Source organism: Pholis gunnellus (assembly GCF_910591455.1).
Source record: "Pholis gunnellus genome assembly, chromosome: 4".
NCBI lineage: Eukaryota > Metazoa > Chordata > Actinopteri > Perciformes > Pholidae > Pholis > Pholis gunnellus.
Window position 1 is genome coordinate 459,941 of NC_136530.1, and position 62,500 is coordinate 522,440.

General features: G+C 42.3%; 3 protein-coding genes across 3 annotated transcripts; 2 read left to right on the forward strand and 1 right to left on the reverse strand.

Annotated features, from left to right (window-relative positions):
• Positions 1–11,277: 11,277 nt before the first annotated feature.
• Positions 11,278–26,388, reverse strand: LOC306695144 (calcium/calmodulin-dependent protein kinase type IV-like; the record flags this gene model as incomplete). The annotated part of the gene is made up of 11 exons (XM_079158298.1): positions 11,278–11,784; positions 12,039–12,191; positions 13,864–13,990; positions 14,343–14,418; positions 17,158–17,232; positions 18,837–18,927; positions 21,784–21,856; positions 22,072–22,154; positions 22,820–22,882; positions 23,393–23,471; positions 26,282–26,388. The coding sequence occupies 11 exons, from the start codon at positions 26,386–26,388 to the stop codon at positions 11,278–11,280; spliced, it is 1,434 nt and encodes a 477-aa protein (XP_079014424.1).
• Positions 26,389–29,641: 3,253 nt separating this feature from the next.
• Positions 29,642–31,843, forward strand: fam174c (family with sequence similarity 174 member C). The gene is made up of 3 exons (XM_079157358.1): positions 29,642–30,090; positions 30,584–30,709; positions 30,811–31,843. Exons 1-3 carry the CDS (start codon positions 29,804–29,806, stop codon positions 30,812–30,814), a joined length of 417 nt encoding a protein of 138 aa, XP_079013484.1. The 5' UTR covers positions 29,642–29,803; the 3' UTR covers positions 30,815–31,843.
• A 4,912-nt stretch (positions 31,844–36,755) lies between these two features.
• LOC306695009 (growth arrest and DNA damage-inducible protein GADD45 beta-like) lies at positions 36,756–38,356 on the forward strand. The gene is made up of 4 exons (XM_079158103.1): positions 36,756–36,962; positions 37,154–37,255; positions 37,371–37,593; positions 37,728–38,356. The coding sequence occupies exons 1-4, from the start codon at positions 36,919–36,921 to the stop codon at positions 37,839–37,841; spliced, it is 483 nt and encodes a 160-aa protein (XP_079014229.1). The 5' UTR covers positions 36,756–36,918; the 3' UTR covers positions 37,842–38,356.
• The last annotated feature ends 24,144 nt before the right edge of the window (positions 38,357–62,500 follow it).

Sequence of the window (62,500 nt, forward strand, 5' to 3'; positions counted from 1 at the left end):
CAGGTGGGACGCCAGTAATTTATTTTTTAACGGTGCACTGCCGTAATTTTACGGTATATTACTGTATACTGGATTATGGAATGTAATCGTAGGATAACTGGTTTTACTGTGATTTTACGGTATATGGCAGAATGTTACCGTTTATTTACAAAGGGTAAAACAACCAAATACTTTTGCATTTAATTCCCAACAAATAAAAGAATCAAAATAGACATTCAATACATAATTGTTGCAGTTTATAATAATAAAGGTACATCTGTATTACATCACAAAACTCACAATGTACTGCATGTTTAGAAGAAAACTAATAAAATCATAAAATCGTTAATGAACAGCTTAACTGAACTCATTAGCATCAACAGTGTAACATTGAATTAAAATAGTACCAAGAACAGTGTATATAATAGTTATTTGAACAGCATGAAAACAGTAAAGAGAGAGGATGCCTTAAAGAGCGTCTGGCTGTTTCCTCAATCTCTGACGAGTAACTGTAAACAAACTAAATAAAAACTTTAGAAACAATGTTCTGAACTTCTGGACAGTTCTATGACATCTGTGACACACTTAGAAGACACTTTGGGTGTGTAACTGATGTGTTAACATGTGCCTCACACATGTTAACACATCAGTGCAGTCAAAAAGCTAATACAACAAGAGCACAAGTTTAAATGAACAGACTATGTGATGAGCTGGTCAATGGACCACAATGGACTAATGTTCAACACTAAAATGAGTTTAATCTGGTGTTAATGTTGCTCCTGTGATCACACACACACACACACACACACACACACACACACACACACACACACACACACACACACACACACACACACAGTTACTCAGAGATGGGCAAAGATACATCAAAATGTATTTTAATACAAAATACAAAATACCCCCAAATAAATGTATTACAACAAAATACAAAATACTGGTGCCAGAAAATGTAACAAAATACATGTATTTTGTATTTAAAATATAGGAAATACTTTTTTCTGGATTTTCTGTTTTCTCACAATTTGGTATAGCATTCAGGTTTATATAATGTACATAAAGCTCTGGTGAACACCACAACAAGGAAGAACAGTCACAGAATGTCAGTGTAACTAAGCAAAGCAATTGAAAGACAACAACTTGATTGATTATGTATATATATATTTATTAATGGGACTTAACAGCCCATAAACTTTGGCTTTGTATCAACAAGAAAATATTCATCACATATGACATACAAGCTCCCAATCTCCCTCTTCCTACAGCTAGCTACTCGACTGATAAGTTAACTTGCTAAACACTGGCTATGCACTAGCCTAGACAGCATGCTAGCGTCATTAGCATGTTAGCATCGATCGCTAGCTTGATATTATAACCATCACCATGTATATACAATAGGCTATGTATCCAGACCCAGCATAAGTTATACATCAAGCTAGTTGACATCTGTCACACTCAGATACAATATTTAACTTAATCCGTTGAACTTGAAGATCTGAAGACTGAACTCGTGAACTGTTTCGTGGAGAAAGTATTTTGAGTATTTTAAATACAAAATTACTCCACTCTAAAGTATTTTGTTACAAATTACGTTAGATTTTTAATCGGCCCTATCAAATACAAATTACCAAATACTCAAAAGTAATTGAAATACGTATTTCAAATACAAGTAATAGAAATACTGCCCATCTCTGCAGTTACTGTTACCTCAACTGTTCATCGTCTTGAATACGTCGGTGATTTCTGGTCCGCTCTCCATTTTGATAATCGTCCCGTTTGCAGTCCTACAGTCGGTTCAATAAGAGCACAAATAAACACAAGTTAGGTTACTAACGTTACATCTTAACACTGTAATTGGTGATTAACTTTATTTATGTTAACTTAACTTGCTATGCTGTTAGCTAGCTAACCTTTTTAAAGCTGCGTTCACACCAATGAACGGATGAACGCGATGAACGCGGCGCGATTACATACAAAGTCTATGTACAGACGCGATGGACGCGGCGCGCTTGGCGCGGCGCGTTTGACGCGGCGCGTTTGACGCGTCAAAACGCCGAAATGCCGAATCGCCCCAAACGCAGAAGTTGAAATATTTGAACTTCTGCGAAAAAATCGCGTGACGCTCCAGCGCGATAGCCAATCAGCGTTGAGTTGCTGTCCCCGTCATCAGTGAAGTCCTGCCGTTGCTAAATCAAAAAAAATGGAGGACAAGCTGATAGTCGCGGTTTGTGGCATCCCTGAGCTCTATGATACGTCCTCATATCTGTACCGCGAACGTTTGAGGGACTTCCACAACAAGTACAAAGCCGCAATTGTCCTTATTCCTTTCATGGTTGATTGCGGAAAGAAATAACGGAAAGAAATAGCGGACAGTTGGCTTCCAGGTCGATACGCCCCCTTTCTGGCGCGTCCAGCGCGATGGATGCGATGCACGCGAATGAACACAAATAGTCCCCGGCGATGCTGGCGGCGCGATGGACGCGATGAACGCGATTCGCGCCGCGTTCATCGCGTTTGGTGTGAACGCACCTTAAGGCTAATTGAGCTCGAGCTAGCTAACGTTACTCCACTAAGATTAGAAACCTAATGTACCAGACAGCTAACAGACAGACAGCTAACAGACAGACAGACATGTAGCTGAATCACGTTATGTAAAGCTTGCTCTCTTTTCCTTCATGGCGGTAAACAGTCACATAATTCCACCGCAGGTGTTGCTGCGACGCCATTTTGTTTGTTGACACTCTGCCTGGCTAATAGCGTTAGCATTAGCAACACCGGAAAACTAGCTAACTCTGCCGTTAACTGTTTGTTTGACTTCACTTCCGCTTCTCCTCCACAGTTCTGCCTCTTCACAGTTTCACCTTTTATTACATAATAATATGATAATACTTTTAAATCAGAATCACCTGGTTTCTCTCAGGTAGACCCCATCTGAGTGCAGTACCCTCTCTCACCGTTTAGACTGTCGTTACATACAGGGGGGCGCTGTTTCACCGGTACGGTGAGACTTCAACCTGCTTTATTAATACAGATATTTAATTAGAAAAGAGGAAACTCAGGAGCAACACATTTACCTTTCAACACTAAAACCTTATGGTCAACTAGGTTTAATAGAGGTTTAATCCCTGGAGAGACATTCAACACAGAGGCAAAATGTTAAAATAATACTGATCATAATAGTTGTTAAAAACAGACCTTTGGTAGAAATGTTTCTGACAGTTTGTTTTAAAGATCAACAATAATAATAAAATGTTTTTCTGTCTCCAGTTGAGTGAATTAACGGTCGATCTGATCCCAGAGCAGCTCCTCTGGAGATGTCTCTGTTCTGCTCCAACAGTCTTCTTCTCTTCTTCTTTTCTTCTTCTTTTCTTCTTCTTCTTCTTTCAGAGACACAGAAAGTCTCATCAACACTCAGATCTGTAGACTTCAGACCGACTGCAGCTGCAACTACAAGGACAAAGTTATTAAAAGGTAGAAATACTTTAAAATACTTTAATTTAAGGTTAATAAACATCTTTAGGACTTTAAATCAGGATCAAAACTTTAGTTTAAGGTAAAAATCATCAGGTGGGATTTTAATTAAGATAAAGCACATTCTTGTTTTCGTACATTATGGAAACCTTTAAATAAAAAGAACATTTATTTAAAGTAAAGTGAGATGTGAGGACTTTAAAGAACCAAAGTATTTATTACTTTTATTTCAGTGTAATTGATCCTCAGCAGTGTTGACTTCAGGATGGACACGACTCTGAGCTTCATCCTCCTCCTGCGGTGAGAACGATATATGATGTATATTGTGACGTATATATATGATGTATATTGTGACGTATATATATGAAGTATATTGTGACGTATATATATGATGTATATTGTGACGTATATATATGATGTATATTGTGACGTATATATATGATGTATATTCTGACGTATATATATGATGTATATTGTGACGTATATATATGATGTATATTGTGACGTATATATATGATGTATATTGTGGCGTATATATATGATGTATATTGTGACGTATATATATGATGTATATTGTGGCGTATATATATGATGTATATTGTGACGTATATATATGATGTATATTGTGACGTATATATATGATGTATATTGTGACGTATATATATGATGTATATTGTGACGTATATATATCATGTATATTGTGACGTATATATATGATGTATATTGTGACGTATATATATGATGTATATTGTGACCGTATATATATGATGTATATTGTGACCGTATATATATGATGTATATTGTGACGTATATATATGATGTATATTGTGACGTATATATATACGATGTATATTGTGACCGTATATATATGATGTATATTGTGACCGTATATATATGATGTATATTGTGACCGTATATATATGATGTATATTGTGACCGTATATATATGATGTATATTGTGACCGTATATATATCATGTATATTGTGAACGTATATATATGATGTATATTGTGACCGTATATATATGATGTATATTGTGACCGTATATATATGATGTATATTGTGACCGTATATATATGATGTATATTGTGACCGTATATATATCATGTATATTGTGACCGTATATATATGATGTATATTGTGACCGTATATATATCATGTATATTGTGACCGTATATATATGATGTATATTGTGACCGTATATATATCATGTATATTGTGACCGTATATATATCATGTATATTGTGACCGTATATATATCATGTATATTGTGACCGTATATATATCATGTATATTGTGACCGTATATATATCATGTATATTGTGACCGTATATATATGATGTATATTGTGACCGTATATATATGATGTATATTGTGACCGTATATATATCATGTATATTGTGACCGTATATATATCATGTATATTGTGTTTCCTGCTGTAGATGTTGGTGTGTTGGCTCTCGGCCCAGCAGACAGTCGGCCTCCTTCTCCGTGGTCTTCAGTGGTGGGACTCAGCTGCTGGTCGACGGTGATGAAGATGCAGCCGGTTGTGATGAAGATGATCATTTTCATCATCATCACACTAACGAGACAGAAGGTATAGGCTCCAAAACATACGAGATAAAATGATATTATCAAAACAACTGCAACAAATGATCATCAAGAGAAAGCTACAAATAAGTTTTGACTCTCTTTTGTGTCTCTTTGTGTCTCTTTGTGGTTGTTTTGTCTCTTTGTGTATTTGTGTGTCTCTTTGTGGTTGTTTTGTCTCTTTATGTATATTTGTGTCTCTTTGTGTATATTTGTGTCTCTTTGTGGTTGTTTTGTCTCTTTGTGTATTTTTGTGTCTCTTTGTGTATATTTGTGTCTCTTTGTGGTTGTTTTGTCTCTTTGTGTATATTTATGTCTCTTTGTGTATATTTGTGTCTCTTTGTGGTTGTTTTGTCTCTTTGTGTATATTTATGTCTCTTTGTGTATATTTGTGTCTCTTTGTGGTTGTTTTGTATCTTTGTGTATTTTTGTGTCTCTTTGTGTATATTTGTGTCTCTTTGTGGTTGTTTTGTCTCTTTGTGTATATTTATGTCTCTTTGTGTATATTTGTGTCTCTTTGTGGTTGTTTTGTATCTTTGTGTATTTTTGTGTCTCTTTGTGTATATTTGTGTCTCTTTGTGGTTGTTTTGTCTCTTTGTGTATTTTTGTGTCTCTTTGTGTATATTTGTGTCTCTTTGTGGTTGTTTTGTCTCTTTGTGTATTTTTGTGTCTCTTTGTGTATATTTGTGTCTCTTTGTGGTTGTTTTGTCTCTTTGTGTATATTTATGTTTCTTTGTGTATATTTGTGTCTCTTTGTGGTTGTTTTGTCTCTTTGTGTATATTTATGTCTCTTTGTGTATATTTGTGTCTCTTTGTGGTTGTTTTGTATCTTTGTGTATTTTTGTGTCTCTTTGTGTATATTTGTGTCTCTTTGTGGTTGTTTTGTCTCTTTGTGTATTTTTGTGTCTCTTTGTGTATATTTGTGTCTCTTTGTGGTTGTTTTGTCTCTTTGTGTATTTTTGTGTCTCTTTGTGTATATTTGTGTCTCTTTGTGGTTGTTTTGTCTCTTTGTGTATATTTATGTTTCTTTGTGTATATTTGTGTCTCTTTGTGGTTGTTTTGTATCTTTGTGTATTTTTGTGTCTCTTTGTGGTTGTTTTGTCTCTTTGTGTATATTTGTCTTTGTGTATATTTGTGTCTCTTTGTGGTTGTTTTGTGTCTCTTTGTGGTTGCTTGATTGACTTTGTTCACAGTTCATACAGAGAAGCTGATTTGTCCTCTGACGTTCTGACTCTGGTGGAAAATCAAGCCCTCAATATGAGTAAAACAAGAGAACAGGAATACAACATCAGCTTTATCTGGACATACATAGTTGCAATGTTTTGAAAGTGTTTCATGAATAAACATTGTTCTGATTATTTTGTCCACACCTGTCTGCAGGTTCTGGTCTGTCAGTTCAGATTTTATCGTCCGTCCCGTTCTCTCGAGATCCAGAATCTGCTCACCTGCTGGTCTGCGTCCTCACTGGACTAAACTCACCTCTGCAGGATGTCATGTGGTGGGTCGATGACACGGCGGTAACATCATCAGACGTGTCATGGACGAGGTCAGATGGGGGCGGAGCCTACAGCGCCACGTCAGTGCGGGAGGTGCCAGACTGGAGGTCCAGTTCCACATACTGGTGTGGGACGATCCAGGAAGGACGAGTTTACAGACAGAAGCTCTGCTCACAGGACTGACTGTGACTCAGAGGTCAGAGGTTCAAGTCCCAGGCTGGATACAACGCTGAGCAGCTGATGAATGGACACTTATGCATTATGTCATCATTTATGAACTTTATGTCTGTTTTACATTTAAAACGATCATCTTAAAACAGCTGATGACTTAATATTTTAATAATATTAATGAAATGAATGAAAATCTGTATTACTGGAGGAGTAAAGGAGCATTTAAACCTTCATGAAGTGAGATGAAATGTACAGAAAGTAAAACTGAGCCGTTGAATGAATAAATACATTTAAATACAATAAAGTGTGATAGCTGGTGAATCCGTTCTTTCCTCCAGAAGAAGAATGACAGAAGCCACAACTGGTTCAACTATTCTTTACTGTACATGTGAAGTAGAATCCTGCTCAGTCAGACTGGTTGAGAGTCTTTAATCTGATCAACAGTAAATAATACATGCAGAGATACACATGTACAGCTCTCACTTTGTATGTCATCCTTCAAAAGAATAAAAAGGTACGAGTTCACTCAGCAAACACAAAACAAACACCTTTTACAGTTTAGCCCCGCCCACCTCGACCCCCCCACTGTCCCTCAGAAGTCAAGATTAATAGAAGCAAAATATTCATGTTTTTACAGAATAAGAGTATAGATGTCAACAAATATACAGAGTACATGCTTTCTACCAGGACAGCTATCCAGGTAGTTCCATGGGCAAGAAGTTATAAACTGTGGACAGGTGAACGCCTGAGGACAGGTGAACGCTGTGGACAGGTGAACGCTGTGGACAGGTGAACCCTGTGGACAGGTGAACACATGAGGACAGGTGAACGCTGTGGACAGGTGAACGCTGTGGACAGGTGAACACCTGAGGACAGGTGAACACCTGAGGACAGGTGAACGCTGTGGACAGGTGAACACTGTGGACAGGTGAACCCTGTGGACAGGTGAACACATGAGGACAGGTGAACGCTGTGGACAGGTGAACGCTGAGGACAGGTGAACGCTGTGGACAGGTGAACGCTGTGGACAGGTGAACACCTGTGGACAGGTGAACACATGAGGACAGGTGAACACTGTGGACAGGTGAACACTGTGGACAGGCGAACATTGAGGACAGGTGAACACTGTGGACAGGTGAACACTGTGGACAGGTGAACACTGTGGACAGGTGAACACCTGAGGACAGGTGAACGCTGTGGACAGGTGAACGCTGTGGACAGGTGAACGCTGTGGACAGGTGAACACTGTGGACAGGTGAACACATGAGGACAGGTGAACACCTGAGGACAGGTGAACGCTGTGGACAGGTGAACACTGTGGACAGGTGAACACATGAGGACAGGTGAACGCTGAGGACAGGTGAACGCTGTGGACAGGTGAACACTGTGGACAGGTGAACACATGAGGACAGGTGAACACCTGAGGACAGGTGAACACTGTGGACAGGTGAACACCTGAGGACAGGTGAACACTGAGGACAGGTGAACACTGTGGACAGGTGAACACCTGAGGACAGGTGAACACTGAGGACAGGTGAACACTGTGGACAGGTGAACACCTGAGGTGAACACTGAGGACAGGTGAACACCTGAGGACAGGTGAACACTGTGGACAGGTGAACACTGCGTTCAGCTGTAACTGACGTTTTGTTTTCACCACATTATTTAAAGAGGAACCAAACCACAAAGTCAACTGCTCTAAAACTTTGACTGACGTTGGAATCGACCAATCACAGAGCTTTGAGTTTTGTCACGAAGCATTAGTGAGAGAAGGCTTCAGCCCCCCCTGCTGGCCAGAGTTAAAACAATTTAAGCTTTTTATTTAGTGCATTTGCATTTGATAGGACCGCTAAAAGTGGGCGGGGCTAAAGAAGGACTGAGGATCTGAAGGTTTCTGGACGTTTGGTTCCTCTTTAAAGAGAGTTCGTCTACGGTGGCTGAGACAGAACAAAAAGCTCTATGATTCTCTCTTATTGATCACGCTGATAGGAACATACCTTGTCGTTTTTTTGATTGTTACATATGAAACGGTGGTAAATTAGAAATGCAGAAAACAGCACCTGTAGATTATGTGTATAAATACCTCAGTGACTGTGGTATTGTAGTATAAAATATGTCCCTCTGTGTATTTCTAGCCAGTTAGGAACTGAACTCTACTGTTTGCTTCTGTTTGGTCTGTCCAGGCCACCGTAGATTTGTGTGTGTTTTTCTCGACCTACTGGGCTCGACACGATTTCTTTTTTCCAGAGATGTCTGGGTCCTTTAAAAAAAATAATGTTTGGAAGCCCCCGTACAGAGAGAGGTAGAACGTGTGTTTCAGATCAGGCCAAAGGTCAAATTTGATATTTGTTGTGGGGTCTGTGTCAGTAATTATCTTTAACCCAAATATGTACAGTGCAAACAGGAGACCATCATCATCACCATCATCATCATCCTCATCACCGTCACCATCATCACCATCATCACCATCACCATCATCACCATCATCATCACCGTCACCATCATCACCATCATCATCATCATCATCATCACCATCATCATCACCATCATCACCATCACCATCATCACCATCATCATCACCGTCACCATCATCACCATCATCATCATCATCATCATCACCATCATCATCACCATCATCATCATCATCATCATCATCATCATCATCACCATCATCATCATCATCATCACCATCATCATCACCATCACCATCATCACCATCATCATCACCGTCACCATCATCATCATCATCATCATCATCATCACCATCACCATCATCACCATCATCATCATCATCATCACCATCATCATCACCATCATCACCATCACCATCATCACCATCATCATCACCGTCACCATCATCACCATCATCACCATCACCATCATCACCATCATCATCATCATCATCACATCACTGCTGATTAAAGTGTAAACACTGTTTTACTAAACGCTCACGAACACGACATGTCACTGAACTACACACTGAATCTACTCATAACGCTGCAGAACGAAGTCAACAGTAACGAGTAGACAGGGTTAAAAAATAAAAAAGATCAAAGCTCATCGTCTCTTCAAACTGAAACAGAAGCTTCGTGTTTCTCAGAGTTCGTCTGAAGCCGAAAACTTAAAGGGATGCAGAAGAAGAAGAAGCTCTCTTTGTCCGTGTCCTTCACACCGTGTTCAATAAAGTTTCATGAAATACAATCAATCGGCTCCGTCCTGAGCGTCCGAGGAAAAAGTCTCCTTTAGTCCCTAAAGAAGAAGAAGAAGAAGAAAAATAACAAGAAGAAGATCAAGAAGGTGAAGAAGAAGAAGAAAAAAAAGAAAAAGAAAAAAGTAGAAGAAGGAGAAAAGAAGAAGAAGAAGATAAAGAAGGTGAAGATCAAAAATAAACCCACCAATGAATGACGGGTTATGAACTGGAGCTATTTCTTGACAGTCTTTCCGTCCTGTAACCTTTTTATTTTTTATTTTTCACATTTAAAACGAGTCGAACCAGAGTTCAGATCCATCCGGACTGTTTGGTCGGCAGTTATTTTTCATTTAACCAGACGAGGTGTGAAAGATCGACACAGACCATAATAATCCTTTAACAGCAGGTGTAAACGTGAAAGTATCCAGATACAAACATGGTGGTTTATGAGTTTCTGTGGTTTCTGTGGTAAGAAGAGCCACCGGACAGCAAGAGGTTAAAGATGCTCTGTGGTGATTTATGAGGGTTCAATCCAGAGACTAGAAGGGGACAATATCAAAGTATCTCTAAGCTAGCTGGCATGCTAACTGCTGAGCTTCAGCTTTCTGTTAACCCAAATATAATCTAGCATGCTATTTTAGCGATGCTAGCATGCTAGCTTAGCGATGCTAGCCGGACTGAAGCAGCTCGAGTTAGTTCTCTTTGTTGTCTGTAGTTTGTGACAGTAAAGTACCTTTCATGAGATTAAGAGTTTTATAAATGTTTAAAGAATTACTGTTTATGCATAATAATCTAATATATCTACAAAGACAATATAAAAACATGTTTTTTCTTGCAGATAACAGTTTTTTCAGTTTTCAAAACTCGTAAAAAAGTATTTGAGGAAAGAGAGAAATATTTTTGTGGTAGTTACATAACACAATCTAAATGATGTTTAAACATTTCTTTATGTCCATATTAGGACCTAAAAAGGTCATTTTCATTGAGCGTTTGGTTGTTTTTCTTACCACAGCAACCGCTAACCAGCAACCGCTAACCAGCAACCGCTAACCAGCAACCGAAACCAGCAACCGAAACCAGCAACCGCTTATAAGTCCTGATGTGGAACAAAAGCTTTTCTGTCTTCATATCCTGAATCATCCCAAACCTCCGTTCTGAAACCAGTAAAAACTGAAAAAATACCCAACAAACTCTCAGGTAGCATGTTAGCGTAGCAGCAGAGCTACAGAAATGGAAGTTAAATGTTAAGTGTTAGATGATGCAGATATTTTAGGTTATTTGGTCCCATTAAATGATTTTAGATGTTTGTAAAGATGGAACGCTGAATATTTGAGTGGTTGTGTGTCGGTCCTGTCTGTCAGCTGATCACTGGCAGTGGGCAGTCTTACTGGCGGACCCCGCCCCCGGCGTGAAGCCGTTGCTGAGGCTGCTGGGACTCGGAGGCGTGGGCGGGGCCTCGACCCTGGAGGCGGGCTCTACCATGGAGCAGCTCTTCTGCGGCATTCGTGGCTTCACCGGCTTGGTTTTGGGGACGACAGACGCCTGTCGCAGCCCGTCGGCCCGCAGTGGTGGTCTGGTGGGGGCGGAGCCTGTGGGCGTGACATCAGAGTTGGGCGGTTTGGGGCTGTGAGGAGGGGAGGGGCTGAGGGCACTTTGGTCGGCGGGCTTTGATTCGTCTTCGTGTGGCGACTGTTGATCTGGGGGTGGGGCTTCTTCTTTGTTCGCAGGGGTGGGACTCATCGACTCAGGAGGCGGGTCCTGCTGCATGCTGCTCTGCCTCGAAGTTCCCGAGCCTGGAATCTCACAGCTGTCGGTGCGACGCCGCGAACCTTCGTGCATCCGACTGGTGGCCACGACGGCCTTCATGGCAGCCTGTCGACACATTTTAGCCTGTTAGCATTTGGTCGATGTACTGCTCACTGAACACTCCTCTAGAACTCAACGTAAAGAAGACCCTGATGATTTCAGATCTTCACACTCAAAACACTAACTGAGGAGGATCCTGACTCCTCATCAATAGGAGGCCACACATCAACAACTCTTTACAGGGACATTCGTAAAGAGTTTGATCAGCCCTTTGAGCTCTCGTTCCTCTCAAAAGGTCTTCTCTAAGACACCGTCCTCACCTTTAGTTTACGACGAGCGTTGAACTCCTGTAGCTTCCTCTGGGCGGTGTCCATGTGGGAGAAGCGGGCGGCTTTGCCCAGGACCCAGGGGTGCTGCAAGGCCTCCCGGACACTGAGGCGCTTATGAGGGTCGAGGACGATCAGCTTACTGACCTGCAGACAGATGAACAGGGTCAGGATGAACAGGGTCAGGATGAACAGGGTCAAGATGAACAGGGTCAAGATAAACAGGGTCAAGATGAACCGGGTCAGGATGAACAGGGTCAGGATGAACAGGGTCAAGATGAACAGGGTCAAGATGAACAGGGTCAGGATGAACAGGGTCAAGATGAACAGGGTCAGGATGAACAGTTCAGAACCGCCTGTCCAGAAGGGAAGAACTCAGGGGTCAAGTCTGATTGCACCGACAAGTCAAGTCTCAAGTTTCTTCACACAAGTCCAGGACATTTCATCAGTGGTGGCCGTCAGGGCCAGCAAGGCCTTCTCTGCTGGCCTAAACAGAATCACAAAGTTAGAGCTATTTTATAATTTAATAATTTTTCATAAATACACTACATGTATTATCATTTTTTCCCCCATTATCTAATGTTCTCATTGCACAGCTCCTGTCTTCCTCAGCTGCTCTGCTTCCAGCACAGCTTGTTTTAAGGAGAGCTGTTATCCAATCAGATTCAGCCTCTGTCTGTATGTGAGGAGAGAGGCCCGATGCCCGCTAGAGCAGTGATTCTCAACTGGTGGGTCGCGACCCAAAAGTGGGACGCGGACCCGTTTTCAGTAGGTCGCGGGCCTTTGCCTGAAGAAAATTAAAATGTAAACATTTTATTTTGAAGGGGATTTTTTATGCAGCGGAGTTATTCACACTTCTTAACAGTATTTGGCGTTAATGCCTTGTAATGCTAATAGACACCCGCCATTTCACAGTATAGAAGAACACACACAAATTTTGTTTTCACTTAATTGAGCGATACGCAAGTACAACACCGACTACATGAGATATGGATCTTCTTACAATAAGGACGAAAGAGGCAAAAACCTCAGTGTGTTTTGTGCAGCGAGGTTCTGGCACAAGAAAGCAAGAAGCCGTTTTACTCGTTTACGTGAAACATGTGTGACGGCGACTCACAGGAACAATTTTTCTGCACATTTACATGTTCGGTTCGTAAGTCTCGTACTGAACGGTTTAATACGAATATGTGTATTATTACACCCCTAGAAACAAATAACCGTAGCTCAGTAGGACAGCACAGAAGGCCCAGGTAGAAAACACACGGCCCGCCACTGGATTTCAAAGGTAAGTCTTAAGGTATTCAAGACAAGTCCACGTCAAGTCTTGAGTCCTTAAAGGCAGGTCCAAGTCATGTGAGACGGATACTAGTTGAGAATCAAGCTGTTAATTCTTGAGACATTCAAGTCAAGTCTGAAGTCATCCCAGACTAGTTCAAGTTCAGTTCAAACTCCTTTAGGACAAGTCCAAGTCAAGTATGAGAGATCATCTGAGACGAGTCAGGGCTCAAGTGGTTCCAAACAAACCTTAGTTATCCAAAAACAAGTCCAAGTCAAGTCTCAAACCATTTGACAAAGGTACGGTTCCCCAGTGTTAAGTTGATCAAGAACACATCCAAGTCATTCAACACCGACCAAAGTTAAGCAAAAGTCCTTCAAGACGCATCGAAGACACGTCCTGAAACAAGTCCAAACAAACGTCCAGAACAAAGTCAAGCCATTTGACACAAAACAAAACAAGTCAAAGACGAGTCTTTAGGTATTCCAGACAAGAGATTTGAGTGCTTCATGTCAGGATGTCCATAGGATCAGAGGAACTCACCAGATCCTTGGCATTGAGGGAGACGTCGTCCCACCACGGAGACACAAACTCGTAGTCGCAGTTGAGGATTCGACTGTACATGTACTGATCCCCCCTCGGGTCAAAGAAGGGCTCGAACCCACAGAGTCTGGGGAACAGGACGCAGTAGATGGTACAAGTACTCATAGTTCATAATGAGGCTGTATTTCAGGAGGTTAGCTCGTGGCTCAGACACACAAAAACAAACATTACTAGACTTAGTCTTTTTAGATTAGTCAATAAGAGAATAACCTCTATAGCTTAATGACTTTAAAAACCATCAAACCCATTTAAAGGCACCACTAACACAGTAACAGATAAACAGGATGCAGTGTTTAACATGATGTCATTGCTGTTATGAGACAGACGGAGGACCATAAGAGTTAGATGTGAAACACTGACAGCAGTGAGTCAATACTCAATCCCTTCATGGGACTGGTAGGAGGTGTGAATGGACTCACAGGATGTAGAGGATGACGCCCACCGACCACATGTCCACCTCAGGGCCGTAAGCGTTTCCCCGCAGGATCTCTGGAGCTGCAGGCAGAGGAGCCCGTTAGCCAACTGATGGCTGACAGAAGCTCTAACTGAGAGTATTGTGATACACCACAGAGCAGCATCTGCAGTGAATGCACCGCTGCTCGCTGACAGACATCAGAGCAACGCAGGTCATTAAACACACCTACAACGGACAATATACCATCTACTAATGTTACTACAACATGTACTACTGTTACTACAACATCTACTAATGTTACTACAACATGTACTACTGTTACTACACCATCTACTAATGTTACTACAACATGTGCTACTGTTACTACACCATCTACTAATGTTACTACAACATGTACTACTGTTACTACAACATCTACTAATGTTACTACAACATGTACTACTGTTACTACACCATCTACTAATGTTACTACAACATCTACTAATGTTACTACACCATCTACTAATGTTACTACAACATGTACTACTGTTACTACACCATCTACTACTACACTATCTACTAATGTTACTACAACATGTACTACTGTTACTACACCATCTACTACTACACCATCTACTAATGTTACTACACCATCTACTAATGTTACTACACCATCTACTAATGTTACTACACCATCTACTAATGTTACTACACCATCTACTAATGTTACTACAACATCTACTAATGTTACTACAACATGTACTACTGTTACTACACCATCTACTAATGTTACTACAACATCTACTAATGTTACTACAACATGTACTACTGTTACTACACCATCTACTAATGTTACTACACCATCTACTAATGTTACTACACCATCTACTAATGTTACTACACCATCTACTAATGTTACTACACCATCTACTAATGTTACTACAACATCTACTAATGTTACTACAACATGTACTACTGTTACTACACCATCTACTAATGTTACTACAACATCTACTAATGTTACTACAACATGTACTACTGTTACTACACCATCTACTACTGCTACTACAACATGTACTACTGTTACTACACCATCTACTAATGTTACTACAACATCTACTAATGTTACTACAACATGTACTACTGTTACTACACCATCTACTAATGTTACTACAACATGTACTACTGTTACTACACCATCTACTAATGTTACTACACCATCTACTACTGCTACTACACCATCTACTAATGTTACTACAACATCTACTAATGTTACTACACCATCTACTAATGTTACTACAACATGTACTACTGTTACTACACCATCTACTAATGTTACTACACCATCTACTAATGTTACTACAACATCTACTAATGTTACTACACCATCTACTAATGTTACTACAACATGTACTACTGTTACTACACCATCTACTAATGTTACTACAACATGTACTACTGTTACTACACCATCTACTACTACACCATCTACTAATGTTACTACAACATGTACTACTGTTACTACACCATCTACTACTACACCATCTACTAATGTTACTACAACATGTACTACTGTTACTACACCATCTACTACTACACCATCTACTAATGTTACTACACCATCTACTAATGTTACTACACCATCTACTAATGTTACTACAACATCTACTAATGTTACTACAACATCTACTAATGTTACTACACCATCTACTAATGTTACTACAACATCTACTAATGTTACTACACCATCTACTAATGTTACTACAACATCTACTAATGTTACTACAACATCTACTAATGTTACTACACCATCTACTAATGTTACTACAACATCTACTAATGTTACTACACCATCTACTAATGTTACTACAACATCTACTAATGTTACTACACCATCTACTAATGTTACTACACCATCTACTAATGTTACTACAACATCTACTAATGTTACTACAACATCTACTAATGTTACTACACCATCTACTAATGTTACTACAACATCTACTAATGTTACTACAACATCTACTAATGTTACTACAACATCTACTAACGTTACTACAACATCTACTAATGTTACTACAACATCTACTAATGTTACTACACCATCTACTAATGTTACTACAACATCTACTAATGTTACTACAACATGTACTACTGTTACTACACCATCTACTACTACACTATCTACTAATGTTACTACACCATCTACTAATGTTACTACAACATGTACTACTGTTACTACACCATCTACTACTACACCATCTACTAATGTTACTACAACATGTACTACTGTTACTACACCATCTACTACTACACTATCTACTAATGTTACTACAACATGTACTAATGTTACTACACCATCTACTAATGTTACTACAACATGTACTACTGTTACTACACCATCTACTACTACACCATCTACTAATGTTACTACAACATGTACTACTGTTACTACACCATCTACTACTACACCATCTACTAATGTTACTACAACATGTACTACTGTTACTACACCATCTACTAATGTTACTACACCATCTACTAATGTTACTACACCATCTACTACTACACCATCTACTAATGTTACTACAACATGTACTACTGTTACTACACCATCTACTACTACACTATCTACTAATGTTACTACACCATCTACTAATGTTACTACACCATCTACTAATGTTACTACAACATGTACTACTGTTACTACACCATCTACTACTACACTATCTACTACTGCTACTACACCATGTACTACTGCTACTTCATCATGTACCACTACTACTACACCATTACATACTACTCTAAAGATCACATAGTCGTAGAGGTCTTGAACTCACCACAGTACCCCGGTGTGCCACAGACGGTCTTCATGGTCACCTGGTCATCGATGATTTTGGAAAGACCAAAGTCGGCTGTAAGAGAGGAGGAAGTTCAGATGAGAAGTGGATTCTAACATATGATTCATGGTTTTGTTTTTGGCTCTTGGGGTTTAGAGATAAAAAGCTGTTTCTTGCATCGAGGTGTTTCTGCTGTTTCCTGTTTCTATTTAAAGTGAAGTGTGGGGGTGAGAATGTGAGGAGGAGAGAGTCTCTGAACCAAAAGGAGGTGTTGGTGGTGAAGAGTCTCTCTGAGAGAGAGCTGCTTCCATCTGTAACTGTTTGCTGGAGGCCGACACACACCGACAGATAACGGGACCTGGTAACGAGTCCGCCATGTTCTCACTGAGCTCAATCCAAAGGACAGAGCATGGTGCTGCCTTCAGGTGCTGTCAGAATTAGCAGCATTATAAGATCAGCTTGCATTGGACAACATAGAAGGGGGATAAATATGACCTGTTCTCCCCTCTTATCTCCAGATGAATTGCAACGGTGCAATGTAACTAAGTACTTACTTAAGTACTGTCCTCAAGTACCATTTTGAGGTTCTTTTACTTTACAACATTAATCTAAATCATTTACATTTTCCTCCGTCTGTGTGGACGTTAATATGTGATGAAAATTCTCCACCAGACTCCAGCAAGAAAAAGGTCAGTTTAAGAAAGAAACACCAGGAAGGTAACGACTTCCCAACTGTTACTACTGTGAGTAGAGTTTCTTTCTACTCTTATTCGTTGTGCAATTAGTCACAACTGGAGTCTGTTTGTCTTCAGCTCAGTCAAACAAAAGCTCTTCTCCTGTTTGCATCACATTACACTCATTCAGCAGACGCTTTTATCCAAAGCGACTTACAATTCAGATTCGATCACATTTCTACACCGTAGGCTCAGCTACGGGAGCAATTTTGGGGTTAAGTATCTTGCTCAAGGACACATCGACATGCAACCAGCGGAGCCGGGGATCGAACCGCCGCTGCTTCAAAGGAAACCAACAGGAGGAACCAGACGTACACCAGTGAGCAGAACCTCACAAGCTGAGGTTCTGTTACGTTTCTTTCCCTTCTTGTCACCATTAGATCTACAGAGGAGTCAGGGTGAAGGAGTCAGAAGGTGAAGGAGTCAGAAGGTGAAGGAGTCAGAAGGTGAAGGAGTCAGAAGGTGAAGGAGTCAGAAGGAGTCAGAAGGTGAAGGAGTCAGAAGGTGAAGGAGTCAGAGGGTGAAGGAGTCAGAGGGTGAAGGAGTCAGAAGGTGAAGGAGTCAGAAGGTGAAGGAGTCAGAGGGTGAAGGAGTCAGAAGGTGAAGGAGTCAGAGGGTGAAGGAGTCAGAAGGTGAAGGAGTCAGAAGGTGAAGGAGTCAGAGGGTGAAGGAGTCAGAGGGTGAAGGAGTCAGAAGGTGAAGGAGTCAGAGGGTGAAGGAGTCAGAGGGTGAAGGAGTCAGAGGGTGAAGGAGTCAGAAGGTGAAGGAGTCAGAGGGTGAAGGAGTCAGAAGGTGAAGGAGTCAGAGGGTGAAGGAGTCAGAGGGTGAAGGAGTCAGAGGGTGAAGGAGTCAGAAGGTGAAGGAGTCAGAAGGTGAAGGAGTCAGAGGGTGAAGGAGTCAGAGGGTGAAGGAGTCAGAGGGTGAAGGTGGGCGTCGGCTCGTTACCGATCTTCAGCGGAGCGTCCAGAGACAGGTCGGCGTACAGGAGGTTCTCCGGTTTGAGGTCTCGATGCACGACCCCGTTCTCATGGAGATACTGAAACACACAAAGACTAACTTCAGAAGCTGCTCCACGTTCTGTTCGTACATTAAAGTCATCAGTGGGTCTGACATGATGAGAAGCCTGGAGGTCAGCTGTAGGTGCCGGAGGTGGTGTGTGTGTGTGTGTGTGTGTGGGGGGGGGGGGGGGTCAGTGGAGGATTTGGCACAGGAGAGACTGACAGATGGCCTCTTCCTCCAGCTCCCAGCATCCCCTGCTGTGAACACTCACTTCCTCTCCTCAGACCAGCTGATGTAAACAGCGAACAGAACAGAGGTCTCTTATTTTAATCTGTTATTTGTCTAATTTGCATAATTTGAAGGTGAAAATAAATACTGGCGATGTTAAGCTGCAGCGCGTCTCTCCTCTTAAGAGGAAATGTGAACATAGAACTCGTGGGGTCACGACCCAGAGTTTTGGAAATTGGTGGAAAAAAGATGTTGGTGTGTTAACGGGCTGTAGGATGTTTCTGCGCTGCAGATTAATGCCACACACACACACACACACACACACATGCGTATGTTTCTCTGCGTGGTAGATGTAGGTCAGCTGTGGTCAGATTGTGTTTATGTGTGTGTTTATATTTGTGTGTTTATATTTGTGTGTGTGTGTTTATTAATCCTCTGGTTTTAATCTGTTCAGCAGCAGGATGGAAGCTGCTGTTACATAAGAGACCTACTGCTGCTGTGCAAGAAACACCTGCAACCAACGCAACCAACTACTGCAACTAACGCAACCAACACCTGCAACCAACACAACCAACTACTGCAACCAACGCAACAACTACTACAACCAAAGCATTCAACTACTACAACCAAAGCATTCAACTACTGCAACTAAAGCAACCAACTACTGCAACCAATGCAACAACTACTACAACCAAAGCAACCAACTACTACAACCAAAGCAACCAACTACTGCAACCAAAGCAACCAACTACTACAACCAACGCAACCAACTACTGCAACCAACGCAACCAACTACTGCAACCAAAGCAACCAACTACTACAACCAAAGCATTCAACTACTGCAACTAAAGCAACCAACTACTGCAACCAACGCAACCAACTACTGCAACCAATCCAACCAACTACTACAACCAAAGCAACTAACTAGTACAACCAACGCAACTAACTACTACAACCAAAGCAACTAACTAGTACAACCAACGCAACTAACTACTACAACCAAAGCAACTAACTAGTACAACCAACGCAACCAACTACTACAACCAAAGCATTCAACTACTGCAACCAAAGCAACCAACTACTGCAACCAATCCAACCAACTACTACAACCAATGCAACCAACTACTGCAACTAACTACTATAACAAATGCAACTTACTACTACAACTACTGCAACTACATACTGCAACTAACTACTGCAACACCTGCTACCAACTACTGCAACCATTATCTACAACTACTGCAAACGACTACTACAACTAACTGCTGCAACTACTGCGATTAATTAAAGCAAAAACTGCAACCAGAACATACAACTACTGCAACTAACTACTACAGCGACTACAACTAACTATTGCAACTACCTACTGGAACACCTGCAACCATCTACTGAAACTACTGCAATTAACTACTGAAACTAATGGAATTAACTACTGCAACTAAGTACTATAACTACTACAAACACTGCAACTGCCTACTGCAACACTGGCAACCAACTACTACAACTACCTACTGAAAGTCTACTGCAACAACTAACCCCCCTGTGGTTCAGGGACAGCTTCACGTTGCTCGTATCGATGACACGTTACTCTCACTACACCTCTACACTACTAGTTCTACTACTTGTTTATAGCAGCAGGAACTTCTGTTAGAACGTAAAGGAACAGTGCACCAGCTACTGATCCTTAAAGGAACAGTGCACCATCTAATGATCCTTAAAGGAGCAGTGCACCATCTAATGATCCTTAAAGGAACAGTACACCATCTAATGATGATCTTAAAGGAACAGTGCACCAGCTACTGATCCTTAAAGGAACAGTGCACCATCTAATGATCCTTAAAGGAGCAGTGCACCATCTAATGTTACTTAAAGGAACAGTGCACCATCTAATGATCCTTAAAGGAACAGTGCACCATCTAATGATCCTTAAAGGAGCAGTGCACCATCTAATGATCCTTAAAGGAACAGTACACCATCTAATGATGATCTTAAAGGAACAGTGCACCAGCTACTGATCCTTAAAGGAACAGTGCACCATCTAATGATCCTTAAAGGAGCAGTGCACCATCTAATGTTACTTAAAGGAACAGTACACCATCTAATGATCCTTAAAGGAACAGTGCACCATCTAATGATCCTTAAAGGAGCAGTGCACCATCTAATGATCTTTAAAGGAACGGTACACCATCTAATGATCTTTAAAGGAACAGTACACCATCTAATGATGATCTTAAAGGAACAGTGCAACATTTAGTGAACCTTAAAGGAACAGTACACCATTTAGTGAACCTTAAAAGAACAGTAGAACAGTTAATGAAATCCTGCCACATTATTCAGATGGAGATCAGTTTCCTCTTGGTGTGTCCAGATAGAGGTTCATGTTTAGCCTAGCTTAGCACAAAGACTAGAAGCAGGGGAAAATGTTTGCCCGGTTAGCAGCTAACCAGAAGTTAACTCTGAACTAACTGTAACTAGCAGCTGGTTCATACACAGTGGTTCAGTGTGTGGAGCTGCAGAGATTGAACAGAGATGCAGGAAGTGAACGGTAATCTAATGAGCAGAGGGATGGATGGAGCTGGATGATCCACTCTGACGATAACCAGACACTCAGACAGTGCTGGATTTGACTGAAAGTGAGAACAGACACTGAAAGCAGCAGTCTTACCGCAACAGCTTCCAGGATCTGTTTGATGACATGAGCGGCGTCTCTCTCGCTGTAGTAACCTCGCTCCACGATCCTGCAGAACAAACACCAGATCAAAATATGACATGCTTATTTACATTTTCAACAACGTTTTTACATTTTATATTCTGGGACCAACACCGGTGGAAAGTAGCTAATTACTGCAATTAAGTATGTATTATCAATAATGTTAATAATGTTGATTCTATAACTGGATTCATAACCGAACCAGTTATTTCTATAATATGATCCAACATAAATACATTATACCTGTCAAACAGCTCTCCTCCCGTCACCAGCTCCAGCACCAGAGCGATGTCCGTGTCCGTCTCAAAAATCTCTTTCAGCTGGATCTGAGAGACAACCAAAGGAACAAGGTACAACCAAAGGAACCTGTTCTATGGAGAACCAGAGGAACATGGTACAACTCTCAGGAGCCTGTTCTGATGGAGAACCTGTTCTATGGGAGAACCACTTCTAACAGAGAACCTGTTCTAATGGAGAACCTAACGTGATGGATAACCTGTTCCAATGGAGAACCTGGTCTGATGGAGAACCAGTTCTTATGGAGAACCTGTTCTGATGGTGATCCTGTCCTGGTGTAGAACAAGTTATAATGGAGAACCAGTTCTGATGGAGAACCATTCCTGATAAAGAACCTGTTCTTATTGAGAACCTGTTCAAATGGAGAACCTGTTGTGGTGGAGAACCAGTTTGATGGAGAACCTGTTGTGGTGGAGAACCTTTTCTAATGGAGAACCAGTCCAAATTAAGAAACTATTCTAATGGAGAACCAGTTCTGATGGAGAACCAGCTCCTAATTCATAAGAACCAAGTGTCCCTGAACTTCACAGTAGACAACAGGGATCAATGAGATTTAAGTTGGTCTAACACTGAAATTGTAGAATCCATCACAATATCCCAAATGTATGCAATACATAAAACATATATAAAACACAAATCACATCAACTGGTTCATCAAATGAATTGATAATTACTTACTGAGAAACATACTCACAATGTTTGGGTGGGAAAGACGCAGCAGGACGCCAATTTCTGTGCGAACAATTTTCTTGTCGATCTGCGACAGAAGAAACAACGTAAACATCTGATGAGTTCAAAGACAGAAGCTCAAACTGACTCACAGTATTTCAAGTTAGCAATGAGGTCCAGAACATGGTTAGCCTAGCTTAGCACACTGACTGGAAGTAGGGGGAAAATTCTAGCCAGCTCCATCGAAAGTATTGTTTTTCTTTTTTATTCTTGTTATTTCTTTCTAAATGAAAACAAATATCATTACAAACAAACATGGATATATTATATATTAAAACCCAGATCAATAAATCCACAACATGTTGCCTGAATCACAGTTCTGTTTCCCTAAAAGTGAGATGAAGCCATGAATCCAGATAGCTTCTAGGTTCTGTTATCTTACACTTAGCGTCTCTGACCCATTAGCTTAGGTTAGCTTCTCTTCGCGTTCGTTTAGAGTTAGCCTCTCTGCCAAATTAGCTTATAGTAAGCCTCAGGTTCCTGATGTTGGCAGAAGGGAACCTTATCATGACCTCTGGCCTCTGGTTCCAACACTGACCGTTTTCTTGAGGACTTTGAGAGCGTAGGGTTTCTGAGTCTGCTTCTCCTCACAGCGATATACGATGGACGTCGCTCCTCTGAAAGAAACAAAAGATCAAACACCGTGTTGAACCTGAACACATTGACTTCTTACAACATGGTGTTGAACCTGAACGCCCCGACGTCTAACACCACGGTGTTGAACCTGAACGCCCTGACGTGTAACACCACAACGTTGAACCTGAACGCCCCGACGTCTAACACTACGGCATTGAACCTGAACGCCCCGACGTCTAACACCACAACGTTGAACCTGAACGCCCCGACGTCTAACACCACAGCGTTGAACCTGAACGCCCCGACGTCTAACACCACGGTGTTGAACCTGAACGCCCCGACGTCTAACACCACGGCGTTGAACCTGAACGCCCCGACGTCTAACACCACGGCGTTGAACCCGAACGCCCCGACGTCTAACACCACAACGTTGAACCTGAACGCCCCGACGTCTAACCCCACGGTGTTGAACCTGAACGCCCTGACGTCTAACACCACGCCGTTGAACCCGAACGCTCTGACGTCTAACACCACGCCGTTGAACCTGAACGCCCCGACGTCTAACACCACGCCGTTGAACCCGAACGCTCTGACGTCTAACACCACGCCGTTGAACCTGAACGCCCTGACGTCTAACCCCACGGTGTTGAACCTGAACACTCCGACGTCTAACACTACAGCGTTGAACCTGAACACTCCGACGTCTAACCCCACGGTGTTGAACCTGAACACTCCGACGTCTAACACCACGGTGTTGAACCTGAACGCTCCGACGTCTAACACTACAGCGTTGAACCTGAACACTCCGACGTCTAACACTACGGTGTTGAACCTGAACACTCCGACGTCTAACACTACAGCGTTGAACCTGAACACTCCGACGTCTAACACTACGGTGTTGAACCTGAACACTCCGACGTCTAACACCACGGTGTTGAACCTGAACACTCCGACGTCTAACACCACGGTGTTGAACCTGAACACTCCGACGTCTAACACTACGGTGTTGAACCTGAACACTCCGACGTCTAACACTACGGTGTTGAACCTGAACACTCCGACGTCTAACACTACGGTGTTGAACCTGAACGCTCCGACGTCTAACACCACAGCGTTGAACCTGAACACTCCGACGTCTAACACCACAGCGTTGAACCTGAACACTCCGACGTCTAACACCACAGCGTTGAACCTGAACACTCCGACGTCTAACACCACAGCGTTGAACCTGAACACTCCGACGTCTAACACCACAGCGTTGAACCTGAACACTCCGACGTCTAACACCACAGCGTTGAACCTGAACACTCCGACGTCTAACACCACAGCGTTGAACCTGAACACTCCGACGTCTAACACCACGGTGTTGAACCTGAACGCCCTGACGTCTAACACCACGGTGTTGAACCTGAACGCCCTGACGTCTAACACTACAGCGAGACAAACAGGAGAAACGGTGTCTTCCTCATCTTTCTACTAGATAAGTCATGTTGACACAAATTCTCTCTGACGGTGAAAATATCGCTCTTCTCTAGGACAGAAATAAATTGTTAAAATGTGTGTGTGTGTGTGTGTGTAGGGGGGATCTGTTATTCTGCTGGGACAGATGGAGGAAACAGACCCATCTGAAGAGCAACCACACACACACACACACAGTCCTGGCCGGTCTCCATGGCAACAGGACACCTGGTAACAGAGCTGCTCACACGTTTCTGAAGTCACTGCTGACATCATTTTACTGTTTCCAGGGAAATGTTAGTGTTGTTGTTGTTTCAGTAAACAACGACACCAACAACAGTTGGGGAACTTTCACAGCTGCAGTTCTTTTGGTCCAAAACAAATGAAACAATGATTGTTGTGTTTCAGGGAACTCACTGATTGGACAGTCATCATGATGTCACACTGGTCAATTTATTAGGTACACCTGTAAAATCTAATACAAGAGCTCAGGAAGCCGGCAGGCCTCTCTGGATGTTCTGACCCACAATCCTCTGTTATCGTCTCCATTAAAGGAGTCTGATCTTAGGTCAGCTCCGGTCTCAGTGACCCAGTGGAACCATCACACCAGACATCCGTCTCAGAGACGATGAAGACGATCCTTCAGTTGTTTGACTGACTGAACAGTTTCACTAACAAACTGTTTCAAACTGATTACAACTGACAAAAAACCAGATGAACCTGAAGGAAAAAGTAAATGTGAGAAGAACCTCGACATCTTTGAGCTGAACGTAAAGCTTCCCCTCGTTAAGATCTAAGATCTAGTTCACTGGTTCTAGTTCACATGGTCCAGAACCAGAAGGCTGGACCGATCTGGACTGAGGAGGAGTGATGTAGAGACGCCGTATACGTCTCTGGTAGAGACCTGTCAATCACCGTGTAGCCCCGCCCCTAAAGCATCCCCTGCTTTATGGTCTGTTTGACTCTAAATGGACCATCATTTACTAAATGAACATCATGCTGTATTGAAGAAGACTTGAAACTAGAGATTGAGACCATAAACTCATGTTTACAATGTTTACTGAGGTAATAAATCAAGAGAGAAGTAGAGTCATTTTCTCATAGACTTCTATACAACCAGAGGAGTCGCCCCCTGGTGGACACTAGAGAGAATGCAGCTCTAACACTTCTCTTCAGACCTCCATCTTTGTTCCCCCAGTACAACAGAGACCATCAATCCGTTCATACTGGTTCCCTGTCCTGAAGGTCTGGTCCACTACAGACCCTCTACAGGACTACCTCTGCCCCCGCTATCATGTGTGTTTATCACAGATAATACAGGACATGAGGAGGATCCCGTGGACCCTGTCTCCCTGTGCCCCCCCCCAATGTAGTCCCCTAATGTGGTTCAGACCTGCCCAGCTCGGAGCTCAGGGTGTAGACCTCCTCCACCGTCCCGTCCCGCCTCGACCCGTCCACCCAGAACTCCACCGGCGCCGAACCAGGCCGGGACGTCGGCATGACAACAGCAGAGCTCCCCCAAACACCAGGACCGAGTAGGACCAGGACCAGAGTCCGAGACCACAACCAGGACCCGGGGGGTTCAGACCGAGTCAGGCGTGCAGAGTAAACCAGGTCAGCTCTCAGATTTAAATCCAGATTAGAGGAGCAGAGGGGGGGTGGTTCATGATCCTGGTGGGCTTCTTTAATCCAGACCAGCAGGAGGAACTCTGGACCAGGACCTGGTTTAATCCAGACCAGCAGCAGGAACTCTGGACCAGGACCTGGTTCTTTATCAGAGAAACGAAAACTACAAGCACATAAAATCTGGAATCTTCAGGGACAAACACGACTCTTCAGTCCAGACTGAGGCCAGAACCGGGACGCACACGGACCCGGTCCAGATGTGTCGCAGCTCCCATCGGGGCCTATAAAACCCGGTCGTCGGATCACTTCAGTCCATCACATCTCCTCCCGGGATTTAGTCGTATTTCCGTGTTTTAACCGGTAGACGCGGTCCCTCCTGCAGCCTCCCGGTGGAGATCCGACCCGAGACAAAGTAACGCCGGAGCCCGGGCGCGTCTTCAGCGGGAAACAGACGGCAAAACCGGGTCGGGCTCGGTGCGGGACGTCGGTGTTTGTGGTGCTTGGAGGTTTGATTCCAGATGTCCACTAGATCCGCAGAGAGAGAGAGAGAGAGACAGAGAGAGAGAGAGAGAAAGAGAGAGAGACAGAGAGAGAGAGAGAGACAGAGAGAGAGAGAGAGAGAGAGAGAGAGAGAGAGACAGAGAGAGAGAGAGAGAGACAGAGAGAGAGAGACAGAGAGAGACAGAGAGAGAGAGACAGAGAGAGATGCTGTAATCTCACAGCCCCGCCCACTCGTCAACAATGCGACCAATCACAGCGCAGCAGGGGAGCCCAGCCGCGCTGTGATTGGACGGCCAGCCCATCGGTCACTGAAGCCTCGTCGGCAGCCTAAATACAGAAATAACACTAATACATAAATGTACACAAGGAGACATCTGGAGCTTTGATCCGGGAATCAAACCCGCAACTCTGACACCGATACACGTCACGTGCATGTTAAACGTCTTTTATTTCTTCCTGTTTTCATTCTTTGTGTCTGTGAGATGATTTAATATAGTTATTAATCTGTTTATTCACTGTGACATTAATGTGTGACTCCTATTTATTTAAATTAGTCTGTCAAATAATCTAATAAACCTTTAAACTGAGAAATAAAAGGTTTCATGATCAAGTTAGTAAAATCTATATTTATCGTTAACAAATTATCCCACAAGTATATAAACCAAATAATCTGCAAATGTTTGTTACAAATAATCCGAAAAATATTAGCAAATTATTGGACGAAAGTTAATAAAATATAAACAAAAACAGTCAAATATCGGAAAATTGCTGTTTCAATTTTTAAAGAATATGGACAAACAGTAAACAACAGTAAACATTAGTAAACAATAGTAAACATTAGTAAACAATAGTACACATTAGTAAACAATAGTAAACATTAGTAAACAATAGTAACCATTAGTAAACATCAGTAAACATTAGTAAACAACAGTAAACATTAGTAAACAATAGTAAACATTAGTAAACAATAGTAAACATTAGTAAACAATAGTACACATTAGTAAACAATAGTAAACATTAGTAAACAATAGTAACCATTAGTAAACATCAGTAAACATTAGTAAACATTAGTAACCATTAGTAAACATTAGTAAACAATAGTAACCATTAGTAAACAATAGTAAACAGTAGTAAACATTAGTAAACAATAGTAAACAATAGTAAACATCAGTAAACATTAGTAAACAATAGTAAACAATAGTAAACATCAGTAAACATTAGTAAACAATAGTAAACATTAGTAAACATTAGTAAACAATAGTAAACAGTAGTAAACATTAGTAAACAATAGTAAACAGTAGTAAACATTAGTAAACAATAGTAAACAGTAGTAAACATTAGTAAACAATAGGAATCATTAGTAAACCATAGTAAAGAACATTATTATGTCCCTCACTCCCTACCTGTCCGTGCTGGATGTGTCCTCGTTGTTTTAAAGATAAAGAAGTTGTTAGCATGACATCATCCAGCTAGTCAAACCTGTCTGGTGCAGCTAGTAGAGAAGCTTCACGTGCTGCTTCTCTTTCCCGCTAGTCTGCTGTCTGATTGTGAGCTCAGGCTGATCTGGGATCAGATCTTTCACTGAAGTTTCTCCTCAAACTTCTCCTCTCAGACGGGTCTTGGAGGAGCAGTGCTCGCGCTCGCGCTCGCCTGTAGAGACTTCTCCTGACGAGAACGCGCAGCCAAACTGAATCTATTTGAGGACGCTGATTGGCTAGATTGTATGTCACTCATTTATATCTTTAATCAGCATTAAAGCATCATTGGCTAAACTGCTTCATAGCCCCGCCTCTTTGGGGCAGTTTCTCCAGCGCCCCAGCCAGCTGAGACGTGCACACGCGGAGAGGACGAGCAGGAACAGCAGATATTTACCGCAGATATCATATTTTACACATATTACTGGCTGATTCCATATTTCAAAAACACAAATATTGACAATTTGTATAGTTTATTTTTTATTATTATTTGTAGCTCAAGGGGGGGGGGGGGGGGGGGGGTGGCGCCCTAGCGCCCTCTATTGACCAGCCGCCACTGATTGAATATTATTATATGATATATATATTATTATATTATACTGAATTGCTTGTGAGCTGACTAAAGTAAGATGTCCTGACGTGTTCCTTTAAGTGTTATTTACTGTTTTTTTTCATGTTGGAATAAATGTTAAATATTTAACTGTAAAGTAGTAATGTGTGTTTGATACCTTAATGTTTTTCCATTAATTCATTCTGGGATGTTTGCTGAAATTGATTGGATGTGGCACAGTCCTACCTAGAACATGTTCCACCAGCCCCACTGCTCATGTCCTAATAATTGTGTATCTTCTACATCCTCTCATTCACCTGCACAGACGTGACTCACAAAGCTCACAGTTCAAAGATGTCTGCTCATATTCGTATTAATACTTTAATGTGATTCATATGTTTTTCTAAAACTGGAGGAGTCGCCCATTTAAATTAAGTTATTTATTACTGGAAGAAATATTTCAGATTGTTTTTACATTGTTTACTTACTAAGATATAGGAGACTGTGAGGTAAACCCTGTGTTTTGACTTGCAGGTGCCTGGCTTCGTTGTCTGATTGGTTGGCGGGAACCACCTGACACTCCTGCGAGTAAAACTGAGGAAACTAAAACACCCAATGTTTTGTGTGACGTTAACAGTAGTTCGACGTGAACTTCCTAGTTTTGACTTCATATCAACAAGAGTTCAGTTCACGCGACGTGGATCTGAAGAAGTAACGCTGAAAACTCTCCCGCCATTGTTTCTTCTTCGTGTTAAATAAAAACATGACTTTTATCGGACTTCTTCTCGCGACTCTTCTGGTTCCGGTCGGTTGGCTGCTAGTGACCGCTGAAGACGCTACTGGGAACGGACCCGGACCCGCTGGGAACGGACCCGGAACCGCGGGACCCCGACCGGTGATTACGACGAACTCCAGCGGGCTGAACTCCACACGCGGCGGGAGGATGTTGGGCGGCCTCGACGTGGACAGCTCGATGATCCAGAGGGCCCTGTACGTCCTCATCGGCGTCACCGCCATCGGGCTCCTCTACTTCCTCATCCGGGCTGTGCGGTGAGACAGGCAGCTGCTCCCGCGTCACACCAGACTAGTTCACACCAGAAGCGATTCAGTGATCGGCTAACTATCGGTGACGCGCGGCTAACTATCGGTGACGCGCGGCTAACTATCGGTGACGCGCGGCTAACTATCGGTGACGCGCAGACACGAACGAAATACTTTGTTAAACTCGTTTATTTTGTTGTTTCTATCATCTATATTTCACATTATATATACTATAATGACACAGTATAGAATAATATATACTATAATATATTATATTATTATATTATATATATTAAAAAAATGACTAATGTAATATTATATATACTATAATAATACAGTCTAGAATAATAATATATAATATTTGGTTGGAGTTTGGTTGGAAGGTATAGAACCACAAGTGTATTACTGATGAACCTTTAGAATAACTGATCTCTCTCTCTCTCTCTCTCTCTCTCTCTCTCTCTCTCTCTCTCTCTCTCTCTCTCTCTCGTTTTGTCGACAGTCTGAAGCGACCGGCCAACAAGAAGAAGTACGGTCTGCTGTCTAACTACGAGGACTCGGTGGAGATGGAGGCGGTGGAGAGCGAGGAGGACGACGACACGCTGTACGAAGCTCGCAGCCTCCGCAGGTCAGAGGTCAACACAACAACAAACATCCCAGCTGATCAGATGCTCAGTGTTAACGTGGTGTGAGGTCATCAGGACTTTGACCTGTTGTCTCTCTGTTCAGATGAGTCGTCTTCAGCGGACCAATCGGACGAGTGGTGTGTTTACGGTCACGTGATGTTGATTATGGATCGATGAAGACAGCTGGAGGAGGAAGACGAGGACCAAACAGTTATTAATGATTAATGCCAAAGCTGCTCGAGGACCCGGCAGGATAATCTTTGTGTTTGTTAAGGTGGTATTAGAGATAGAAGAGACGCTTTATTATTATTATTATTATTATTATTTCAATGAATTCTTCTTCTTCTTGTTTTCCATCGGGAGCTTTTCTTCTGTGCTTTAACTTCTGCAAACTGACTCCAGACCAGCTGAGGTCTGGACCTCTGGACCTGGTTCTGGTTCATGTAGACCAGTGATGATGTCATCACGTGATGATGTCATCCAGCAATAAAGCACCAAAGTGAGACATTATGAGGAAAAGAGCTCGGCTTCATGTAGGAACGTCCTTCTTCTTCTTCACGTGTTTTAGTCTCATTTCTACGACGACGACGATGAAGAAGAGTGAGAACACTTTAACTTCCTGTTCATCGTTGATTGGTTGGATTTGTGCGTCTGATCATCGATGAATAAATTCCATAAGAAGAAAGAAGAAAAACAAAAACGATCCTGAAATCTAAAAACACGATTCAAGAGACAAAAATAAAACAACTGAAATAAAAATGTTGCACATTTCAGGAGTTTCAATGTGAAAGACGAATATGAAATAAAATAACAGCAGCTGATTGGTCTTAAGGTCCCGAAGTATTCTGTTGTACTTCGCTGTACTTTGTTGTACTTTGTTGTACTTCCAGCGCTGCTTGTCGTCGTTCTTCTCGTCTCCAGATAAAGAAAGTCGAGCTTCAGAGAGAAAGAAGTCTTTATTTGGAGATGAAAGAGATCAGAACTGAATGTTTCTTTAATCAGAAGATTCGTATTTAATATTCGACAGAATCCTGAGAGCAGAATCAGCTGTTTTTATTTTACGGTGAATCTTTGGTTTTAATGTTTGCAGAAAGAACTTTTGGTACAAAAGTGTTTGAAAATAAACAAAGTATTTATATATATATATTTGATGTATTTTTCATGTTGTATTCTTGCCTTTAAAAACAGACTCAGGTTATAACCGCTCACTGACGCCATGTTGAGAACCATAGAGAGACAATCGAAACACTTCATAAGTAACAATCTGAATTATTTCCATATTGATTTGAGGAGACTTCTCGTAAAGATCCAGGAAATAGTTTTAAAATATGAATCCATCAAATAAGAGACTTCAACTTCTGTGATATATTTCAGTAGTTTAAACAGAAACATGAAGTTTAACTGGTTTTAAGAGTGAAGTAAAAACGTATCTGTGACCAGTGTAGCATTAAAGCATGGTGGAGTTAGCTAGCTAGGTGTAGCATTAAAGCATGGTGGAGTTAGCCAACTTCACCATGCTTTAATGCTACACTCCACCATGCTTTAATGCTACAGCTAGCTAGCTAACTCCACCATGCTTTAATGCTACAATCCACCATGCTTTAATGCTACACCTAGCTAGCTAACTCCACCATGCTGTAATGCTACAGCTAGCTAGCTAACTCCACCATGCTTTAATGCTACAATCCACCATGCTTTAATGCTACAGCTAGCTAGCTAACTCCACCATGCTTTAATGCTACAGCTAGCTAGCTAACTCCACCATGCTTTAATGCTACACTGGTCACAGATATTTAGCTCTTCTGTTAGCGACGTTGTTTCCTTCTCTGTGACCAGAGAGAGACGATAAAGCGTTCAAGTTTCTCTCTACGCTTCGTATCCTTTCAGTCGTTAAAGTCGGTGACTTAACGTAAGTTAGCCCGCTACAATGGCCGCTATGGCAACAGTACACACTAAAATGACCATCCTGTTGATTGAATGTCTCTTCTACTTCTCCCTTTCTATGACGCTGCTTTTGTCAGCGTTGGAAGGAACAATAAAGTTGTCCGTCATGGTTTGAATAACGAAGCTTCTGTTCCAAGAAAAAATGTAAACTTCTTTTGTTTTGCTGCATATTTATTTATATTTACCAGAATATTATTTCAACACACATTGCTTTTTTGTTGTTTTCATAAAATATATATAATATACAAGAAATATAACTGCTACTGTGTAAAGGGAATACTGCTGTTAAAAAGAACCTGATTTGTTTAATGTTCACGCCAAATGTTGTTGACCTTTAGTTCATAGAGCAGCACTTTAACATATAAGAGCACAACACACTACTTTAGAATTCATTACTGAACTTTGCGCAAAACAATGAGATTAATCACGTTGCCCAGCACTAATATATCTAGATCTATAGATATCTATATATAGAAAGTGAAACGCTCCTTCATATTGCAGCTAAAGAATAGATTCCAAGCACTACCTGACCAACGTGACACACAACAGGGTGCAGACACACATGAGATGAGATGAACGCCAAATGGGAAGAAGCAAAGCAAGCATACGTAGAAACCAGTAGAACATCAAACAGAAGGACAGGAAGGAGTGGACAACCAGTGACGCATGGAAACCATTGATGTACGCAAGAGAGCAAAGAAAAAAGTCATGGAAGCAAAATCAGAAAAATACAAAACTCAATATGGAAACAAGGCTGCGAAGAGGAAGACGCGAGCTGACAAACAGAAGAAGCAGCTAAAAAAGGTGAGCAAGGAAAAGTCTCCAAGAGAACCAAGATTATACATCTGATATACAACAGAAGACCAACAGGGAACGCTCACAGCTGAGGCAGACCAAGAAGCTCAGTGGGCGGAGCGTTCTAGTGAGCCGCTGAACCTCCACCAACAGCACAGGAGAACTTCCAAGAAGCAGATCTGAGATCAGCATTGAACCACAAACCACAGATGAAATCATAACGGTCCAGTAAACCCTTAAACAGGAACCCTCCTGGTCCAGATAACCTCAGAGCTCTTCAAGGCAGACCCCAATCTGGCAGCTACAGTTCTTCAAGCACCTTTTACGTCTATATGGGAGAATAAGAAAATAAATATAATAACTATTATATTATAATCATTTAAAATACTATTTTCTGTTGGAACTAAATTCAGAGTTTCTGTCTGATTTTTTTAATTTATTTTATTTTACTTCTAAAAACTTTTTTATCATGAATCTTCTTAAACTTCACTTTATTACCAAATAATGATGTTTATCCAGTAAAACTTCATTTTCATCATGAAGCCTCGAAACATTTAGTTTTGATCCGTAGAAAGTTTATTTTTTATCTTATTAAGTTTCTAAAACTTCATTTAGAAGTTCTTTAAACTTTACTTTTATACGTTTAAATGTTTCTTATATTTTTTAGTTTCACACTTTTCAGGCTTTTAAACTTGATTGAATTTGAAGTATTTTAAATTAACTTCTATCAAATATTATAGATATTTTTATTTCAAGTATTTTTTAATTTTAATTTTAGAGCTTTCTGTAGTTTTTTTATGATTTTTATGATTATTTCCTGTTTCTTTACTGAGTCATGTGATCATCGTCATTGAGCGCTGTGATTGGCTAACGAGCCTCATCAATAACCAATCACCCTTCATGAATGTTCATTTATCTGTTTAATCACGTGACATTTCACGACTTCTTCAGAGGTTTAGTTTGATTCACATTAAAGGATCTTTAACGTCAAAAGGCTCAATAATGTGCTTTTATTGTGAAAAGACCCAAATGACTAAATGTAATTAATTACTTTGAATCTAATCAATAAAGTTAGAAATTAAGAACTTCTGGACATTAAACCTACAGCAGGAAGTTCAAAACTCTCATCATGTTTGTTTTATGATTTAAGAACTCAACGTTTATATTTATAAATTAAAACCTTTAAACTTCAACACAAGACGTTAAAAACGCCTGAAATACAAAAGTTTAAACGTTTAAAACTTCTTCAACTTAAGTTGGTTCTTAAACTCCTCTTAGACTTTCATTTAACACATTAAGATTCTCTTTAATCATTTACTCTCAAAGTTTAATAACCATCAATAATCAATAATAAAGTATTCAAATCCTGTAAGAACCGGATCAGACCAGCAGGGGGCAGCAGAGCCCCGTCAACAAATAACTTCCTGTTTTATAGATTATGAAATCTGAATAAACTGATTAAACGGTGATTAATGAAGATGACGAGACCACCAGAGACCACCAGAGACCACCAGAGACCATCAGAGACCACCAGAGACCATCAGAGACCACCAGAGACCACCAGAGACCATCAGAGACCACCAGAGACCATCAGAGACCATCAGAGACCACCAGAGACCATCAGAGACCACCAGAGACCACCAGAGACCATCAGAGACCACCAGAGACCATCAGAGACCATCAGAGACCATCAGAGACCACCAGAGACCATCAGAGACCAACAAAGACCACCAGAGACCACCAGAGACCACCAGAGACCATCAGAGACCACCAGAGACCACCAGAGACCATCAGAGACCACCAGAGACCATCAGAGACCACCAGAGACCAACAAAGTCTACCATGAACTCACAAACCCTGAAACTATTTTCAGAAAGCTACAGAATGTAATTTCATTGATTTCAGGTTATTAAACTCTTTGATCTCTAAACTTCTTCTTCTTCATATTTAGAGTTAAACTCAGAATGAAACATGAATGTTGGATTCTTTCGTTGATCAGCTTCATATTTATATTGAATATGATTTATGATTTATGATTTATGATTTATGATTTATGATTTCTGATTTATGCATACTGGACTCGTGTGGAGGGCTGCTGTCAGTAAAGAGTCCAGAAAGACCTGCAGAACCTATACTGAGGAAAACCCGTAAACGCAACCAAAACCCCCTCAACAGACCCTGAAACCTTCACAGAAGGTCCTCACACAACGACAGCCCGCCTCCGGGAACCGGGACCCCCCCACATCTGCATGAGCTGCAGTTGGGGGAACCAGTTCCACAGAGTCTCAGCGTGCCCCAACATGTCCTGCTGGTTTCACTGCTGCAGTGTCGCTGCGGGGCCGCAGGGGGGCGTCTGAGACCTGAGACCAGGTTTCACTCTGCAGACAGTCCAGAGGGGGCGGGGGGGGGGTGGCTGTTACATAAAAGATGAAACGTTTATGTAAAAACGTTGCATCCAATAATATCGAGTTTATGTTTTATATCATGAATATGTTTTATGACGCATGTGTTCCGTTACGTCCGACTTCAGGTCCTGGTCCCGGTCCCGGTCCTGGTCCTGGTCCTGGTCCTGGTCATCTCTAAGCTTCCAGAACAGGAACTGTTCTGCAGCTGCATGAACCAGCACTAAACTCTGAAAGTGTGAGATTGTCTCGTGACTTTCCCCTCGTGAGTCTCCACGCGCTCAGTTTTCCTTCTTTTATTTGGAGCCTCCTGTTGCACAACCGGCTGTCTGTCTGTCAGGCCTCCTGCTCGTGCTCTGTACCACGGGGGGGGGGGGGGGGGGGGGGGGGGGGGGGGGGGGGGGCTTCACCTCTTTCTGCAAGAACCAGACTTCATTCAAAGAACGAAGACTTTAAGAACAGAGTGTCTGTGGGGTCAGTCTGCGGGTCAGGAGGTGGTCTGTGGGGTGACATGTGTGATTCAGGTGGATTGAGCAGCTTTTCTCCTGCAGGAGGAGCAGATTGTGGGACAAGGACCGGAGACAAGGAGCGGAGAGGCCGGTCTGCAAATTCCTCCAGTCGGAGAGAAACTCGGTAAACAAACCGGAGGGTGCGAGAAACGAGAAGAGGAGGAGGAGGAGGAGGAGGAGGAGGAGGAGGAGGGAGCGGGGGATTCTCCGAAACCACCCACGTGGGATCACCAGCGTCTGCTGCGCGCTCAGCCAATGAGCGCATGGTACGGGGGATCTATTGACGGCGGCAGACCAATGAGGTGCGGAGGTTCCGGGCGGGGTCACGCCCACTGCGGGCAGAGAGAATAAAGAGCCGAGAGTCTGAGCTTCAAAGGCAGACAGCTCCTCACTCACGGACCTAACTCTGAACCGCTTTACCGGACTCTACAGGACCTCCGTACCGATCTGGATTACCGCTCGTTGGACCTTGTTCCGGGATTGATTTTAACTGCAGCCTCCTCGCGCTGTGGATACTTTCTTCTGATCCTGGATTTTGTGGATTATTTTACCGACTTCAACATGACTCTGGAAGAGTTCATCGGCTCCAACAGCACAGAGAAAAGGTGAGTTTCTGACGCGTATCCGTGCGTAATTACGCACTGGCACATGGTGGAACGATCCCTATAGACCGGATCATGATCCTGGATCACATTACACTATTTATCTGTATTATCACAGTTCATTAACAATAATCTGCGCTGTGAGCCGCTCTGCGGGTTTCGGTCACGTTTCTAACCGCCTCTTGTCCCCGCAGGATGGAGACGGTGACTCAGGCTCTGGAGGAGCTGCTGGTCGCGGCTCAGAAGCAGGACTCTCTCACGGTGGGGGTCTACGAGTCCGCCAAACTCATGAATGTGTAAGTTTGATTTGTGCAGCTTTAAACCATGAACTATATTCTACAATAATAAGAATAATGATGAGAGCGCACAGTGACGCTGACGTGGTCCCGTTCTGCCCCCCTCCTCCTGCAGAGACCCGGACAGCGTGGTCCTGTGCGTCCTCGCCACCGATGAGGAGGATGAAGACGACATCGCGCTGCAGATCCACTTCACGCTTCTTCAGGCGTTCTGCTGCGACAACGACATCAACATCCTGCGGGTGTCCGGTGTCCGGCGTCTGTCCGCGCTGCTGGAGGACGACACCGGGGACGGGAACGGGAACGAGCCCCGGGACCTGCACTGCATCCTGGTCACTGTAAGTCCACCGACCCCCCTCTACCAGAACAGAACCTGCTGATCTTTACAGTTAGATCATCACACATGATGACGTAGTGAATGAATAAATGACGTGTTACCGGAAGCCTCACCGTCTTTCTCTTCTCTGTGCAGAACCCTCCGGTGCAGCCGCTGCAGTCTCCGGCCCTGCAGAACATCAGCAGCTTCTGCGAGGAGAGCCGCTGCAGGAACCAGTGGGTTCCGTGTCTGCAGATGCAGGACCGCTGAGCCGAACCGAGCCGAGCCAGGCCGCTGCAGGAGCGGGGAGAACGAGTGCAAACAGTCCAGACGGCCGAGCGTCCTTCTGCTGAAGACGGGTAGCGTTTGAGTGGAGAGACGGACCGCACCGGGGTCTGCTGATGCCCACGTGGGTCATTGAGTTGGCCGTGAGGCGCGTGGGGTACCGGTACCGGACGGCCTCCCGTTAGAAGACGGGAGGACTGTGCAGGTGGACTCTGCGGATCCTGGATCTGCAGAGCGTGACGTTATGTTTACGACACGTCACGTGAGTGACAACAGCTGTGATGTCACGTGACTGCTGGACCAACAAGAGAATGAACTGAGGAGCTGCACGTGACGCTCCGGACTATGAGCTGCAGGTGTTTCTGCTCACCTGTCCGTGACGTAACCGGACACGTGTGACGACATGTTTTTATGATGCTGTTATTATGACGCAATGGAGTTCCACACTGAATATTTATGTGTTAATATATGAGCTGTTTATTTAAGACATTCAATAAATGATTGAAGGAGAAATTATTGATTTCTGAGTGGTTCGTGTGTGTGTGTGTGTGTGTGTGTGTGTGTGTGTGTGTGTGTGACTGCAGCTGAGTCACAAACATTTAAAACAAGATGGAAGCTGAAATGCAGAGTGTGGAACAGAAAATACTATTTTTACAAAAACTAAAACTATTTTGAACAGCAGGTGATGAACTCTGCAGACGCTCTGGTTCTGGTTCTGGTTCTGGTTCTGGTTCTGGTTCTGGTCTGTTGGTTCCACTGAAGGAGGATCTAGTTTCACAGCTTCTTACAGGTTTTAGAACCCGTTGGAGAACCACAGGGATCTGTATCATTAGTTACTTGTTAGAACCGGATCATCTTTAAACTTTAGGACAAGAAGTAATAATATCATAAAGTCCTTCAGTACTTTAGTAAAAGTACTAAAATACTCCCAATGCAGAATAATTCATGTTGTATTATTGATGCATTAATGTGTTCATCACTTTAAAGCTCATTTTAATGACGTTATATAATATAGTTCATCATCATTGATCAGTTTAATAATCTGACCTCAGAAGAGGATGAAGTCCATCCTGATCACATTAATGATCAAACGGCGTCAATGCTGCAGAAAGACGCCATGTTTAATACTAATAATACTAATAATACTAATAATACTAATGATACTAATGATACTAATGATACTAATAATACTAATGATACTAATAATACTAATGATACTAATGATGTCTCTAGAAGATGTTGACGGTCAGGAGTGTGTTGGCTGCAGGATGAAGAGATGAAGAGATGAAGAGTTACATCAGGAGTGTGTTGGCGGACGTCTTCACACCACCTGTTTCCATGGTGCTGTGTGTGTGTGTGTGAGTGTGTGTGTGTGTGTGTGTTACTGGTGGGAGTTGTAGCAGATTCTCTCTGCTTTCAGGCATCATGCTAAGCTAGGCTAACCCAGTAGTGAGGCCTATGGGACCCGTTAACGTGATTTAGTTTACTCTCTAACATGTAGTTCATGGTTCAGAGGACCAGGTTCATGGTTTCTGACTCAAACACTTCAAAGGAATAATAAGTAATAAGAGTTATGAACACGATGTCATCATGAACACGATGTCATCATGAACACGATGTCATCATGAGCGTGGTCAGTTAGCCTCTGGCTACATCCACACTAATCATCAATCAAGTAGTGAACGTGGGCGTCTGCGTTTACGCCTCCACAAGACAAAAGCGACGGAGTTTCATCTCCTCCGTCCTCGGTGTGGACGCTCACTGTAAACGTGGCCTTCATGTCCCGTTAGCTTAGTGCTAGCCTCGAGGTGTTAGCTTAGCCTTTCTGGACTCCTAGCATCACGCTGGTTTGGGGACATGGTGGATCTTTAAACTCTTTGACTCGAGTCAGACTTCAGTCTTGAGATTAATTGACGGTAAAATCAGGAAACTAAAGATCCGGTCCGATCGTTTAATAATCAAAAACCATCAAACGAGGAGCCTGAGAGACCTGAGAGACCTGAGAGACCTGAGAGACCTGAGAGACCTGAAAGACCTGAAAGACCTGAGAGACCTGAGAGACCTGAGAGACCTGAGAGACCTGAAAGACCTGAAAGACCTGAGAGACCTGAGAGCCCTGAGAGACCTGAAAGACCTGAAAGACCTGAGAGACCTGAGAGACCTGAGAGACCTGAGAGACCTGAAAGACCTGAGAGACCTGAGAGACCTGAAAGACCTGAAAGACCTGAGAGACCTGAGAGCCCTGAGAGACCTGAGAGACCTGAGAGACCTGAAAGACCTGAAAGACCTGAGAGACCTGAGAGACCTGAGAGACCTGAGAGACCTGAAAGACCTGAAAGACCTGAGAGACCTGAGAGCCCTGAGAGACCGGAAAGACCTGAAAGACCTGAGAGACCTGAGAGACCTGAAAGACCTGAAAGACCTGAGAGACCTGAGAGCCCTGAGAGACCTGAGAGACCTGAGAGACCTGAGAGACCTGAAAGACCTGAGAGACCTGAGAGACCTGAGAGACCTGAAAGACCTGAGAGACCTGAGAGACCTGAGAGACCTGAAAGACCTGAGAGACCTGAGAGACCTGAAAGACCTGAAAGACCTGAGAGACCTGAGAGACCTGAGAGACCTGAAAGACCTGAGAGACCTGAGAGACCTGAGAGACCTGAGAGACCTGAAAGACCTGAGAGACCTGAGAGACCTGAGAGACCTGAGAGACCTGAAAGACCTGAGACCTGCTGCCTCATTTGCATTTTAAATGAAGACTCGACACTCGATCGTCTCAACAAAGGAAATCCTCCGACGTCACGATGTTCTTTAATCTGATATTTGTTTACAAGCGGACGTCCTGAAGTCAGTGATCCACCACACCCTCCACACACACACACACACACACACACACACACACACACACACACACACACACACACACACACACACACACACACACACACACACACACACACACGCTTGAATCTGGTGTGTGTGTGTGTGGAGGGTGTGTGTGTGTGTGTGTGTGTGTGTGTGTGTGTGTGTGTCACAGAATCAGTTATTTCTCATCTCTGCGTCACGTCGCCGTGGAAACAGACGGAGCCCACCGATTGGACCGGACCCCGGGATCCCAGAGGATACGTAGGGAGATCCTGCTGCCTCGTCACTGACCATGTAAGGCTGCTGCAGGACCAGAAGGAGCATCAGAGAGGAGGAGGAGGAGGAGGAGGAGCTGTGAGAGGAAGAAACACGTCGACAGCCGAGAAGAGTCTCAGATCTCTGACGCCGACTTCAGGTTCCTGAAGGCATCACAGTATCTGTTTCCTCTCTGACGTTACACAGAGAAGACCAGCAGCAGGTCTGGACCACACGCTGCTGTTCACATATATTTGAAATAAACTCTGGAAATCAACAACATCGCTCTCACATTGACCTCTGACTTCTTTATTTCATTATTATTTCACTGGCGGACACGAGTTTGTGTTTCAGAATGACTGTAGATCTCTACAGAAGAGTGTGTGTGTGTGAGTGTGTGTGTCTCTCTGTGAGTGTGTGTGTGTGTGAGTGTGTTCATGTGCTCATGTGTCCATGTGACCCTGCAGACCCTGCAGACCCTTTAGACCCTTTAGACCCTGCAGACCCTGCAGACCCCGCAGGCCCTGTAGACCCTGTAGACGCTGTAGACCCTGTAGACCCTGCAGACCCTGTAGACCCTGCAGACCCTGCAGACCCTGCAGACCCTGCAGACCCCGCAGGCCCTGTAGACCCTGTAGACGCTGTAGACACTGTAGACCCTGTAGACGCTGTAGACACTGTAGACCCTGACCCTGTAGACCCTGTAGACACTGTAGACCCTGTAGACGCTGTAGACACTGTAGACCCTGACCCTGTAGACCCTGTAGACACTGTAGACCCTGCAGACCCTGTAGACCCTCAGTCAGGAGTCCTCAGAGCCCCTCTGGTTTGTGGTCTGAGGACCAACAGAAGGAGGGAGGGGACGTTTGGTTTGAGATCAAAGTGTGGTTTGGGTGGGTGGGGTTAGGCAGTTGGGGGTTGGGGGTTGGGGGGACCCTCATGGTCTGTAATTGTGGGCTCGTGCATGCAGAGAAAGGAGCTGATGAGGATGATGATGATGGTGATGAAGGTCTCTGATTTAAATCAAACCTTTTGTTTTCATGTCACCATAAAACCTCATTTTATCTTCAAACTTTTATTTCTTCATTAAAACACATTTTCACACATTCAGTGAGTTAAGGGTTCGTAGTGTGTGTGTGTGTGTGTGTGTGACACACACACACACACACACAGGCCTCAGCTCTCTGGTTTGGCTCCTGAACACAGTGGTGAGTCGAGAGGAGGAGGAGGAGGAGGAGGAGGAGGAGGAGGAGGAGGAGGAGGAGGAGGAGGAGGAGCAGGAGGGTGTTGGTGTTTTTCTGTGGTGGGGGTGAAGCCGACGCCTTGTTCAGTAAATTTAGCCTCAACTGAGACAAAAATAACCGTCGAGTCCAGAGAAGATATTTATAGTTCAGACAGAGAGAAGAAGAAAAGCCTCTCTGTCCTCCGAGCCTCTACAGAGGCAGTCCAGTCCACCTCAGTCCAGTCCACCTCAGTCCAGTCCACCTCAGTCCGGTCCACCTCAGTCCAGTCCACCTCAGTCCAGTCCACCTCAGTCCGGTCCACCTCAGTCCAGTCCACCTCAGTCCAGTCCACCTCAGTCCAGTCCACCTCAGTCCGGTCCACCTCAGTCCGGTCCACCTCAGTCCGGTCCACCTCAGTCCAGTCCACCTCAGTCCAGTCCACCTCAGTCCGGTCCACCTCAGTCCAGTCCACCTCAGTCCAGTCCACCTCAGTCCGGTCCACCTCAGTCCAGTCCACCTCAGTCCAGTCCACCTCAGTCCGGTCCACCTCAGTCCAGTCCACCTCAGTCCGGTGCTTGTTTGACTTCTCATCGCGGCTGTTTTTTTACAGCATCTTACTGTGTTTAGCAGCAAAGAGGAGTTCAAGTTATTCACATGAATAAACATTAAATCTGCTGTTTCATGTCGTTTTTATTCTGAATATCGACACAAACACGAGAAGATAAACATGTAACTGTGTGACTGTCTTCGGCGGATCCTTTAGAGTTTTAAATATATAAATCATCTCAAATAGATTCAGACCTCTGAGGACCAGCATGCATTGCAAACGAAGCCTCCAGCTTGTGGTTTTTATTTTGGTTCTGGAACAACTGTTTGAACTGACGTCAGATCGACGTCTTCACGTTAACAACATGTTCTCACAGTGTTCATGTTTTATTGTTTATATTTTATGTGAAGACGCCATGTTTTCTTTCTGCAGTTAAATCCTGAACATAATCAGAAGATGTGTTCATGTTCTTCAGTCAACATTTATTTGATCTGAATATTATATTTCAGATGTTGTTCTTTTGTCACAAAGCTTTAAAATGTTGTTTGTGCAGTCAAAGCGCTCAAAGACTACAACTCCCATGAGGCTTTGACAGGAACATTGCTCCTTTAACCTTCAGGTAGCTGAAGCTCCGCCCACCTTCAGTCACCCTGACAACCTGAAGCAGGTGGACGTTACTGTTACCGTGGCAACGGACACACTGCATCCATGAAGAGAGAATAATGTGATGCTAATGCTAATGCTAACTGTGTTTACATATAGATATATAATATAATATACTCAGGAAAACACCTAAAATATGAGGCTTTGTTCACTTTATTGAGTCCTTCACCGTCATTCACACACAAACTCTCATTTTAAACATATTTTACATATTTTCTTTAATATTCTTCATCATTTTATTATCAGTTTTCTATTTATGTTTTCAAGGTCCGTTTATTGTCATTCTGTAACTAAGTGCAGCTGTAGTTATTTTATGCTGCACAAGAACTAAACGAGACGAAACGATGTTCTATCGTCCTGAGGACGAGTTCAGAGGACGGGTTCAGAGGACGGGTTCAGAGGACGGGTTCAGAGGACGGGTTCAGAGGACGGGTTCAGAGGACGAGTTCAGAGGACGGGTTCAGAGGACGGGTTCAGAGGACGGGTTCAGAGGACGGGTTCAGAGGACGGGTTCAGAGGACGGGTTCAGAGGACGGGTTCAGAAGACGGGTTCAGAGGACGGGTTCAGAGGACGAGTTCAGAGGACGGGTTCAGAGGACGGGTTCAGAGGACGGGTTCAGAAGACGGGTTCAGAGGACGGGTTCAGAGGACGGGTTCAGAAGACGAGTTCAGAGGACGGGTTCAGAGGACGGGTTCAGAGGACGGGTTCAGAGGACGGGTTCAGAGGACGGGTTCAGAAGACGGGTTCAGAGGACGGGTTCAGAGGACGGGTTCAGAAGACGAGTTCAGAGGACGGGTTCAGAAGACGGGTTCAGAGGACGGGTTCAGAGGACGGGTTCAGAGGACGGGTTCAGAGGACGGGTTCAGAGGAGAGAAGTCTGGAGGTTCAGCAGCTGGTTCTTCAGCTTCTCTGGGTGCTTTTTGTCTTTTAGGATCATTTCGCTCTTCGCAGGCACCTCTTGTCACCAATATCTGCTCCGTGGATGAGTACCAGTGATGGTTTAATGCTGCAGAGCTCTAATGTCCTGGACCCTGAACACCTCATCACAGTTTTCTGTTGCTCCTCCTTCTTCAGTTTCCTTCAGAGGTTCAGATGTTGATGATCTTTAAACTAAAGTATCTTTACAGATGTATTCACCTGTTTTAGGAAAATTAGGTTCACAGAACTCAATCATGAATATTAAATATAAAAAAGATGATAAAATATCATTAAATCAGCCATTTTCTGCTAAATGAGTACTTTTACTTTTCATACTTTAACTACATTTCGCTGATAATACTTCAACACTGAAACATACTTTTTCTTCAGAAAGGTTTTGAATGCAGTACTTGTACTAGTGCAGTATTTTCACAGTATGTATTAGTACTTTTACAGTAGTAAAGTGTCTGAATACTCTAGAGACTACAGTTATAATGTAGTAAACTGATAATTTAACCAGAGAACAGTTTGACTCCTGGCCCCGCCCACTTAATGAGCAGTAACCATCAGAGCCAATCAGACTAGCCGCCGCAGTCTTTGTGTCAAACACAGGGACAGACAGGTCCGTCCTCTCCAGCTGGGACGACACCTGCTTCTTCTTCTTCTTCTTCTTCTTCTTCTTCTGCTTCTTCTTCTTCTTCTTCTTCTTCTTCTTCTTCTTCTTCTTCTTCTGCTTCTTCTTCTTCTTCTTCTTCTGCTTCTTCTTCTTCTTCTTCTTCTGTGGTTTGTGACCAGGTTTTTCTTCAGTGTCCCGCCTCCATTCAACAAAAACACACCTGAACCTGGAGAGGAATGACAAATCTAAATACCACGTTCAAGAAAAGTCGTAGTACTCTGTGAAAATACTAGTACTGCATTGAAAAGCTGTCTCCAGTAAAAAGTACAACATGTACCTCTGAGATGTAGTGGAGTACTTGGTTACTGTCTCGTCTGTTGTTGGACTTTTGGGGAGACGAGACTAAAAATAGAAACCACACAGCAGTCCTCTAGGAGACCCTCCTCAACCCAAAGCCACCAGACCACCAGACCACCAGACCACCAGACCACATGCCTCGCCCTGCAGAGGGAGGGGCTCCAACCACAGCCCCCCCCCAGTTATCTTTGCATCACAATCATCTGCCAAATATTTATAGAAACTCCGTGTCCTCTGAGTCTTCAGTGTGTAAAGCTCTGGAAACAGAACAAACTTCATCCGGCTCTGAGCTGAGACGTTCATGAGTTCAAGTTCAGGATGTCAAATAACTTGAGAAACATTTATTTTATGATTTTTTACCAGTTTTGTTGCTTTTTTTGGTAAATTTAGTTTCAACTCATCTACTCACCTTAAACTCAGTGATCCAGGAGACGTAATAAGAATAAAGTGTTGTGTTTGAACTTGATTCAGGAGGAAACATCTTCAGGTCTTTAGCAGGTGAAATCTGAAGGTCTACGAGTCAAAGTTGAGTCTCAAGTTTACAGAAACTAGAAACTACAAACGTCCAGAGAAAGAAAGTCAAGAATGAAGAACACACAGAAAACAAACGTTACATTTCCTGTTCAAAAACAGAGAAACATTGAACTTTAAAATCTTTAATGTGTGACAGATTAAATATGAAGCGGCTGACTTCTGATCTCTGAACATGCACACACTCACACACTCACACACTCACACACTCACACACACACACACACACACACACACACACTCACACACACACACACACACACACTCACACACTCACACACACACACACACACACACACACACACACACACACACACACACACACTCACACACTCACACACACACACACACACTCACACACACACACACACACACACACACACTCACACACTCACACACACACACACACACACACACACACTCACACACTCACACACACACACACACACACACACACACACACACACACACACACACACACACTCACACACACACACACACACTCACAGGCGTGTCTCTGCAGTGGAAAGAAGAAATGTGCAGATAGCGTGCAGCGTAAAACAGCTCATCCCAAAATATGTTCCAGAACAAACAAAAGCTGCTGCAGGAATCTGATCCCACACCTTACAACACACACACATACACACACACACACACACACACACACACACACACACAGCCTCGATGTGACTCATGCTGGTTTCATCAGTAGAGTCAGAAAACACCCACAACAGCAGACTTCAGGCTTCGCCCTGCAGCCGACAGACGCAAACACAACGCAATGCCGACCCACACACACACACACACACACACACACACACACACGTCTCTGAGCCCTGACTCAGACCAGAGCCGGCCCGCTTTAAATAGCCCGGGTCTAAATATCAGAGCGGTGTGACGGCAGACAGAGAGAAGAGACCGTCAGTCAAACCAGCAGGGAGGAGGACGTCTGCATGTTTAAACATAAACGATCTGTAGCTCATCTAAATGAACAGCAAACTAAACTACTTAGTTAGGTTGACACAACTAAACTACTTAGTTAGGTTGACACAACTAAACTACTTAGTTAGGTTTAGACAACTAAACTACTTAGTTAGGTTTAGACAACTAAACTACTTAGTTAGGTTTAGATAACTAAACTACTTAGTTAGGTTGACACAACTAAACTACTTAGTTAGGTTGAGACAACTAAACTACTTAGTTAGGTTTAGATAACTAAACTACTTAGTTAGGTTGACACAACTAAAATACTTAGTTAGGTTGACACAACTAAACTACTTAGTTAGGTTGACACAACTAAACTACTTAGTTAGGTTGAGACAACTAAACTACTTAGTTAGGTTGACACAACTAAACTACTTAGTTAGGTTGAGACAACTAAACTACTTAGTTAGGTTTAGACAACTAAACTACTTAGTTAGGTTTAGACAACTAAACTACTTAGTTAGGTTTAGATAACTAAACTACTTAGTTAGGTTGACACAACTAAACTACTTAGTTAGGTTGAGACAACTAAACTACTTAGTTAGGTTTAGATAACTAAACTACTTAGTTAGGTTGACACAACTAAAATACTTAGTTAGGTTGACACAACTAAACTACTTAGTTAGGTTGACACAACTAAACTACTTAGTTAGGTTGAGACAACTAAACTACTTAGTTAGGTTGACACAACTAAACTACTTAGTTAGGTTGAGACAACTAAACTACTTAGTTAGGTTTAGATAACTAAACTACTTAGTTAGGTTGACACAACTAAACTACTTAGTTAGGTTGAGACAACTAAACTACTTAGTTAGGTTTAGATAACTAAACTACTTAGTTAGGTTGACACAACTAAACTACTTAGTTAGGTTGACACAACTAAACTACTTAGTTAGGTTGACACAACTAAACTACTTAGTTAGATTGAGACAACTAAACTACTTAGTTAGGTTTAGGAAAAGATGGCCGTTTGGGTTCAAATAACTTCAGAAGTGTTGTTACTGAAGTACGTAAGTTATGTGACATAAACATCAATATTGATTTCTCGCGTCACATTCAGAACAAACAGCGATCTGCTGCATCACAGATCGAACTGAAATCTGAACCGACAATTTCCACTTGTCGTGTTTGGTTTTCTTGCGGTCTGGTTCATGATTACTTCACAACATTCTAAACAATTTCATAATATCTACAAATTACAGAGCATTATTTTTTTAGGTTTAGCTTTAATAACCTCTTAGCCTATTTTGAGGCTTCTGCTCGAAAATGTCATCCCCATACTGAAAAGAGCTTTTCTCTATAACTACAAGGTCTACTTGAATGATTTAAATGGCATAATAACACAAGAAATGTGAGCTTTGTTAAGATGTGTACATATCAGTGTATATGTTACTGGTTAATGCTGAATGAAGATAACACACAAAAATTGAAAATCTTCAGGTTCGCCTGGAAAAAAAGCACTTTTATTGTTGATTTGTATTTGACATAATGCAGCAGTAATCCTAAAAAACTCCACCATCACAGTACAACATGTCAGTAGTCTCTACATACAGTTTTTACTTTGATAAAGTGAAAGCACAATAGAAAAATAGAGGCTTTTGTACGGAAAGAGATCAGGCCAAATTCTCATTTTGGATGCAGCTGCTCCAGGTCTCCCATGCTAATTTTATATACTATATAACTATATATTTCACTTGTTTTATCACTAAAACAACAATTGAATAGTTCAATCTATCTAATACAGCAGTTTGGCATCATTTTGAGAGCCTGGTTCCTCTATAAACCTGTAAAACATGGGTCACTATGCTCAGCCTATGATTGGGCGATTTGCACATGTGATACGTCTAATGATGCGGAAATGATTAATTCGGTGATTGACAGAGTTTTAAGCCACTAAAAATCCAATCTGGTGAGGCGGACCTTCGAAGCTCGTAAAATGATTCGTCAAACTGAAAAGACTTCCCCTTCCCCTCACACAAGCATCAGAAACTCAGCTCTTTCAGAGAACGGCAGACCGGCAGACGACGGCACAAAGGAGTTATCTGGGATTTTTCTTCATGAAAATCATCTCAAGGTGCGAAGCGTTTACAATTTTTGTCAGTGTGGTTTTGTCTTCTTGTGCGATGTTACGCCTGTAACCTTTGAATGGAAGTAGAGGAATTTAGAAAGATTGGCTTCAGCGTGGAGCGCTCATGCTGTGTTCATCGTCCGTGAAAGTCTTTTGGTTGTTATCGGTCCCAGAGTACATAGATCGCCGTGTCCTGGCGAAAAAATAGGTGAAATTGTGTACAAGTTGGAGTACTTTGTATAACTATATATATATATAGTTATATATATAGTTATATATATATATATATATATATATATATATATATATATATATAACTATAAATATGTAAAAGAGCTTATATGGTCAGTTTTGTCAGAATTTCTTCGTTACGTGGGTATATGATATGTCATAAAAACACTTTTATGCGTTCTCAGAAGTACTTTGTACTACATGTGTACACTCTGTCGCCCCCCCGCTGGGACCAAATTGGGTCCCCCTCGTTACTAGAGGGGTAAAGTCTGGATCACACCAGTCATGTAGCAACATTAGCTTCCTGTAGCAACATTAGCTTCCTGTAGCAGCATTAGCTTCCTGTAGCAGCATTAGCTTCATGTAGCAACATTAGCTTCCTGTAGCAGCATTAGCTTCCTGTAGCAACATTAGCTTCCTGTAGCAGCATTAGCTTCCTGTAGCAGCATTTAAATCTTTCTGATATCAGACGTCGGTGTTGTGATGTGTGAAGGTGCAGCAGAACAAAGCTGCAGAAGTATTTTAATGTGAGGGTGGAGGAGAACCAGCTCACCTGAGCTTCAGGTAAACCGGCGCTAATCACTGTGATCTTCATCAACAGAGCAGCAGGAAACCGGCTGCAGTTTGGTGCTGAGTCAGAAGTCTGTCTCACAAACTGAACCACCCAGTGAAGCGACCTCTGATTGGTCGAACTGCACACCTGAGGAGCTGTCAGAGGTCAGCTGAGGTCATGACCCACAGAACTCCCAGCATGCTGAGCAGACAGCTGAGGCTGTTACACACACACACACACACACACACACACACACACACAGAGGGTTCACACCGTTTGTTTATGAGAATAACGGTGAATTACTAATACTCTGTAACAAGTAATATTAATATAAATAGTTTTTATTATTATTATTGATGCATTAACATCCTGTAATAAGCATCATAGTTTATAAGTTGATGTGAAGTAACTTAAGCTGGTAAATAATTGTTGTGTAGTAAAAAGTACAAATTTAAATCTGACTCAAAGTTTAGGAAAATACTCAACAGAAGTGCAAATCCAGCTCAGCTCTAATTATTATTAATTCATTTTATTGAACCTCTCAACAAACTGTCATCTGAGGAAGAAGTTACAGGTTTAGATGGAGAAAATAAAAAGCTACAAAATAAATGTATTTATTATTCCATGAGGTTTTAACGTTATTAAAGATGAATGTGTATAATGTTTGTTTATTTTATGTAAAATGTTGTAAACAATGAAATAACATGACGAATCATTTCATCACCAATGAATCTGCAGCTTTCAGTCGTATCACATGATCTTCCTCAGATGACCGACGTTCCTTTTAACTCCTTAAAAGATTTCAAGTTTATTTCCTTGAACAAGACCAGATCACAAGGATCCACCTGAGGACCAGGTCTGATCCAGACCTGTGAAATACATCATTACTACATGTTGTTTCCTGCAGAATGAGGTGAGTTTCATCAGAGAAGGTTTGATTCAAACAGACTCTTCTTCATCAGGTCACTGAATGCATCGCGTTGTTTCCATCGTGTTTCAGACACAAATGAGTTTTGAGTGTTTTCCTCGTTCTGATGGAGACGTTTAACCTTCTTGTGTTCCTCTCTTCGATGAAACAAGTTGTTTCCTGGTGGAATGTGACCCTCTGATCATCACGTCACCGCTCTGAGTCCGGCTGCTTCCTGTTTGTTGCACCGTTGAGTCTCAGTGGACTCACTCGGTCCTGGACTCAGTGTTGTCACATGTTGGCTGCATTCCTCACATTCCTCACATTCCTCACATTCCTCACATTCCTCACATTCCTCACATTCCTCACATTCAGCAGCAGAGACGCCCAGAAAACCGTCCGGCAGCAGCTCAGGATCCATTTATGGAAGAGGAGACTCTGCTGAACTGACTCTGGATCTGTTTGAGAGCGGGAGAAGTGAAGAAGTGAAGAAGTGAAGAAGTGAAGAAGTGAAGAGAAGTGAAGAAGTGAAGAGAAGTGAAGAAGTGAAGAGAAGTGAAGAAGTGAAGAAGTGAAGAGAAGTGAAGAAGTGAAGAAGTGAAGAGAAGTGAAGAAGTGAAGAAGTGAAGAGAAGTGAAGAAGTGAAGAAGTGAAGAAGTGAAGAAGTGAAGAAGTGAAGAAGTGAAGAAGTGAAGAGAAGTGAAGAAGTGAAGAGAAGTGAAGAAGTGAAGAAGTGAAGAAGTGAAGAGAAGTGAAGAAGTGAAGAAGTGAAGAGAAGTGAAGAAGTGAAGAAGTGAAGAGAAGTGAAGAAGTGAAGAAGTGAAGAGAAGTGAAGAAGTGAAGAAGTGAAGAAGTGAAGAAGTGAAGAAGTGAAGAAGTGAAGAGAAGTGAAGAAGTGAAGAAGTGAAGAAGTGAAGAAGTGAAGAGAAGTGAAGAAGTGAAGAGAAGTGAAGAAGTGAAGAAGTGAAGAGAAGTGAAGAAGTGAAGAAGTGAAGAGAAGTGAAGAAGTGAAGAAGTGAAGAGAAGTGAAGAAGTGAAGAAGTGAAGAGAAGTGAAGAAGTGAAGAAGTGAAGAGAAGTGAAGAAGTGAAGAAGTGAAGAAGTGAAGAGAAGTGAAGAAGTGAAGAAGTGAAGAGAAGTGAAGAAGTGAAGAAGTGAAGAAGTGAAGAAGTGAAGAAGTGAAGAGAAGTGAAGAAGTGAAGAAGTGAAGAAGTGAAGAAGTGAAGAAGTGAAGAGAAGTGAAGAAGTGAAGAAGTGAAGAAGTGAAGAGAAGTGAAGAAGTGAAGAAGTGAAGAGAAGTGAAGAAGTGAAGAAGTGAAGAAGTGAAGAGAAGTGAAGAAGTGAAGAAGTGAAGAGAAGTGAAGAAGTGAAGAAGTGAAGAAGTGAAGAAGTGAAGAAGTGAAGAAGTGAAGAGAAGTGAAGAAGTGAAGAGAAGTGAAGAGAAGTGAAGAAGTGAAGAAGTGAAGAAGTGAAGAAGTGAAGAGAAGTGAAGAAGTGAAGAAGTGAAGAAGTGTGAAAGCTGATCCGGTGGAAACGGCGCTCAGACGTCTGAATCACTGTCTGTACATGTTAGTGTGGGAGTCAGACTGGATCTGGTCTACAGACTCTGTGTGGTCCCCCTTTAGACGGATTAAAGTCTCTGGGTTCACCACAACGTCTGGAGCCATGAAGGCCTCATTTAGGTCCAGACGGGCGGAGTCAGAGAGACGACCACAGTCTGATACGACGGTTCAGTTAAAGAAGCAAACTTTTAGACAAACTACGTTGATTTTCCTCTGATGATAAAAACTCAGAACATGGATTCATCAAACTAACTCCAGAGCTGAGGAGCAGGAACACACCAGCTGGTCCTCGTGTTCTGTCTCTTTAAGGACTCGTCATGTGATCAGCAGGAACCAATCACAGCTGCTCACCTGCAGGAGGATCCTCACAGGAAGTGAACACGTTAAATATGTAGAAACATTCTTCTATCATGATATTTATCATCAGATCAAACATTAAAGATGATTCAAAGTTTAAAGTTCAGCTGAGAGAAATATTAAAGCTTTGATTCCACAATTTAAATCTGATGAAGTAATATAAACGATCAATATAAACGATCCAACATCAGAGCAGAACGAAAGAGTTTAAACAGTAACGTGTTAATATGTCACTTTATCTATTATTATTATACTCTATTAGGGTTTAATTTGATTTCATGAGTCTCTCCGTCTGTCTCTCTACTGACGTTAATCACATGATTTGCATATAATTTGCATCTTATTTGCATAAAGAGAGACATTTCCTGGAGTCTGTTAAAGCAAACTGAAGAACCTTCATGACTCACAGCTGGAATACATTTATAATATAATATATTTATCTTTGATTCAACATGTTCACAGAAACACAGCTTCATGTCTGAATTATTAGTTTAGAGTACAGGTGTAAATACTACATTACCCATGAGCCTCAGCTGCTGTTGAACAGATTCACTGTTCTATCAGGTTCATCTTTAAACTGAACCGGAGCGACAGAAATATTATTCAAACAGTTTGAACACATCTGTGTTCTCAAGATGAGCCAAGACGTTGAGTTCAGTATATTTATATATAAATATATATATATACATATATAATATATATATATATATATATATATATATATATATATATATAATATATATATATATATATATATTTATATATATATATATATATATATAAATATATATATATATATATATTTATATATAAATATATATATATATATATATATTTATATATATATAGACCTCACTGCCATGAACCAGAATCCTCCTGCTGCTGTCTGTGATGACACAGTTTATTCATCCTGGAAACATGATGATGACCTTTAACCTTCGTTCAGAGGTTCATGAAGAACCACATGAACTCATGAAAGGGTTAATTACATAAAGTGTGATTTGGACAGAAATAAAAAGGATCGTTGAGGTTTTCACTCATAAAAGTTCTTCAGACTCTTTGTGAGTCTTTAAGATTCACTTTGTGTTGATTTACATCCAAACCTCAGCCTGTGATGTGAGTCCAGACCCGGAGAACCAGATCACAGAAGCTTCCTTATCGGCCTCCTTCAACCGCTCGCTTCCTTCCTCCTCCGCCCTGCAGCTGAGGAATGACACACCAGTTACTCACTGACAGCCGACCAGGACGAGGAGGACACGATGACTCAGCACTGCAGGAGTCAAGTGATGAAAGTCAACAGCAGTCATTCACTGAAGTCAGGGGCTCTTATTGTGGCGGGGTTAACCACAACAAGTGATTCCTGCCGCGCACTGCACCACTCCAGCCAACAACCACTAAACACACACACACACACACACACACACACACACACGCGCACGCACACACACACGCACACACACACACACACACACACACACGCACACACACACACACACACACACACACACACACACACACGCACACACACACACACACACACACGCACACAACACTAACAATAAGAACAATACCGTCCTTATGATATTAAAGTGACAGATGTTAATTAAAGAACTCTCTCTGAACACTTGCAGCCCTGCAATCTGTGCTCAACCACTCGTTCATTAGAAGCACTCGCCTCCCCCCTCCCCCCCCTCCCCCCCCCCCCCCCCCCCCCATCAGGGTCTGTGGGCCTCGCTGGACCAGCTGCCGTCTGTCTGAGACTCTCATCCTGCAGATGGACGGAGTGAACAGAAGCTCAGTTTCTCTGGAGAACAGAAACATTATGTTTTATAATTATCAATAAAGTATTTTAACCTTCAGGAAATTAATACTTTCTTTAAAAAAATATGTTTTTTAAAAGAATTCAATGAAAACTTTAGAAAACCAGTTAGTTAGTTTTCAAAGAGTGATTCGTTCAATATAATTATTAACTCAGTTCTCATTGTTCAATGAGTTCAAACACCAGTCCAGCGTTACACGACCTTTTAATCGTGACTTGGAGCCTGTGAGACTTCCTGTCATGTGACCTCAGATCAGTGGAGCTGTGAGGCTGCAGGAGACGGAACGAGTGGATTTACTGTTGTTTGCACTAAACACAACTATTTATTGGTCATTTTGGAGTCATAAGAACTTCTTTTCTTGAGAGGAATGATGAGCTCATGGTTGGTGGGTTTGAGAACGGGGTCCCAAAGTGATGAAGTTACCTTCAGTGACTTTCTGAATTCATTTTACACGGTTTATGTACTTCATTTACTTTAGTTTGTGTACTTATTTTAAGTCCAACGTGAACCTTCAGGAGACCAAACTAAAAGGTTTTGTTTCCTAAATATAAACGTAACTGTCTGTATATCATTCCTTTAGTGCTACTGGTCTGGTCTTCTCTACCACAGGTCCTTCCTTCCTGCTCCCAGTAGACCACCTTGAGGTCTCCGACCTGCCAGGAAAACCTGCAAAGGGATCCAGGAGGATCCGGATCAGATACCTGAACCCAAAAAACCTTAAAATCTCTCCAATTAAACAAAGAAAATAAAAAGCTCCCATAAAATGTTGTTGATCCAAAATGTAAACCAACCAGCTCTTGGATCAGGCGTTTCCCATCATGCATTGAGGTCTGAAACCTGCAGCCACATTGATGTCATGAGGTCAGAACCGAACTTAAAGCAGTTCTAAATCCCCATGTTTTATTTTAATGCATCAAACATTCTGGATTTAATCCTCTGATGCTAATCTGCACTACATTTCCCATGAGGCCATAGGTGAACAGTCTTTGTAGCTTGTTGCGTCAGTGCAGGAATGTTTCCAACACGTTCCTGCTGTACTTGGTATTTACAGCCGTTAAGAGGAAATCCTCTCTCCCTCTTTCTCCCCCCATCTCTCTCTCTCTCTCTCCCCCCCATCTCTCTCTCTCTCTCTCTCTCTCTCTCTCTCTCTCTCTCTCTCTCTCTCTCTCTCTCTCTCTCTCTCTCTCTCTCTCTCTCTCTCTCTCTCTCTGCTGTCCTTCTCTTTTCCACCTTGTAAACAAACTTCAGCTGTAACTTCCTTCATCTCTGAGACGTGAAATCAACAGACTGTGGATGGATCAGATCAGGTTGCATCATTGTTCTTATATATTCATGTTCTCCTGTGTCCTCCTCTCCGGTGACTGTTGACTCGTTGCCATGTCGACTAACGGAACAGCTCATTCGGAAACAAACCTGTGTAGCATTTTTTTAACTTGCTAACTTTTTAAACAGCTAACACTGGTTTGATGTGAAAAAGCTCTTCAGTCCAGCTCCTCTAAGGATCAACCCTCCATCTTCTAAACATCAACCCTCCATCTTCTGAGGATCAACCCTTCATCCTCTGAAGATCAACCCTCCATCTTCTGAGGATCAACCCTTCATCTTCTGAGGATCAACCCTTCATCCTCTGAGGATCAACCCTCCATCTTCTGAGGATCAACCCTCCATCCTCTGAGGATCAACCCTCCACCTTCTGAGGATCAACCCTCCATCTTCTGAGGATCAACCCTCCACCTTCTGAGGATCAACCCTCCATCCTCTGAAGATCAACCCTCCATCCTCTGAGGATCAACCCTCCATCCTCTGAGGATCAACCCTCCATCTTCTGAGGATCAACCCTCCATCCTCTGAGGATCAACCCTCCACCTTCTGAGGATCAACCCTCCACCTTCTGAGGATCAACCCTCCATCCTCTGAGGATCAACCCTCCATCTTCTGAGGATCAACCCTCCACCTTCTGAGGATCAACCCTCCATCTTCTGAGGATCAACCCTCCATCTTCTGAGGATCAACCCTCCACCTTCTGAGGATCAACCCTCCATCTTCTGAGGATCAACCCTCCATCTTCTGAGGATCAACCTTAACAACACAAACTTTTCTTTTAACGTTTTGAGTCCAGGATGAACTCTTGTTTCTGGTCTCTGAGGCGGATGCTGCAGATTTTACTGTCAGCAAACAATAAATACAAATTGAAACCTTCAATGTGTTTGTGTTTGTTAAAATGGGTTGAATGGGGTTTGAATGGTTTCCTGCTAAATGCTAAACTAAATATCCTCACAGCATAAACAGCAACACAACAAAACGTTTGAATAATTTCGACCTTTTGAGACAAAACAACAAACTAAACCTGAAAAAAGAAAACACTCCATTAAACTCTCATGTTTTCTCATGAAACATTGAAAACTCAATCGTGTTTAATGAACCTAAAGGTGAAATCAATCTGAACGTCTCAGCAGCTGATTTCATGTTTAATCCTGAAAATAACAACAAAGAAAGAAGCCAAACTGTCTGAACACACTGCTGTCAGAGGACACACACACACACTCATACACATTCACACACACACACACTCATACACATTCACACACACACACACACACACACACACACACACACATTCACACACACACACACACACACACACACACACATACATTCACACACACACACACACACACACACACACATTCACACACACACACACACACATACATTCACACACACACACACACACACATTCACACACACACACTCACACACACACACACACACACCAGATGTCTGAGCAGATTAACACACACACACACACTGAGGGACGCTAACTGAACTCTCATTAATCCACATGACGAGTTTCTGATTTAATTAAAACGCTCGTTAAAGACGAGTTGTATTTTAACGAGACACAACTTTCTGTTTTCAGTTTGTAAAGAAATAAAACAGAGATAAACCAGAAGATAAACCAGAAGATAAACCAGAAGATAAAGCAGAAGATAAACCAGAAGATAAAGCAGAAGATAAACCAGAAGATAAACCAGAAGATAAAGCAGAAGATAAACCAGAAGATAAACCAGAAGATAAACCAGGAGATAAAGCAGAAGATAAACCAGAAGATAAACCAGAAGATAAAGCAGAAGATAAACCAGAAGATAAACCAGAAGATAAACCAGGAGATAAAGCAGAAGATAAACCAGGAGATACACCAGGAGATAAACCAGAAGATAAACCAGGAGATACACCAGGAGATAAAGCAGAAGATAAACCAGGAGATAAACCAGGAGATAAACCAGAAGATAAAGCAGAAGATAAACCAGAAGATAAACCAGAAGATAAAGCAGAAGATAAACCAGGAGATAAACCAGGAGATACACCAGGAGATAAAGCAGAAGATAAACCAGGAGATAAACCAGGAGATAAACCAGAAGATAAAGCAGAAGATAAACCAGAAGATAAACCAGGAGATAAACCAGGAGATAAAGCAGAAGATAAAGCAGGAGATAAACCAGAAGATAAAGCAGAAGATAAACCAGAAGATAAACCAGAAGATAAAGCAGAAGATAAACCAGAAGATAAACCAGAAGATAAAACAGAAGATAAACCAGGAGATAAACCAGAAGATAAACCAGAAGATAAACCAGGAGATAAACCAGAAGATAAACCAGAAGATAAACCAGGAGATAAACCAGAAGATAAACCAGAAGATAAACCAGAAGATAAACCAGAAGATAAACCAGAAGATAAAGCAGAAGATAAAGCAGAAGATAAAGCAGAAGATAAACCAGAAGATAAACCAGAAGATAAACCAGGAGATAAACCAGAAGATAAACCAGAAGATAAAACAGGAGATAAAACAGGAGATAAACCAGCGTAATGTTCTCTCATGAACATCATAAGAACTTAATGTAGTGAAGAGAAAACATTTAGTTACTTCATGAAGTTCTCTGTTCATCCACAAACTTCAAAATAAACTAAGTTACCCAAATATTGTGGTTCTATTCTCAGTAAAAGTAGAAATACAAAAGTTTAAAAATACTCCAGTACAAGTAAAAGTCCTGCATTCAATACATTACTGTATGTACATAAATGTACTCAAAGTATCCAAAGTAAAAGTACTCATTATGCTAAAAGGGAACCTTTAAAAGTCTAATGTTATTATTAAATATATTATTAAGTCGTGAATAAAAACATTGTAATATTGTAGTTTATCAAAGGTGTTAGATACTACGTGTACTTCTGGGTAGATTAGTACGACATAACATTATTGTTTTTATGTGTGAGATAAATGCAGTAAAAACTAGAAGCAGGAATATAAATACTCAAGTACAACGTCTTCAATGTTAAAGAAACAAAACTCCGTCTGTCAGTTTAATAAACTGGAGAAGACGTGAATGTGTTTTTGAAGAGGAGTGAGACCTCAAAAGATCTTCACTGAGGAACCAGTTGAGTTCCTGACCTCCAGCTCTGAAGATCTGTTGTTCTCTGTTGTCTTCAGTTTCTATCTATAACTCTGAGGAAACACACACAGGACTATACTGACAGCCTTTTGTCTGATCACACACACACACACACAAACACACACACACACACACACACACACACACACACACACTCACACACACACAAAGACAGACATTGCTGAGGCTGCATGTGACAGTGTGACTAACTATCATATTATGACATCATCAAGTCTTATTAACTCTCTCGTATTTATATTTCAAGCAGCTGATCGTCTTCTTTGACTCAATCTAAGAAGAAGAAGAATTAAAAACGTCAGATCAACGTCTGATCAACGTCAGATCAACGTTAACTCAACGTCAGATCAACGTCATATCAACGTCAGATCAACGTCATATCAACGTCAGATCAACGTCATATCAACGTCATATCAACGTCAGATCAACGTCATATCAACGTCATATCAACGTCAGATCAACGTCATATCAACGTCATATCAACGTCAGATCAACGTCTGATCAACGTCAGATCAACGTCAGATCAACGTCATATCAACGTCATATCAACGTCAGATCAACGTCATATCAACGTCAGATCAACGTCGTATCAACGTCAGATCAACGTCAACTCAATGTCAGATCAACGTCAACTCAACGTCAGATCAACGTCATATCAACGTCATCTCAACGTCAGATCAACGTCATATCAACGTCATATCAACGTCAACTCAACGTCAGATCAACGTCAGATCAACGTCATATCAACGTCATCTCAACGTCAGATCAACGTCAGATCAACGTCAGATCAACGTCAGATCAACGTCATATCAACGTCATATCAACGTCATATCAACGTCAACTCAACGTCAGATCAACGTCAACTCAACGTCAGATCAACGTCATATCAACGTCATCTCAACGTCAGATCAACGTCGTATCAACGTCGTATCAACGTCAGATCAACGTCAACTCAACGTCAGATCAACGTCAACTCAACGTCAGATCAACGTCATATCAACGTCATCTCAACGTCAGATCAACGTCATCTCAACGTCATATCAACGTCAACTCAACGTCAGATCAACGTCAGATCAACGTCATATCAACGTCATCTCAACGTCATCTCAACGTCAGATCAACGTCAGATCAACGTCAGATCAACGTCAGATCAACGTCGTATCAACGTCAGATCAACGTCAACTCAACGTCAGATCAACGTCATATCAACGTCATATCAACGTCATATCAACGTCAGATCAACGTTAACTCAACGTCAGATCAACGTCAACTCAACGTCAGATCAACGTCATATCAACGTCATATCAACGTCATATCAACGTCAGATCAACGTTAACTCAACGTCAGATCAACGTCAACTCAACGTTAGATCAACGTTAACTCAACGTCAGATCAACGTCAGATCAACGTCATATCAACGTCATATCAACGTTAACTCAACGTTAGATCAACGTTAACTCAACGTCAGATCAACGTCAGATCAACGTCATATCAACGTCAGATCAACGTTATCTCAACGTTAGATCAACGTTAACTCAACGTCAGATCACTTTGATATAAATATAAAATGTGCTGCTGACATCATCAGAAGTGTTTAGGAGCTCTGATGACGTCACTGTGACTGATGAGTCAGTAAATGTTCCTCCAGGCTCCTTCATGCTGCTGTTTGTTTTCATTATGAACACGAGTCCTCATGTTGTAATTCATTATTTCTGTTTCACTCCATCATAAGTCATACAGGAACATGTGACCTGCTGTGAAGGGTTCAGCGTCTCTCTACACTCAGACATGTGGACAGAAGAACACGAGGGTTCGAGTCGCCAACGTTGTCGGTTAAAGGACGACCCGCTGAGACACAGCGTGGTCATAACACCACACTGCTGATAGATTAATATCAGTATGAATATTAAATAATGTTTGGTTCTTCACACTAGATTTGGTTTAATTGTAAATCTTCTGTTCAGAGAAGAACAAAGATGCTCAGAGTCTCAGAGTCATGAGACCATGTGACTCAGTTAATTACACACACACACACACACACTGCTCCGTGTTCACATCGGGGGTCAAACATGGCCTCTGGTTCTCACGTTCTCCTCTGGTTCTCACGTTCTCCTCTGATTCTCACGTTCTGCTCTAGTTCTCACGTTCTCCTCTGGTTCTCACGTTCCCCTCTGGTTCTCACGTTCTCCTCTGGTTCTCACGTTCTCCTCTGGTTCTCACGTTCTCCTCTGATTCTCACGTTCTGCTCTAGTTCTCACGTTTTCCTCTGGTTCTCACGTTCTCCTCTGGTTTTCACGTTCCCCTCTGGTTCTCACGTTCTCCTCTGGTTTTTACGTTCCCCTCTGGTTCTCACGTTCTCCTCTGGTTTTCACGTTCCCCTCTGGTTCTCACGTTCTCCTCTGGTTTTCGCATTTTCCTCTGGTTCTCACGTTTTCCTCTGGTTCTCACATTCTCCTCTGGTTTTCATGTTTTCCTCTGGTTCTTAATGTCTGTCTTTGCAGGTATTCCTCTGGTTCTCACGTTCCCCTCTGGTTCTCACGTTCTCCTCTGGTTTTCACGTTTTCCTCTGGTTCTCACGTTCTCCTCTGGTTCTTAATGTCTGTCTTTGCAGGTATTCCTGTGGTTCTCACGTTCTCCTCTGGTTCTCACATTCTCTGGTTTTCACGTTTTCCTCTGGTTCTCACGTTCTCCTCTGGTTTTCACGTTTTCCTCTGGTTCTCACGTTCTCCTCTGGTTTTCACGTTTTCCTCTGGTTCTCACGTTCTCCTCTGGTTCTCACGTTCCCCTCTGGTTCTCACGTTCTCCTCTGGTTCTCACGTTCTCCTCTGGTTTTCACGTTTTCCTCTGGTTCTCACGTTCTCCTCTGGTTTTCACATTCTCCTCTGGTTCTCACGTTCCTCTCTGGTTCTCACATTCTCCTCTGGTTTTCACGTTCTCCTCTGGTTCTCACGTTCTCCTCTGGTTTTCACGTTTTCCTCTGGTTCTCACGTTCTCCTCTGGTTCTCACGTTCTCCTCTGGTTTTCACGTTCTCCTCTGGTTTTCACGTTTTCCTCTGGTTCTCACGTTCCCCTCTGGTTCTCACGTTCTCCTCTGGTTCTCACGTTCTCCTCTGGTTCTCACGTTCCCCTCTGGTTCTCACGTTCTCCTCTGGTTCTCATGTTCATGTGAAGCCAGAACACAGTTATTGATCTGAACCATAGGGTTCCATTAACCTTCATTCATGTTTTATCTATTAACAACATTCTCAGTCCAGACTCGTGTTTTTAAAGCTGTTTGACTTTTCAAAGACGAACTCTGCAGAGAGCGTTTCCTAGAAGTCCTCCAGGTACAGACACACACACACACACACACACACACACACACACACACACACACACACACACACACACACACACACACACACACACACACACACACACACACACACACACACCCTGCAGTGAGCTGAATGCCGATGCTTTGTCTCTCTTTCAGCCGGCCCACCCAGGAACCAGGACTCTGTCTACACACTTCTAGGAACTCCACCTGAACTCTGACTCCTGAGGTGTGTGTGTGTGTGTGTGTGTGTGTGTGTGTGTGTGTGTGTGTGTGTGTGTGTGTGTGTGTGTGTGGTAGAGAGGAATGTGGCCCACATTTCTCAGGATCCTCTCTGGTATGAAACATGAGTGTTCAGGATCGTGACGTATTCAGAGAGACTGAAGTATTTATAGAAGCTTCAGT

Excerpts from the sequence above, each read along its gene's own strand:
- LOC306695009 (XM_079158103.1), top strand. The coding sequence starts at position 36,919 with ATGACTCTGGAAGAGTTCATCGGCTCCAACAGCACAGAGAAAAG. Across the intron at positions 36,963-37,153 it reads TCCAACAGCACAGAGAAAAG|GATGGAGACGGTGACTCAGG; the intron begins GTGAGTTTCTGA and ends TTGTCCCCGCAG. Across the intron at positions 37,256-37,370 it reads TCCGCCAAACTCATGAATGT|AGACCCGGACAGCGTGGTCC; the intron begins GTAAGTTTGATT and ends CTCCTCCTGCAG.
- fam174c (XM_079157358.1), top strand. The coding sequence starts at position 29,804 with ATGACTTTTATCGGACTTCTTCTCGCGACTCTTCTGGTTCCGGTCGGT. Across the intron at positions 30,091-30,583 it reads TTCCTCATCCGGGCTGTGCG|TCTGAAGCGACCGGCCAACA; the intron begins GTGAGACAGGCA and ends TTTTGTCGACAG.